The sequence below is a fragment of the Mirounga angustirostris genome, unplaced genomic scaffold (assembly GCF_029215605.1).
Source record: "Mirounga angustirostris isolate CCGP_5_RB_7025 unplaced genomic scaffold, mMirAng1.0.hap1 SCAF_1, whole genome shotgun sequence".
NCBI classification, from domain to species: domain Eukaryota; kingdom Metazoa; phylum Chordata; class Mammalia; order Carnivora; family Phocidae; genus Mirounga; species Mirounga angustirostris.
The window spans coordinates 133,783,326-133,855,414 of record NW_026991709.1 but is presented as its reverse complement, the minus strand read 5'-3'; the positions used below and the strand labels follow the sequence as shown (position 1 = coordinate 133,855,414).

Genomic DNA, 72,089 nt, shown 5'->3' with positions numbered 1-72,089 from the left:
TGTTGTGTGAGAAACTCATGCCTGGAGCACTACTTGACAGCCACAGCCATTTGGGAGCAAATTCCCCCCCTTCAACTTCTCTGAACTGTTCAGCTTATAGAGCCTCATTAGTCCCTCTCCACCAAAACAGCTCCTTCTCTCTGCTGAAACTCAAAGAATAATGAGTGCCCACAGTTTGCTACACTGGAAGTTTCAACTCAGGCACCAAGATACCATAGGTATCAGATACCAAAATATGCTGTCAAACAGAAATGTTGATTTTCAAAGTAGACAACATAAATTAATCTAATGAGAGAGATTCAGTGAAAATTAAAAGGATCAAGAAGAGGGGCGCCTGGGTGGCTCAGCCGGTTAAGCGTCTGCCTTCGGCTCAGGTCATGATCCCAGGGTCCTGGGATCGAGCCCCGCATCGGGCTCCCTGCTCTGTGGGAAGCCTACTTCTCCTTCTCCCACTCCCCCTGCTTGTGTTCCCTCTCTCACTGTGTCTCTCTCTGTCAAATAAATAAATAAAATCTTAAAAAAAAAAAAAGGATCAAGAAGAGCATTAGAGGTTATATAGATAGAGGATTGGTAAAGAAATTTTTTTGGAGAGAACTGTTCCCTTACTGCAATGCTCATGCTCAATTTATCCTTCCAATAGCGACAATAGGCAAACTAGCTCCACTCTTCATCTCAAACCAAGAGAGAAGCTTCACTTTATTCATATTAGCCAAAAACTGGAAAAATCTAGGTACCCACAAATAGAAGAATGGATAAATAAACTGTGTCACAGTCATAAAAAAGAATAATACTCATCAATAAAAAGGAAGTACTGATACATATAACAACATAAATGAGTCTCAGGAACACGCTAAGTAAAAGAATCCATACACCGGTGAATACAAACTGGGTGATTTCATTTCTCACAGGTCTCAGAACACTAAATCTGATATGGTGGGAAAACAAAACAACGGTTGCTTCTGGTGGGTGAGGGGTGTGGAGATTAATGTTGAAAAGATACAAAGGACTTCCTGGGATAATGTCTATTTCTTGATAGGACTTTGGATTACACAGGTGTATACATTTCTCAAAACTCAATAAAAGTTTACTTGATGCTTACATTTCATTGTACGTAAATTTTACATGTAAAACAAACATATATTGAACTCTCGTTAATGATATGCATGGTGAGGCTCACACAGAAGTATACAGATGTGTGTATGCAGTTTATTTTGAAATGTATCAAAAATAGGATGAAGTAAGAGATGAGTAAGTGGATATATACATAATAAAATGAGCAAAGTAAAATGTAATCGTAGTTGGTAAGTATATCGATGTTCACTGGATATATTTTCAACTTCACTGAATATTGGAAGATTGTCATGATAAACTAGTGAGAAAAATAAAATAGCGGCTTCAACAGGACTCCTTGTCGGACTGGATGTCAGTCTCCTGGAATTAGACAAGCACGACAGATTAGTGTCTGTCTCTGGTCTGCAAAATCAAAGGGCAAGAGAGACAGGCTGGCCAGATGCTTTGGCGGTAGATAAAGGGTTGCTGTCCTGTTTAGTCTGCTCTCCTGTGCTCTCATCCAAGTTGCAAGGACAAAGGATGTACACGTGAGTGTTCCCTGTGGACCAGATGTGGGTTCTACAGGAAAGAAATCAGTTTGGAGTCACTGTGACTCCTGCCCAAGAGGCTCATATGGAGGGCAAAAGCTAGAGGAACAGAAGGCATCATTTACAATGGGAGGTTTAGAGTCACAGGGGCCCAACAAGAGAGCCCCTGAAAAACTAACACGAGTGTTCATGACAGAAAGTATGCACCTACTCAGCCCAGAGAACACAGTCATCTTATCCTAGTACTGATCAAGGTAGAACAACTGCCACTTTTTCACTGATTTCTGATCCACTGATTTCTAATCCAACAGTCAGTAACAGTATCTCACTCAGGGAAGGTGGTGAGCAAGCAATGAGCCATCCACTTCTCCTTGCACATACCCAGCCTTACCTTGACATACCCAGGGAAGCTGGCATGGATGGAAGGGAGGGAGTGGAGATAAGACCTATCTCAGAATAAAGTCAGAAGAATTATGTTATATGTTGGACTGGACCTTTTAACTTCTTAATCAAAATGCTGTCTTTCAACTTAAAGAGGCTGTAGAACTATCAGTTGTCCAGGAGGGACCAGGAAAACTATGGATCATGATGGTGGGAGGGAAAGAGTCCCACACTAAATAAATTTTAAATGTACAAGAAGTGTACTGGATACCTTTCATGTCCCACCCAGATCCCCTTCAGCAGGTCACTGCACACACTCTGCTGTGAGTGTCGGCTCTTCATGGTTCACAACAATCTCCTGCTCTGGAGAACCGCCTTCAGGAGAACAGAAGCCACCTCACCCAGATTACATCACGGTGCACCACCACCCTCAAATAGACAGTGGCCAATGACAGATTCGGGAGGACAAAAGGTGGGATGTCAAAAGGGGCTTAATTCCGTGGTACAATCAGTGCACCACAGATTCCCATGGACAAGGCTACAGGCAAACTTCAGTCAAAACCATATCCTTACTGAGTTTTATTCCCCTGCCCTACCTGGCTTCCTTCACTCCCCTTCTAGCAATACCATCTCAGTGTGTCACTTGCAGAGGAATCTATAATGCAGGCTCTGCTTTTAGAGACCCCTAACTAAGAGAGTGGGGGACAAAAATAATAAAATTGTACCCATTCTAAAATACCTTGATATGAATGCAAAGACAAACTCTTGTCTCTTGGCTGATCTTGTAGAGTCTCATTGCCCTGCCTGTTATTGCTTCCCCAGCTCTCCCCAATTCATCAGATGACTGCACACCAGCTTTTCCCAGGGTCCAGGAAAGAACCAGTCTTTCTGCATTGTCTCCACACACCCAAGTGCCCTCCGACTATTCTGCGTTTAAAAACAAAATCAATTTTTCATTTTTCTCTCCATCTTTCTCTTTGTTTTGTTTTTTTTTTTAGGGGAAAAATCTCTATATCCTTCATGTACAGGAATCTTAGGTAAATGCAAAGGGTTAAATGTGGGTTTCAGACCTCTTTGATGTAATAATATGATCTCCTGCTGGTGGACAGACTCTGGTCAAGGCAGGTAGTGTAGTGGAGCCAGGACAGACAGATGGGTCAGGTGCTGCTTCCAAAACATTTTTCAGATGAGCCTGGGGAAAAAAAGCATTCATTACATTAAATAAAAACAAGAAACCATATTGAGGGGAATAAAGCCACTTAGGAATCAAGCCATTTGAAACTGTGACAGTTGATGAGTACATTGACCATCAAAGCAGAAGGCCAGTTCCATGGAAGTTACAAAACAGAGCTAAAGTATTGTTAATTACAGTTGACTTGGATGAGGTTTTTTTTTTTTTAACTATACTTTGAACATTTGAGGTTAAAAGCCAAAAGTTATAAAAGCAGCTGTGGTAAATGTCACAGTCCTTTACCTCAGGAATCTATTTATGTCCCCTGGAATGGGGTTGAAATCCTGGAAACCACAGTCACATCTTTCTGGTGATAAATTTGCCTTGGAAATTGTCAGGTTGGACTTAATACATAAAGGGAACATAAGGTTGGGAGGAAACAGAAGGTGCAGCTGGCAGGGGTGGGAGGTCATGAGATAATATAGTTATGACACAGGGTTAGAAGAACGCCAAAGGAGAGCTGGGAGATCAATACTCAGCACTCAAGAGAGGAAATGTATTCAGGATCCATCTCTGTTCTCACTGCAAACCTTAATATGTTACACATCATCAAGACACAAAACTAAATCCTAAACCCAACCAAGAAATGTCACTTATTTATAGTAATTTCTAGGATAATCTTTGACATACTCCCAGTTAGAAATTCAAGGATCAAATTTCTGTATATGGTTTCCATAATTGGTGCCAGTACCTTCCAAAGTTTCTGAGCCCCAGTTTACACAAGTATCTGAAAGAAAATTTTATTCTTCAGTTTACCATGTTGTTTGGGGGGATTTTTTTTCAAAGTATGGTCCTCATACTTCAGTATCTGAATTCCACTGGGGAGTATATTAAAAATGCATCTTCCTGGCTCAACCAAGATCTAATGCCTCAGAGTTCTGCACCTGGAGCCTGGGAAATACATTCATAAAAAGATCTCCAGGGGCATCTGAGGGACACTGAGTTCATGAACTATTGAGATGAAGAAGTCAAGACTGGAGGCTTCCCCTATATTTGACCCCAGAGTCAAGAAAGCAAGAGAAGGGACTCTAATCTCCCTAGCCTATCTTCTGTCTTTAGCTCCCAGTGATGCTGTCTTATAAGATATCCAGTGTTTCTGGAACAGCCCACCAAGTGTTGAATAGATCACTTTCTCTCTAGATGCCAACTCATAATAATGACACTTATGTTCTCTGGAGGCATTGCACATTTTCTAAGAAGGAAAACTTCTCTTTGGGACATTATTAAAAATCTCCCATTTAGAATTTCACTTAGAAATATTATTTCATGGTAACCCATTTCTGGAAACTCTTTTACCTCTCTTCCATTGCTCTCTGAGTCAAGGCCTGGACAAACTAAGTCCTAATCGCATAATTCTATAGTGAGAATTTATTAAGCACCTACCATGTGCCAAAAATGGTATTAAGTGCTATCAAGACAAAAATGGGACAAAGAACCCTCACTGTCTGGGACTTAGGGTCTAACAGGAAGAAAAGGCAAGTAAACTGGTCATTACAGCACAGTGTGATCACCATTGACAGATTGTTAAGGGATCCCAGAAAAATGGCATCTAAATCAACCCAGAAGTTTTAAGGAAAGTTTCTTGGAAAAGGCCCTGTCTGAATAATGTAGAAGCATGAAGAAGAATTTACCTCTTAGGCATGTAGGAGGGCAGACAGCCAGAGGACTTATCAACATATTTATCCCATATGAACAGGGACATTTATGCAAATAAGATGTCAGGAGCAACCTACAGTTCTCCAGGTAGCATACCAAAAAAAAAAAAACCCAACTCAAAAAAGCTCCAGTGTTCCAATTACTGTACTGTATAACAGATCACCCCCAAAACATACTGGCTTAAACTAATGATAATGATTTTATTGTTTCATGATATCTGTGGGTCAAGAAAGGCTTGTCTTCGCTCCCCAATGTCTGTCTGAGGTCTCAGTCAGAAGACTGCAAGGCTGTGGCTGGAATCACGTGAAGGGTCATTCATTCACATGTAGCCGTTGCTGCTCAGTGTCAGCTGGGGACATTGCTTCCACTCCATGAAGACCTCACTATGTGATCACTCTGTATGGGATGGTTTGGGCTTCCTCACAGCATGGCAGCTGGGTTCCAAGGGCAAGCATCCCACCAGGAAAGAACCAAGCAGATGCTATATTCTTTGTATCACCTAGCTTTGACAGTCACAGAGCATCACTTCTGGCATACATGATTTGTCAGAGCAGTCATAAGCTCCCTGCCCAGATACAAGGGAAACACAGTTTCCCTTTTTGGCATGAGGAATGTTAGTCATATTATAATAATAATATGTGGCATGGGATATATATATATGTATATATATGTACATATATACCTTTATAGCCATCTTTGAAAAATATGTCATATCTAGATTACTAATATAAAGAGAATTTTGGAATATCCAGCTCAAATGTGCCATTCAACATATAAAAATAATGGAACGGAAAATATTAGCAAACATATCTAGGTGTCAAAGTATATTATGTATGAAACTCATGGCTAAGTCAACTGTCTTGTCTCCAGATCTTGAAACACATGCTATCTTTCATGACCCCATCAAATAATATCTTTCAGAGATTTGAGTTTTTAAAAACTCTAAAGAATAATGTGCCCAGCATGTTCTAAAATGTGTTGCAATAAAACAAAGCAACGATAACCCAGGGCCCAATTTTATAGGTCTATGACCAGGAAAATATTGTCCTCTCAAGGTCTAGATGCTCAGCCTTTCCATCTCTTCTCTGATGAACGTGTTGACAAATTGCCCCCTTCTGCAATCCACAGACTCATTAATTGAACTGATCTGAACTTTATCACAAAAGGTTCTTGGATAGTTTTACAATAGGAGACCAAAAGCCATAATCACACAAGTAGCCACAGTTCACATTGTGCTCTGCACCGGACAGGATGATTCATACGTAGCCCTCCTGTACTCTTTTACACCCAAACAGAAACTTGCAAGAAAAGAACATCACAGGTGGGCGCCTGGGTGGCTCAGTTGGTTGAGCGACTGCCTTCAGCTCAGGTCATGATCCTGGAGTCCCTGGATCGAGTCCCGCATCAGGCTCCCTGCTCGGCAGGGAGTCTGCTTCTCCCTCTGACCCTCCTCCCTCTCATGCTCTCTGTCTCTCATTCTCTCTGTCTCAAATAAATAAATAAAATATTTAAAAAAAAAAAAAAGAAAGAAAAGAACATCACAGGTTTGGCTGTCAGTGCACTGTTCCCCTCCATTCACCCTGAAAGTTTAAATTTAACGCCTGCCTGACAGCCTTTTGTCTGCCATGCCATTTTTACACTGACACACACTTTATACCTGATTTGGTGAGGGAGGGAAGACAGACACCACTGAAATAACGGGAGGTCCCATGGCTTACCCTTTAAGGTTGCCAGGTTCCTATTGCACCCGAGTAATCACTGATGTGACCTGTGAAGTGTGACCCAGCACTGAATGGTCATGGACTGCATGTTAACTTTAGCACTAATCCTAAAGTGTGGGTTAGGGGATTTAAAGCCAGAAGTTTCTAATCTAAAGGGCATGAAAGCATCATATTGATCTACCAGACAATGTTAAGAAACAATTATATGGCCCATAGACGTTTGTAACCAGTGAAGGATTAAGAAAGGAAAGAACTTCTCCAAAGTCCAACCTCTTTAAATCTTTGAAATTTCCCAGGGTAGCTGAGACAATAACCTTCACTCTCAATAGTTAAAATAGTTATAACAAAACACAAGTGTCGTTTAGACATAAAGCTAATATATTTTGGCAGTTCTATGGTTGGCGTTTTTTAAGAAGTATAACCACTTGGAGCATTAACACATTAGAAACTGGACCCCAAAGAGACAGATTTAGGCATAGAGAAAGATTTTAAGGTAAATTGTGCCTTTTACAGAGGCCAAATACCAAAAACATCTACTCCTTTTATCTCTAGTGAATATTTTAGGCACTTTTAAACATTAAAGAGATTATGAATAAACAGCTACAGATTGGCCAAGGAAAGACGCACAGTATTATCATTTATAAAACTCTTTGACCTTTACATGTACTAATTTGAAGCTAGCCCCAGAAGTCATCTCGCTGATGATTAAAATGATTGCTATGTGACAGAATGAACATTCTTCATGTGCAAGGAGTTTACCAGCCCGTGGCGTAGTGAATAGGTGTCTCCTACAGTTCCACTGCCAAAACCCAGCCTACTCAGTGAGATTTAGTAATGAAAACAGTGCTAGTCGATATCTAGTCCCAGCTTGAATGATCCAGCTAAATGCTCAAATATTTAAAGTTGTAGTCTCCCTTGTTGGTCTCCAAGATGGTACCTGGGTATATAAGAAGTATGGCTTATATGGCCTTGTGGCAGTATAAGGGGAGGAAAATGAAGTCCTCAAATTTCCAGTGTCTCTGAAGACTCTATGCTATAAAGAGACATCTAATATTTATACAATAGAATCTCCATTAATCTGCATATTAGCATAGAAAGATATCTGGAATTACATTCACCTAATATTAATTATTGCTCTTTAAGGATAGTGAAATTTGGAATGGATATTTTTGCTCTTGTCTTACTTTTCAACATTCCTTGTTCTTTTCCTAATTAATATTTATCATTTACAAAATAAAAAGACAAAATATGAAGAAGGGCACATTCATAAAGATAATCAAAACAGTGATTAAGGAAAGGTTGAGGCAATCAATAATGAGGGAATACATAGTTAAATCAATTATGGTAGATCCAATCAATGGAAATTATGCAGCCATTAAAAATTATCATTATTAATTTCTTTTTTTAAAGATTTTTTATTTATTTATTTGAGAGAGAGAGAGAGTGAGAGAAAGCATGAGCAGTATGGAACAGCAGAGGGAGAGGGAAAAGCAGACTCCCCACTGAGCAGGGAGCCTGATGCAGGACTCAATCCCAGGACCCTGGGATCATGACCTGAACCAAAGGCAGTGTCTTAACCAACTGAGCCACCCAGGGGCCCTAAAAATGATCATTATGAATTTCTATGTAACAGCATGGAAGATGTTTATATTACAATGTTAAGCAAAACAATGTGAGTAGAAATTATGGGTAAAGTTTATTTATAGAAGCATGAAAGAATAAATATTGTTTTTATGCCCCATTGTTTAATATCTTTTTTTTAAAGATTTTATTTATTTATTTGAGAGAGAGAGAGAGAGGCAGAGGGAGAAGCAGGCTCCCTGCTGAGCCTGATGTGGAGCTCCATCCCAGGACCCTGAGATCATGACCTGAGCGGAAGGCAGATGCTTAACTGACTGAGCCACCCAGGTGCCCCACCCATTGTTTAATATCTTAATTATTACTTTTCCTCCCCCAAAGTTTTAATTAAATAGGAACATCTTAAAGATTTCAAAGTCATGAATCCCAAAAGGTGTAAAACCGAGTGTCCTGTGAGGTAAGAATGAATTATTCGAAAACATATTATCTCTCACCAGAGCAGTTCAAATCACATGATGGCTACAGTCACCCCTTTAACAAATACAGATGTAGTTAAGTTGATTCATTTCTAGAAGCTACGAGGAATGTGGGAGCTACTTTGCAAATGAGGAAGAAACAAGAAAAATGGGAGAAAGTCAGGAGAACTGCAAACACTTTCTTTTGTACAGTGGGTAAAATCTTCCAGGATAGCAGTATAGATAAGTCTTGGTTCCTCTGTGGACTTGCATTCATCTGGAACTTGTATTCACTGAAATAAATGATTATAACAGTAATATGAAATTAAGTGCCAAGTGGGAGAAACTTATGCAAAATTCCCAGGTTCCTTAGGCGGAGGAAATAGAGAAGGGTTTTATCCTGCAGATTTAGTGTGTGCCAACTGAGTTTATACAGTTGGGGATAGAAAGAAGGCAAAATCCTAGGTGTGAGGACCCTCCTTTTCACAGGATGAATAGAAGAGTAAGGAATATGGCCTGGGGCAGAAAGAGAAAAAAAAAATTGGACAAATGAGTAAAAAGTAAAAGAAAAGACATGAGAGATGACATGAGTGATGACAGTGTGAGGCTAGAAAAGCTTAGGACAAGAGGAAGGCATCATCTAGGTTCAGTCAGGGTGGGAGGTAAACTGAAGACAAAATTAAAAGAAAAATAACTTCATTACCTACTTCTATAAATTTGGTTTAGAGCTATTAAATGTAACTTCTGTCATCCTCATTTAGAGTTATTACATCAATTTTCTATTTCTATCAAGGTTCATAGAGGGGGCCACTTACAGGTGTTGTAAACCCCAATACCTATAACAGTCCCAACCGACCCCTCTCCTCACAGGCATCTAGTAACTTGCCTGTACAAGTGATTTTGTTGTAACCATGACTAGGATCTGGTCATCTTCCTGGTACTCTTGCCTTGCAGGCAAACAGTCTGAAGAAGTGATGGCTTTTTCTTTATTCATTATAATTCATTCGACAAACATACGTTGAAGTCTTACCATGTCTAGGCACTATTCTAGTACAGTAGGTACCGTGAAGAACAAGACAAACAGGTTCCTATTCTCATGGTGCTCATATGCTAGCAGGAAAAAGAAACAATGAACAAGCAAACAAATAAATTTGACAAGGGCTATTTTCATAATGCTCAAAAAAAGGAACCTTGGAAGATTTCACCTTAAAGCTCATTTGTGAAGGATATACTCAACCATAGTGATCACACTATTTTGAATGGCTATATCTTGAGGGGGTTCATGTATGTGAGTCTGAGTACATGCATGTGTGTGTATTCAGTTATTATAATAGATTCATTACTTTGCTATGAGTTGTGACACCATCATACCATCTCATAAAAAACCTACTCCAGCTTTTCTGATTAGCAATATATCAGGCACTGGGAGAGACACAGTGTGAGATGCCAGGGAAGCAGGATATATCTCTGTCCTCCACACACTTAGGGTCTAACGGTGGAAACAGGCAAATATATATGTAATGAAAGTAGAAGAAAAAAATGTAAATCCTAAAAGAGAGATGAAGTTCAACTGTTATAAAAGCATCCAGGCCCACAGTGGTCAAATGACTTGACCAAAGTCACACAGCTTCTCAGAGAGAGAGCTAGATGCCCAGCTACTACTTTTCCCACAGAACCTCAGAAAGTGTCAAACTGACACAGAATCAGCATCTTTCAACAACCCTCAAATAGGATTATTCCCTCCTACAGGGTTTCCTCCCTGACTATAGATCCAACTTTAACAGAGTCAGTAGCTAGAACTGCAAATTGAAAGTTAATAGGACTGGATTCTGCTGGGAAATATGGTAAATCTTTCACTTCTGTCTCTATTTCTCCTCTGTACAATGAGGCCACCAAGATAGAAGTCAATCCTCCATCCTGTGGGGAGGAAAGAGGAAGAAAGCTAACAGTTTCTGACCTCTTCTTTTACACAAGGCCCTGCGTTAGACCCCATATTACATGTGTCATTGAATCCTCACGACATACTGGTGAGGCAGAAATTACCCCCATTTTGTAGATAACTACATGAGTTAAAAGAGGTTAAGAACCTTGCCCAAGGTCACACAGCTGTGCTAGAGCCAGGATTCAAAAGCAATCTGTCTGCTCCTAATCTCTGTGCCAAGCAGCCACCCACTAGAATAATTTGAGCTCCTTATTAAAAAGATACTATATGGGTCCAAAACATTATCAACCATGTGAAAACCCTGCTATAATTGTGAATAAAAAGCCTTCATTGGAATTTTAATTTTAGGACTTAAACACTAAGATAATATGTTTTATAAATATACAATTTAAAATAATTTCTCTTCAAGTAAATTGTATTTTTAAGAGGTTTCCTGTAATTATATTCACAAAAAGAATACAGACAGAATTATATACCCTCTAAGGTGAAGGAAGAGCATGAAGAGAAAATTGCTCTACATGAAGGAGAAGCCAGTGTGTTAAATAGTCATACACACCAATGATACTGTGCACAAGCCAAGATACTTTTCTCGCTCCTCTCCACCTCCTGCCACCCTCCTGCTGTCCTATATCAGTGCTAATCCACCCAGCTCTTCTCACTTCCTTTTACAACCTAGCTATCCCTATTTTTTTTTTCTTCTACACTCCTGCTTAAGGGCCTAGAGTATCAGAGGATAAAGAACCCTTGAAGGCTGATGTGACCTGAATAAACATGAGCAATTACAAGCTGTGTAACTATGAGTGGATGATTTCAACCCTCTGAGACTCAGTTTCCTCAGTTGTAGGCAGAGAAGGGGATCTCTACCTCTCTGTTGTCAGATGATGGAGACAGGGAGTGGGATAGTTCTGTGGCATCTATAGCTCAGGGAATGTTTTCCCCTTTCCAAACCAAAATTCTGAAGGAAGAACCAAGAATCCTGGGTATGTCATACCCACTTTCTGTTGCCCATCCTGCTCATTCTCAGCCTTCTGTAGAAGGGAAAGAAGGTGGCAAGTTTTTGTAGGAGGATCACTTGTTTGAGGCCCTTAAAATTGGCAAAGGCAAGTCTGGAAACCTGTCTACCTGAGCAAACTTCAGCTTGTTTAATATGGTTAGTGGGCTTTGGGCAACAGAAGCCAACTAGTCCGAGCTCCAACACTTGGTAGCTGTGTGACCTTGGACTGAGTGGCTTATTCTGCTTGGATGTCAATCTGTAACTTGGAAATAAAACCACTACTGGCCTAGCCTCCCTCCTAGGGAAGGTGTGATCTCTGGTGGCATCAGGGATATGAAGGCATAGCCAATGCATCAGCTATAATTTTAAAATGACTGGAACTGCTTGGAAAAAAAATCAGGAGAGTAGAACATGGATCTGTTTCCACTCCTGGAAAGCAAATTACTTGTGCCCCTGAAGGCAAAAAGTAAGTCAGAATTCAATTTCTTAATAAAACAGATGACTTCTAACCCTTTTGTCACATATCTGTTAGTATTGGTTCTCCAAAGACAGTCTGAAATTCACTTCATAATCCATGCTCTCTATTTTTCTTTTATATGACTCTGATCAATGCAGCTAATGTAATTTCAAAATCCATACAACAAATAAAAATTACACTCCAATCATACCTTACCATATACAAGACCCTTAAAGTCAGAGAGTATCTTATTCATCTTTTCATCCCCAGTATTTAGCACCGTACAAAAACAGAAGCTCAGTAAATAACTGCTAATGAGTCACTAAATGAAAATCCATATATATATATATATATATATGCATGCATGCATATGTGTGTGTGCGTGTGTGTGGTGTGTGTGTGTAGTGGATGTATGATATGCTGCCAAATGTATATCCTGAGCAATTTTTCAGAATAATTAGACATTTGAAGTCTATCCAAGACCGAACGTTCATTTCTCATAGAACTTGTGTGAGCATTTGTTACAAACATAAGAAATATTTTATCAGAATCAAGAATTTTATTAGGTACATTTGATACACTCACAGAGAAGGAAACAGTCATATTGCTTACTCCAGCATGCTTCAGCTTTTCATGCCTGAGTTTCCCTCCCTGCAAATAGTGTCAAAATATACAGATCTTGGCAGAGGAGCTAATACCACTACAGCCACTCTCTGTGGGGTATTATAATAATACCAACTATCCAGCAGGTCAGCTTAGAACTCAAGTCCCTAACAAGTACAAGCACTTCACGCTTGAAACTTTAATACTCTTATGAAGATGAAATGAATAATGTCAATGCCAGGCCAGAAAGGCCATAGTATACAACTTTTATAATGCTCAAACCCAGCCTCTGTTTCATGGAATGCTGCCTCATAGTCTGTATATGAATTGAGATGTAGCCCTCACTGTGCCCATCTGGAGTACAAAAGCCCTTTGTCTACGTAGTGGAGGATGCTAGTTATATAGATCTGGCTACCTCTGCATTGGAAAATCACCGTAGCAAGTTTCTTTTGTTGGTTTTTTTTTTCCAGTAGCACACCTGGCTACTACATCCCTGGATTTAAAGGAGGTGTCCAGCTTCATCAAGAGTTTTGCATACTTAAATGAGACCTACATTGCTCAGTAGGAGTGGGGGCTATTTGGTGACACCCACCAGTTCAGCCCACTTGCAGTCTGGCAACCTGCACGGCTCGAGTACTTTGGACCTTACAAGGTCAGGACCATGAGCTAGAAAACAAATCCCAGCTGCTTAAATTTTTAACTTCACATTTTTATTTTTATTTTTAACCTACCAATGCGTGGATAAAATTGTGTTATACTCAATTCCATCTCCTAGTTTCTGTTTCCTTCTCCTATTTCTCTACCAAAAAAAGTAAATTGAATAGCTCATTATGTCACAGAAGGAAGATACCAGTTCCCAGCTCTCACTTATGAACCATAATTTGTGAGTCGGACGCCCTATTTTTAAGGGAATGTGGGCAGGGAAGAATCAAGAGAATGCATATCCTATAGTCCCAGAGGAGGTAGCCTTCTGGTTATGTAAATATAACAGGATCCCAAATCCTTTTGTGCAACACTCATGTTTGCAAAGAGAATCTAGCTACTTTATGTGTTTTTATAATTAATTTAATCTTCCTAAGGTCATTGCTTAATGGTAATGATAGAGGTGTAAGGATGGGGTTTGGGAGGAAAGGTCCTTTATCCCAACAGAAACAATTAATTAGAAACACTTCATGTAAATTTGTAATTGAGTTGTTCTTCATAAGAACTTCTACCAGCAATTATTTTTCTATTAAGATATTAAGATTCTACCTCTGCAAATCTAACCTCCTTTTACTTACTCTTTTAAAGCCTTCATTTATTTCATTTCATGAAAATTGCTTCTTGCCGTTGGATATAGACCATGAAAGTATTATATTGATTGTAATTGCAATGCTTTCTCTTCTCCTTACTGCAGACAGGCTACTACTAAAACCAACAAAACATAGCTTATTCATCTTAGTAGATTTGAGGTAGGCAAATAAAAGACACACGAACATCTTAAAACAACCAATTTCGCTTACTACAATAATAATTTAATTTTTTCAAATGATTAAAGATTTAGAAGTAGATGGGGTGCCTGGGTGGCTCAGTTGGTTAAGCGTCTGCCTTCTGCTCAGGTGGTGATCCCAGGGTCCTGGGATTGAGCCCTGCATTGGGCTCCCTGCTCTGCGGAAAGCCTGCTTCTCCCTCTCCCACTCCCCCTGCTTGTGTTCCCTCTCTATATAAATTAAATAAATAAAATCTTTAAAAAAAAAAAAAGATTTAGAAGTAGATGCTCTTCTTCAGGCTGCCCTATCAGTGTAGAGATGGGTAATATTAGCCCTCTCCTAACTGCTGATGCTCCCACACTGACCTAAGCTAAATTCTCCCTCACTTTTAGCCTCAGTCTCTTCCTCAGAATTACTCTTTCCAACTCCTATTCCCTCACAGTCCTGCTTGCTCTCAGATAAGCTGATCAGCTAATCCATATCATGTTAATATACTATTCCAACAACAACAAAAATAGGTGACTTGTAACAGCCTTACTTGGGCTTCTACTCTGGCTGAGATGGAGTATCAGGAACTGGATTTATTCTCCTGCTTGAAATAATTAAAAAAAAAAAAAAACATAAAATACATGAAACTAATTTTTAAGACAGTGGCCGTCAGGCAACAAAATACAATTACCCCTAAAAGATGGAAAAGAAGTGAAGTGTGTCCTATAACAGCCCCAGCTTGCTGCCTACAGTAATTTTCTAGGCCATGGTACAGGGATGGAGACTCCAGGTAGAACACACCAGTTTCCCTGGGTCTAGGGAGACCGAGGTAGCTAGAGTTATAGGACAGACATCAGAGAAGAAAAAATGACACATAGAGAGAATTGTGGAGCTCTGCAAATGGTTCCTCCTCACCTTTAGCTGAGTACTAAATCAGCATACGCATGTGAGAAAACTATCCCAAGTTAGGGAAAGAATAACCCAAAGGGATCAAAAGTAAATGTGCCTAGTACTCAGTGCCAGGAACAATGCCTGATCCCTTCAACCAGCTCCTTTAGCCAGACTAGAAAACCTCATAACTGACTGGGCATTTTGTAGAGTATTCAGAAGGGTTTTGCCTTACTAATGGGGGAAATTAATCCCATGCTAAATACAGTCTGTTCCCACCTAACAAACCTTAAAAGCAAGACCCAATAAGATCAAACTGTTTAAAAGTAACTTAACCATGTTCCAGAACAAAACTCAAGAATATTTATAGGAATAGAAAAATATCTGGCACTCGACAAGGTAAAATTCAGTGTCTAGTATACGATCAAACCTTACCAGACGTGCAAAAATCAGATAAATGTGACACCTAGTGAAAAGGAATGTCAGTCAATCCAAAATGACTCAGAAATGACACAGATGATAGAATTAGTAGGCAAGGACACTAAAACAGTTATTATAACGGTATGCCACATATTCAGGGAGCTAGATTATGTGGTAGAAGAATTTGCAGAAGAGATTCCAAAGACAAAAAAAATTATTCAAATCAAAATTCTAGAGATGAAACTGTGAATGATGAAAGATAAGGTGGATGGGATCAATAGAAGATTGCACATTACAGAAGAAAAAATTAGTAAACTTGAAGACAGAGCAATAGAAACTATCCAAAATAATAATAATAAAAATGAATGAAAAAAGAGAAAGAACAGAGCATCATTGAGCTGTGGGAAACTTTCAAAAGGCCTAATATATGTAACTGGAGTTTCAGAAGGAGTGGAAGGGGTGGAGACAGAAAAAATATTTGGCCCAAAATTTTCCAAATTCAATGAAAATGATAAGCCCACAAATTCAAGCTCAAAGGGCGCCTGGGTGGCTCAGTTGGTTAAGCGACTGCCTTCGGCTCAGGTCATGATCCTGGAGTCCCTGGATCGAGTCCCGCATCCGGCTCCCTGCTCGGCAGGGTGCCTGCTTCTGCCTCTGACCCTCCCCCCTCTCATGTGCTCTCTCTCTCTCATACTCTCTGTCTCAAATAAATAAATAAAATCTTAAAAAAAAAAAAAAAACTTAAAAAAAAAAAATTCAAGCTCAAAAATCTCCAAGCGCAAGTAATATGAAGAAACCTACACCAAAGCACATTGTAATCAAATGGCTGGAAAATTGTTTTAGAAATTTGCCTCCCCGCTAAGGAAATTGCTTTCTTAAAGCCCATTTCACTGCACCTGGAGGTAGAAAGGTGTCCTTCTTATTCCTCATCATCACTCCTGGACCATTCTTTCTCATACTTCCCTTAAAATATTCTCACCTTTGAATTTTATGTTATCACAGTAAATTACCCTCTACCCTTCATTATTTGTCATCTACTGCAGTAGGTTACTCCCTGTCCTTTATATTTTTAGCTCTTGGTTCACTGTTCCTCTCCCCAAGATTGCTATTGTACCATTTCTTGGCAATGTCAATATATAAATAAATGATCTTTCTAACACTTTGCTCAGTTCCTTGACCACCTCTCTATTATAAATTATGTCCCTCACTGCTCCAGTGGTCTTGCCTAGAACTTATCATTACAATAAATCACTCCTTTCATATCTCTATTTTATGCATTCTATTCCTGGCCTTGCTTCATATTTCACCAAGAATAGATCTTCTACAGATTTCCCACAAATACATCTAACTACCTACCAGCATCAGAACCATCTACTCTTCATTCACTAAAATAAGTGAGCCATTCATACAGTCCTTTCCTTGTGTATCCAAGTCCATCTTGCTCTTCATGGACTAAATCGATTTGTTCTCCCCTCTCTTTTCTATACCATTGATGATTCCCTCTCTAGTGGATCATTCCCTTCAACTTGTAAACATGCTGTTATTGCACCTACTTGAATAAACAAACAATAACAACTCACCCCCCCCAAACACACACCTCATTTTTAAAAAAGCCATTTTCCATAATTGAAGTAACTTCTTATTCTGTTAATTGGTAATTAAAGGGAAAGAATTAAGCTTTTAGGAAAAAGTATAATTCATTCTCAGTTGATGAAAAAAAGCTCATCTTTAAAAAAATAATTCCAGCTAAAAATGTAGGGGAAAATGATAAATTTGAAAATCATCATCTAAAGTTCTCCAGTTAAATAATTGATTCAGGTACTAAATGAAATATAGAAACAGAATTTCCACACAGTACCAAAATATTACTGCACAGATTGTTTGCTAATTGCAAAAGGGAAACCATGCCTTTATAAGTATAAATATCTATTGGATACAACCCTAACCAAATAATACAGAAAAATAGAAATTTAGAATCACTAGACAACCCCATATTAGTGTCTCCTAATGAAATGCAAAATGAAGTGCACAACATCACCCATGAAATATTATTGACAAAAGTATTTAACCTAATCTAATCAAGCCTTTGAAATTGTATGCAGGAAATTTTATGTACTTCATGGATGTTATATACTCCATACTGCATTTCATTAAAAGGGATAGACAGATACACACATATACATATAGATTTTATTTATTTATTTGAGAGAGAGTGAGAATGATCATGAGCAAGGGGTCGGGGGTGGGGGGAATGAGAGGCAGAGGGAGAAGCAGATTCCCCACTGAGCAGGGAGCCCAATGCAGGGCTCAATCCCAGGAACCTGAGATCATGACCTGAGCTGAAGGCAGACGCTTAACTGACTGAGCCACTGAGGCACACTACATATATACATTCTTAGAAAAAAACCAAAAAACAAAAACCACTTTTTCTGAACCCCACCTTCCAGTTTGTTCACTGATCTTTTTTGTAGCAAAACTTGAAATATCATATGTAATTTCTGGTGTCAATTCCTCCCCTCTAATTCTCCCTTGAACTACTTATAGTCAGACTTTCACACCCCAACATGCCACCCAAACTATTCTTAACATAGTCACCAATGTCCTCCACCCAAACTGTTCTTAACATAGTCACCAATGTCCTCCACATTGCTAAAACCGATGATCAATTCTCAGTCCACAGCACACTTGATATAGTATTGATGTCTGACCACATCTTCTCCCTGCCACCAATGATCACAGGTCTTTATGTCTATGGCTTCCTTCTAGCCTATCCACAAACACCAGCTTTTCTTCACCATATTCTAACAGAACACTTATTCCTTGAAATGCACCATGGGTCGGTAGAGAATTTTAATGTTAAAAGACCCTCAATCACACATTCATTTTACAAACATTAGCTGGTCACTTTAGCTCAAATCCTTAGTGGGTACAGATAGATGAGACAAGGTCCTTCCCGTCAAGTTAAGTGGGGAGAAACAAACACAGAAGATAATTACCACACAAAGTGGTGCATATGGAGAGATTTCAAGGTATCATAAGAACACAGAGGAGTACTTCAATTTGGCTAAGGAGGATCAGGTATGACTTTCCAAAAGCGATTATGTCTGAGGAGTTTAAATTTTTTCACCATTAAAATGAGTGACCTTAGATGTGCTGCAGAAAATCCCTGACATCATTTTGCCCATCTGTAAATCTGGGATGTTAAAACTTACCTCACATGTTTGTTTTGAGTGTCAATAAAAATGAAAAATGCTTGTTAAAGTGTCGTGGGAGTGTTACCTATAGTTTTATTAGTTATATTATCCTTCTCTGGCCTCTTGCCCACCACCATCCACACAGAAGCAAGTACTTTGGAAAGTATAGTATCTGTTCAGACAGCTTCAAGCATCTGAAGAAATGAACTTATTAGCTCAGTACCTAAAATTCAATATCTTGAAAAACTTAAGTGCTTCTCATTTTTGTTCTAGCCTTATGCATCTTTCTGATATTTTGTTGAGGGCAATGTTATCACGTTCATCTACACAACCCTAGTCAATATGCATTGATTTGTGTTCTAATATTCATGAAACAATGCTCGGTTTAAAAGCAATCTTCTGTTTTGGGGGTCTATTGTATGCCACAAATGAACAGCTAATAGACCTATAGTTACTGACGGCTACATCAGAGAGACCGCTAATGCACCAGCCTGATAGACTGTAAGGGAACTTGGAAAAAAATATAATTCACATAAAATTCTCTTAGCAATTAATTTTCTCCCTGTTTCTGGAACCCAGTGTGTAGACTGATAAACTGGGTAATATTGGGAGAGGGAAAGGAACTCATTGATAAGATTCCTGTGCTTTATCATCAAACACAGCACTGACCTCTGGTTTCCCCCCATAAAGTGCCAGATATCTTCTATTGCTTTTTAAGATAATTAGTAGGGGAAAATCTCTTAGAAAAAAAAAAAAGCACTATGAATTGGGTATTGTGGTGGTTTTAAAAACAATCACAAATTTTTCGATACTGCTCCATCTCTATTAGCTCCTCTTAAATATGGGCAGACCTGTGACAGCTTTGATCAAAGAGAGTAGAAGTGATATTTTGTGATTTCCAAGGTTACCTCACAAAAGGCTATGCAGCTCTACCTGAGTCTCAGAACTCTCACTCTCCTGATGCTCCCTCTGGGATGCTTCCATTCAGAACCCAGCCACCTCACTATGAGAAGTGCAATCCACATGGAGAGGCCACGTGTACGTGCTCCTGTCAACAGCTCCAACTGAGCCCAGCCCTTACGTCATCCTGGCCCACATATCAGACATGTGAGTGAGAAGTTTCCAAATAATTCCAGCCCCCATTCATTTGAGCCATTGCTCAACCATGTGAGTCTTCCCAGCTGAGGCCCCAGACTTTATGCAGCACAGACAAACCATCTCCATTATGTATTCTGAGTTTCTGACTCACAATCGTTATTTTACACTACTACATTTTGGGAGACTTTGTTTTGCTACACTAAATAACTGGAAATGGTGGGTCATAAATGTCATCAATGGTAACAATTAAAATATCTAGCATTAAGATAACCAAAAGAGATGAATGTGCTTTTTTCACACTGGAAATATACAGCGTTCATCTGAACAGATAAAAAGGTTTCTCAGCATGGAAAGCTGGACTCAATACTTAGAAAAATTTTCAATGAGATGCTGGGACAACTCATAGTGGGTTTTTGTTTTGTTTTTGTTGTTGTTGTTGTTGTTTCTTGGTAAAATAGTTTTCCCTCTGTCAAAATGCAAACCAACACAGTGCAGGGGTGAGGGGAAGCCACACAGTATAGCCTGTCTTTTGTAGAAGAGAGGATGAGATTTTTAAAAGCCTCACCCCACTCTTGCCCAGCTAAGAAAAAAATCCTAATACCCATTATAAATATCTCTTGTAATATTAAAACAAAAATATTAAAAAAAATATTTCCAGGGCCCATCTGGCTCTGCTTCTGCACAGAAAGGGTTAACCTTCGATATTTGATCTCAAGGTCACAGGGTGGGCCGGTAAGGAGAGGCAGATTGGGAAAGGGAGGTGGGGGTGCTAAAAAACAGAGGGACAAACCAACATATCTAACGCCCTCCAGAACATCCAGAAGCAAGTTGGGGGAGGATACCTGTTAGAGACTAAGAAACCAGTGCTGTACCCCAAGATTGTCTCACTCCTATCCGCCAGTCCCTGACACTCCTAATCTGTCCTTTTAGGCACCACTATGAGGTCCCAATATCAGGATCCATCCTTTCAGCTCACTACCCAGCTTTTAAGGTCCTCTCTAACAGGGATCAGCCCCCTCCCCAAATAAGCATGAAAAAAGTTGGAGGTCCTTCCTGGGAGGAGGGTATTTCAGGGGTAAGCCACTTTTGGGATCCCCTTTAAATCCCTAATCAGAGAGTAAATGTGGTGCTGCCTCGTCCTTGGAAAGCCTTGTCCTTGGAAACCTGGTCTGCATTCAAGGCCTTGAGCTTGGACTGGATTTCCCTTGGGCCAGAACCTGGATGTGATTAGAGACCTGTTTGTGAATTTGGGTCTTCCCTGTTCTCAGCTTGATGTAGCGGACAATCAGTTCATTCCAACCATACATCTTGCTTTCATCAGACAGGATCATTTTCTTCCAGCCACATGGCGGGTAGATGGCCAGGGCCCTCGGGAAGCTCTGCTTGATGTCCAGACTCCACACAACTTCTGCATCTGAGGCCCCATCTCCCCCAGCCCCCTTGCTGTCAACAGTGCCTTCTTCACTTCCCGTCCAGCCACTGCCATTGACCAGAGGGCCCCAGCCCAGGGTTCCCCCATCTGGGCCTGCTGGCCTGGGCTGGGGAGTCACAGATGGGAGAGGCGCTGCACAACTCATGGTTTTTTGGGGTTTTTTTTAAAGATTTTATTTATTTATTTGACACAGAGAAAGAGACAGCGAGAGAGGGAACACAAGCAAAGGGAGAGGGAGAGGGAGAAACAGGCCTCCCACTGAGCAGGGAGCCCAATGTGGGGCTCCATCCCAGGACCCTGAATTCATGACCTGAGCTGAAGGCAGATGCTTAACGACTGAGCCACCCAGCTCATAGTGTTTTAACTGTATTTGCTAACTTACCAGTCAAGTCAAAAAGACAAAAAATATAGATATAGATAATATAGGTATAGATATCATTGTTTTTATTGTCCTGTCTCATCAGTCTCATTCTCTAGATATGCGAGAAATAAATTGGAAAGCAAAACTGCAGGTGAGTGGGCTTCTTTCTGTTAACTATATCAACCCTAATGTTACAAAATTATTTAATAGAAATAATATCATGGGCTTTTCTCAATGTTGTAGAGCAGATGCAAACTCTAAGTTTTGACATTTCAGATCTTAATCCATGTTAAAAGATAAAGACTTCAAAAATAAAAAAACTAAATAATATTTATAACTGCCAAAATCTGTCTTTTTTAATGTACAAAATATCTTTTAATTGTTAAGAGTTCTTCATAACCCCAATGTAACTCAATATTTTTTTCTAAAAGATGTTTCATTACTAATTAAAAAAGCAGAAGTTATCCCCTTTTGCACCAAAGGTTGTAATTTTCCATAGCTTTGACTTTTGTTTAATACACCGTTAAGAACATATTTTTGCTGAATTTTAAAATTCTACCATTCTGGGAGGTAAAGAACTAAGTGCTAAGTGAAATGTGAAACCATAATCTTCCTTGGAAATGTATTTCTCTGAGAAAAAAATTAAAATGTACCAAATATATCTCTACAAAGAAAGGAAGGACATTCTTACTGATGCCTACTCCAGGAATAACCTCCCTGGGGAGAATTTTGAAAGGATTTGAGCATTTTAAACGTCCTGAACTAAATTAGTTAATTAAAAATATGGGTGAGCAAAGTCCACTGAGGTTAAAGGCAGAAGAATAGTCAGCAATCACTTATCACGGTGCCCTGTTTCAAGGATTTCAAGATACCTGATTAACAGTGGCAATTCTCATTTAGATTCATTATCTGATGGAGCAGAGTTGTTATTGATCTAACAGTTGACCTCACTGCAGGCTTAAGGTGTGACAATAATAATCTCTCCATACAGTGGGCCTGCAGTCATTGACAGCTTGAGTAATGATTAGATAAAACACATGATTAAATAGCTAATTCCTAAAAACTCTCATTTCATTTCTATTGATGTCTCAGCTTTTCCACATGCTTCATATCTTACCTTTCTATCCTTCCTTCTTTATTTCATCCTCTCCTCTTCTAAAATGATTTATGAGTTTTGGAAAAGGAAGTTTTAGTAGAGTTAAAATTGTTAGGCAGGAAAACTTTTCCTGTACCGTCTTAGATTCAGTGACTGGGCACTTGCAAAGTTAACTGACAAAAGACCCATCAACAGGAGAAAAAGAATACAAATGTATTTAGCACGCTTAGGAGTTCACAGGAAAAAAGTGAAACTTAGGCAGTTAGACGATAGGATTTGTATACCATTTTAACAAAGGAAAGGGGGTTAGGTTTTGAGGAACAAAAAATTGTAGGAAAGTGACTAAGAAATGTCTGAGAAAAACTAATGGAATAGAAGGTTTATCTTAGTAAGGTTTGTTTGTGCAGACTCATCTCAATGGGACTGTTGTAAAGAGTTGTTCTCTTCTTCCTGGTACAGGGGAGGGAGACACCTTCACAGAGTAATTTATGCCCTGCTTTTAGGCAGATCAGCGGAAGGCAAAAAAAAACCTCTTCCTGATCTCTTGATTCTCAGTTGCCTTCAGTTCAAAATAATCCTTATGCTAAAGTGGCATCTTTGGGCGTAACATATTCTGGGCCCCTTCAAAATTCTTTTATTTCAATATATCTTAATGATAGTGACTAAGAATGTCTCCTATGTCCACTATATAAAGTGGTAATTTTACACAAGGGGACAAAACCTGACTAAATACTAGATTTAGTATACTATAATTTTCATAAAGAATGAAATACAGACATAAAATCAATGCTTTCAGAATTTTTTCTACTAAAAATTCATGAAATGTCTGAAAGCAACGGGCTTGAGCTGCATCAACACAATGCTCAAACATCTGGAGAAGAAGTGGAAAATGCAAGCAATTATCCAGATACCTCGTCTACACAAAATTCAGCTATCCAGATGTTTGTTTTCCCCCAACCAAACATAGATGATTGACAGAAATCCTTTCACTTCTATTTTTGTATATGAACATCCCTCATCTACTCTTATTTTAACAACGGACCACACCTCCTGTAGAGGGGCTCTAATCTGTTTCCTTGACCCAGCTTCTTTTCTTCTTTCAAATGTGTCCGGATTTTTTGAAAGCACAAATGAAAGAAAAAAACAGTAAATTGCCTGTACCTTCTTATTTTAGAGTAAAGTAACTGTAGAACAATGGCTGGGTGGTTCGAATTTTCTTTGCAGCATCTAGCACACCAGGTGCAGTCAATAAACATTAAGCCATCAAATAAATCAGAATTCCAAAATGCTGTCTGCATTGAAGAATACATTATAGTCAGCTGCTTTTGCAGCAGGGTGAATTTCAGAAAAAGACCCAATTGATTGGCTTTTCTCAAATGTTAATGTGCATACAAATCCCTGGGGATGTTGTTAAAATGCAGATTATGATTCAATAGGTCTGGGGTGGGGCCCAAGACAATGCATTTCTATGGAACACCCAAGTTATACTGAAGTTGCTGGTACACAGCTGAGTAGCAAGCAGACTGATTACTGGCCAGGGGAAAAGACCAAATCTGCCCCTTCATCCATTCTAAAGAATATCTATTTTACACAATATTCCAAATACATTTAATTATCAAAGGAATTTTTTTTTTTTGAGAGAGAGATAGAGCAGGGGGGCTGGGATGAGGCAGACGGAGAAGGAGAGAGAGAATCTTAAGCAGGCTCCAAGCCCATTGTGGAGCCAAAGTGGGGCTCCATCTCAAGACCCTGAGATCATGACCTCAAAATCAAGAGTGGGACGCTCAACTGACTGAGCCACCCAGGCACCGCTATCAAAGGAATTTTTTAAAAAAATAAAACCACTTTTTTTAGTCTAAATATTTTTAAACAATTATAAACCATCAAGATGTAAAAAAAAAAAAAAAAGAAACTTTTAAAACAGAATCTGTAATCTAAATTTAAAAGGGCTGGGATGCCTGGGTGGCTCAGTCGGTTAAGTGTCTGCCTTTGGCTAAGGTCATGATCCCAGGGTCCTGGAATCAAGTCCCCCATCAGACTCCTTGCTCAGTGGGGAGCCTGCTTCTCCCTCTGCCTGCAGCTCCCCCTGCTTCCTTGCTCTCTCTCTCTCTTTCTCTCATTCTCTGACAAATAAATAAATATGATATTTAAAAATAAATAAATACATTTAAAAGGGCTATTTACCTAGAGGAAAAATGGTTTGCAAACTACTAGTGAGATCAGAATCAACAGGAGGAAAGAGCAGAAAAAAAGAAAAAACCTGGTTTAAAGCTAGATGTACAAACACAAACCAGTAGTTACTTTAGTACAGGTCTTAAAACAAAAAAGTCGGTCTTTTAATCCTACTTGTAACAAAAAAAATTAAATTATAAATAAGTTACATCTTCGAGTATAAAATAATAAACATCATGAATGCATCCATGATTTCAATAGACTAATAGATTGGATTGTCTGTTGTGAGAAAATCTTTATGATTCAGTTATATAATGTGTTTTCTTAAATTGTTTCCTTTACCATTCTACCTAATCATCAAGTAGTGTTTGAAACAGAAAAAAAAGTCATTAATTCAGTCAACATTTAACTCACTTTGGAAAACACTACTAGGCACTCTCTGGGATTGTAGTGCTGATCCGACATGGATTCTAGAGTGAATCTTGTAGTCTAATAGGAAGAAAATACACATACACAAATAACTACAATATGAATTCAAAGTGTAACTGCCATGATAAATAATATGCAAATAATGGGTTTCAGAAATTCAGAAGAAGCATAAGCAGAACTGTGGTTGGACAATAACTCTTTCCCAGAGTTTCCTGAAATGAAATACCTGCAGAGAGCACTTGATTTTCTGAAAAGATTCCCAGATCCCATTATTTAATGATCATGAGAACTCTCATTTTGTATATCCTCTTCCAATTCAGACTAAAATGGATCCTCATTTGATGAAAACACCAAGACAACATTCAAACAGCACTAACAATTCCCCAAACGAATACCTGCAGTACTCAATCCCAGCTTTCCAAATGTGTCTGCAACCACTAGTGTGCTAGTAAATGTTTAACAATCAGCTCGGGGTTCGGGAGGTGGGGGAAGAGAAGCTACAATTTGTAGCATTTACTGATTTCTGTGGTGTAAATATTCTCACCATAACTGATTTTAGGCTACTACGGTGAGGTCACTGAAACCCACACACAGTCAGCCACACACATACCTGCTGCCATTTAGTGGTGAAGAAGGATGCAGGCTGGATGCAAATCCTAGTTCTGCTGTGCAAACTTTGTAAGTTACTCAACCTGTCTGGGCTTCACTTTTTCTTTTGTAAAGAGGGACTACTAATAAAATCTGATTGTTTTAAGGCATAAATAAATTAATATGTGAAAAAATTAACATGTGAATGTTTACCACTCAGTGCTGACTATTGTTGTGAATCTTAACAATTCTATTGAAAACTAATCTCTGGGCAAGTCTCTAATCACAGTCTTTACTCACAAGGTCCTTCCATAAAGTAGTATTTCCAACATCTTTTTACAAATAATCCTACCAGTCATCTCCTCCTGGACACTGTTAAGACTCCGAATCTTAAAATAAGAGGTCTGCGTAGTCATGAAAATACTCGTTCTCTGGACCACTATATGAATATTCTGAAAGATTTAGCAAATATATTCATTCAGTATTGAGTCTAAGAAACCTTCTCTTAAACAAGTTTTGACGAGGATATGGAGAAAAAGAAAGGAACCCTCTTGCACTCTCAGTGGGAATGCAAACTGGTGCAGCCACTGTGGAAAACAATATGGAGGTTCCTCAAAAAGTTAAAAATAGAACTACCCTATGATCCAATAATCCCACTACTGGGTATTTACCCCAAAAATACAAAAACACTAATCACAGGGATACATGCAGCTCTGTACTTATTGCAGCATTATTTACAATAGCCAAGTTATGGAAACAGCCAAGAGTCCTTCAGTAGATGAATGGATAAAGAAGAAGTGGAATATATATATATATATACATATATATATAAATACACACACACATACACACAGATATACGTATATATACACATTATATATACATATATATAATGGAATATTATTTGGCCATAAAAAAGAAGTCTTGCCATTTGCAACATGCTAAGCAAAACAAGTCAGTCAGAGAAAGACAAATACCATGTGATTTTACTCATATGTGGAATTTAAGAAACAAAACAAATGTGCAAAGGAAAAAGAGAAGAGACAAACCAAGAAACAGGTTCTTAACTATAGGGAACAAACTGATGGGGGGTGTGGATTAAATAGGTGACGGGGATAAAGGAGTGCACTTGTGAGGAGCACCAGGTGATGTTTGGAAGTGTTGAATCACTAAATTGTACACCTGAAACTAATATAACACTATTTGTTAACTAAGTGGAATTAAGAATAATAATTTATGGGCATGTGGGCAAAGCTTAGGGCAGCCATGGCACTGGCCTTGCTGCAGCAGGACTAGGAGCTGCAGGGGGCAGCCAAGTCCCCAGGAACCAGGTGAGGCCAAGCCCAGCAGGGCTCTGGTGAAGCGCACCAGGAAAGCAAATGCAACCCAAGCCCAGAAACCATGGAACTCAGCCAAGGGAAATGTGCCCGAGCTGGTACTTGCTGAGTTCCTGATGTGAGAGCGTCAAGTCTACCTCGGAGTAAACCTCAAGTTTATGACCAGTGTAAGAAGCATGGTGGCTGAGTTGGTCACTCAGCAGATTGTGTGCCAGAACTGGGGCCATAAGGCCTGTGACCAGCCTAGGGCCAAGATGAAGAAGAAGGTGGCGGATGAGGGCACCATGTTCACTGAGGAAGACTTCCAGAAGTTCCAGCAGGAATACTTCGGCAGCTAGGCTCCTGGGAGGCCACAGTGGGAAAGGCATTCAGACCCAGTCTCCCCCTCTGACCTCACAGCCTCTGCTTGCCTAGCACAAGGAAGCCCTTGGGCTTGGGGAGTGGGGAAGGGGGGCGGTAGGCGGTGCTGGAATGGAGCTGGTGAGCTGGAAGTCCTGGGGAGAATATGCAGTCAGACCAGAGCTGTATAGGCTTGGGAGGAGCCATCTACCTGCCTGAAAACTGACTGTTTTGTTTGCTTTGGCCCTAGTAGAACTGCAGGGCTGTTTGCTCTAGAGAGGTTACTAAGCCCTTGGGGCCACACCTCTAGGAGTAGGAGGAGGGGTGCTGGGTGGACTTCCGGGTTCTAATAAATGTGGACCCAAGAGCAAGAAGATAATATTAATAATAATAATTTTTAAAAAGAAAGAAAGAAAACTTCACTTGACATAATGCTAACAGATTATACCACTCATTTAGGATTTGGATTTTTTTCTGTTTTATCTTGGTCTCTAATTACATGGCATCATCGTAAAATATTAAAACTAGAATGTGACCTTGAATTGCAGTTCTTTGGGTGTTATCTTAATTCCCACTGCCATTCACCTCATTTATGGCTCAGACCATAAACTACTTTGGGGCCAACTTAGGTTTTCTATCCATCACTATTTCTCCATCGCCCTTCTAGGACTTGGCACATAATAGTTGATAAGTATTTATTGAATTAAGATGATTTAATACTCTTTCCCAAAATAAGTTCCATTAACTTATTCCCAGAAGAAGCAAAATAAGGATTACAAAGCCAAAATCCTGGAAACTATACCCCCTCTCTTCTCAAGAATCATAAGACATGTTAGCATATTAAAGAATCTGCAAAGCTTTGCAGTTAAGACACCTGTTTAAAATTATTTAACCTAGGGGCACCTGGGTGGCTCAGTCGTTAAGCATCTGCCTTCTGCTCAGGTCATGATGCAGGGTCCTGGGATCGAGCCCCACATCAGGCTCCCTGCTCCATGGGGAGTCTGCTTCTCCCTCTCCCACTCCCCCTGCTTGTATTCCCTCTCTCGCTGTGTCTCTCTCTGTCAAATAAATAAATAAAATCTTTAAAAAAATTATTTAACCTAAAATTTTCTATTCAAGGAACTCCTTTTGATAGGGTAATTATAGTGTTATTATCCATAACTGGACATCTTTGAGAGTGCAATGGGGCACTTTTAATTATTATACCAGACACAGGAATAAACAGGGCCTATATGAAATAAATCGGACATATAGTCATTGTACCTCTGGACAGAAACGTGGAAATTCCCACAACTACTGTTACGTGTATATATGGATCAAAGTTTAGAATACAACAATTGACCTAAATCCCTTACTTTACTGATGAGAAACATGAGGTCACAGAGAAGTTCAATTACTTCCATTGGCAAATCTCTTGGAATTCAGTTAAAAGGCAGAGCTGTGAATAAAATCCAACTGTTGGAATGACATTTCCAAATTAGTTTCTGATTTGTTCAATCCTGAATTTGAAAGTTAATTTGGCTGTATTTTCACAAAGAAGAAAAGAAACACTAGATTTATATGCTTCTCTCAGAATATCAGTTTGTCATGTAGGAAGCACCAATTTTATGTAGGTTCAAATGTAAATCAGATGTCAGCTGGAGACCCTTGTCTCTTTGGAGATCTAGGAATAATATTCTTGAGCTCTCAACAATTCCATGACCTAACAGAAGGCCAAAGTTCTGCTCCGGCTTCTGGAACTTTCCATGGGCCTATTGCTCATGGCCAGCTCTGCCTTCTGGGCTCATGGTTTCTCTATGATATACTACATTAACACAGTCATAAAACAAGGTTCACTTGCCCCAAAACAGATACACCCTTACAAATTCTTAAAAGATTTTGAAAAATTTTATAAGAGGAAAAAGGAAGGATTTACTTCACAGCAAAGCAAATAAGAGTCACAATTAAGCTATAGCATTTTGGTTTTTTTAAGCCCTAGATGCTTAAAATAATGCTACATAAGCTATAGCATTTAAAAAATATTTTGTATTAAAGAGGGCACATACCGAATGGAGCACTGGGTGTTATATGCAAACAATGAATCATGGAACACTACATCAGAAACTAATGATGTAGGACTGTCGCCCACTGTCGCCAAAATGTCTACAAGTGCACCTGCAGGTTCAAGTGCTGTCTCTGGCAGCAACCGAAGACTTCAGCAGACACAAAATCAAGTAGATGAGGTGGTGGACATCATGAAAGTCAATGTGGACAATGTGTTGGAAAGAGATCAGAAGCTTTCAGAGTTAGACGATCGTGCAGACGCGCTGAAGGCAGGAGCGTCCCAGTTTGAAACAATTGCTGCCAAGTTGAAGAGAAAATATTGGTGGAAGAATTGCAAGATGTGGGTGATAGGGATTGTCGTTGTGGTCATCATCATCATCATTGTGTGGAATGTTTCCCCGTGAAGAACCAGTGCAGCCCCAGCCTGCCATTCAAGAAAGCTCTTCAAGACATTTGACTTAGAACCTGCTATAGTCTCGAGCTCGCCTACTGTTCTGTCTAAACTGATTATTTTCTGTTTGTTACCACAAAGTTTAATTTCTAGGCAACGTGCCTTTGTAATGTCATAAGCACTCCAAACTTGAAGTGCAGCCACCCGGCCCACACCTGGCCTGGCGCCTTCACAAATTGCCACGAGGCTGACAAAGAGGATTTCTTAACTTCCTGAGTGTCATCACCTCGAAGTAATGTCTGATGCATTGGTGTTAATTCCAGTTAAGGGAATTTGTTCCAAGTTAGCTATCCTTGCCGTCTGACATCTTCAGAACCATATTCTAAACCTTTAGGTAATCAGATTTCCAGTTTGTGCCTTCCAGAAAGAACACTACTGCCTAACGCAGATCTGTAACCATAACAGGTTGTGTCTTATTTTGCTATTTTTCGGATTCCCTAGAACTCTCTACTGTTTATAAGCAACAAAACAAAACAAAAAACGAAACTAATGATGTAATGTATGGTGATTAACATAACATAATAAAAAAATAAAAAATAAAATAAAAAATAAAAAATATTTGTTGGCTCTCCATGCTATGAATTTTCACTGGCCCTCATCTTCATATCATCTTCTGGTTATTCACCCTTACTCCTCCTCCCTTCTCTTTCTTCTTTCTATCCTCTCTCTTCTTCTCTACTGGGTATTTGACCACAAATTTTTTCCCTTATGCTCATAAAAAAAAATTACTTTTCTTTTGCCCTACCATACCTTGGTATCACCTAATATCCTAATCTGTGATATGAATCGAGTGTGGGAGCGTACTGGGGGTCCTCTGTCCCAATCATTTCTTCCAATGAATATAGAGCATGCTTTACAAGGAAACCACGTAAAAATAATATTCTGTGTCTCATTAAGCAATTATATAGCTCAATCTGAAGATAATTACATTTACTCAGAAAGAAATGATGGTAACCTGGACTAGGGTGGTAGCAGTGAAAACAGAAAGAAATGGACAAATACAAGAAACCGTTCAGAGTAGGAAGCCACAGGTATTGGTGGTTGATTGAAGAGATGAGGATGAAGAGGAACAATCAAGTATAATTATCGTCTTTAGTTATCTGGCGTGCACAGCTGGAGAGTAGGGGGTCCCACTTACAAAGACAGTGGGTGGGCCTGAGGAGGGAGCAGGCTCAGAGGGGAATATAATGAGGTTGGTTTTGGAGATGTTGGATATGAAGTGCCCATGAGACAACCTCTGGGAGATGCCTCCTAGACAGGGAAATGTGTGTGTGTTTGGCACTCAGGACAGTGACAGTAAGGGCACAGGCTTTAGATTCAGAAATAACTGGCTCCAAGTTCCAGCTCTCTCGTTTAACAGGTGCGTGCCTTAAGCAAACTACTAGAATTCTCCATGCTTCTATCTCTTCATTTGTACAGTAAGACTTACTATTACACTTCTATATTGAGATGATATCTCAGGACACCACAGATAACATGTATGAAACTCTTAGCACAGCTCAATAAAAATAAGTAATTCAAAAGATACTTATTCAGCAAGTGGCGTGAGGGACTCACTGTGGTGTGTCATCGGCCCTGCCTGGCCCCTTGAATGCCTACCCTCCTGGCCGGCCATGGGGAGAGGGGGGAATTCAGGCACCAGCCGAGCTCCTGCTCGGTTCCCTGGCCAGTCCGGGGGATCCGGGCACCGCTTCAATGGTGGCTTCACCGGACCCACGGACCAGGTTGCAGCCCGAGCCCCAAGTGGATGGTATCATGAGGCACCTGCCGTACTTCTGCCGCGGTTGTGTGGGGCTTCAGCCACAGCTCCAAACAGCTGGGCATCCCCACAGCCAACTTTCCAGAACAAGTAGCTGATAATCTTCCAGCTGATGTATCCACTGGCATTTATTATGGTTGGGCCAGTGTTGGAAATGGAAATGTTCATAAGATGGTGGTGAGCATAGGATGAAACCCATATTACAAGAATACAAAAAAGTCTATGGAAACTCATAGAATGCATATCTTCAAAGAGGACCTCTTTTTTTTTTTTTTAAGATTTTATTTATTTATTTGACAGAAAGAGAGATAGCGAGAGCAGGAACACAAGCAGGGGGAGTGGGAAAGGGAGAAGCAGGCTTCCCACCGAGCAGGGAGCCCGATGTGGGGCTCAATCCCAGGACCCTGGGACCATGACCTGAGCCACCCACTTAACGACTGAGCAGCTCGGGCTGTGACCCCGGTCCGCGGGTCCGGTGAAGCCACCATTGAAGCGGTGCCCGGATCCCCGGACTGGCAGGGGAACACGAGCAGGAGATCGGCAGGTGCCTCAAAGAGGACTTCTATGGGGAGGTCCTCAATGTGGCCATTGTTAGCTACCTCAGACCAGAAAAGAACTTCGATTCTTCAAAAGAGAAGAAATAAGAATCCCTTATTTCAGCAATTCAAGCTGATATTGAGGAAGCTAAGAAACGACTAGATTTACCAGAACATTTGAAATTCAAAGAAGACAATTTCTTCCAGGTTCCTAAAAACAAAATAATGAATGGCTACTGATTAAAAAAAAAAATCATCTTATTCTTATTTATTCATTCACTGTTTTCTAATATTTTACTGCTCATAACTCCTCAGTCATTATATATTGAAAATCAGACATTTTTGTACAGCTATGAATTGGTTTAAACAGTACAGTGTCTTTACCACATTATGTTTCAACTGTTCAAATTAAACCCATCATGCTATACTACTAAAGTGATTCACTTTAAAAATCAAGATTCTTTTTTTATGTAATATGTTGATTATAATGTACCACTAGAAAAAAAAATATTTATTCAGCAATTCCTATGTACCAGACACTGCTCTAAGCATCTTATATATATTTACTAATTTAATCTTCACAACAATCCTGTATCATAGACAATATTATTTTCTCCACTTTAAAGATGAGGGAACAAATGCAGAAATGGTAAGTAGCTTGTAATACTTATAAAGCAGGATGTGATGGATCTGAACCTAAGCAGTCTGGCTTCAGAGCATGCACACTTAACCACTGCACTGGACTTAATATTAGCTAAAATTATTATAATTATAGCCTTGGAAGTCCCCAGAAAATGATGTGGGAGCATGTGAGTAACTAAATAATATTAATAATAGCTAATTTTTACTGAGTGCTTATTTTTTGTAAGGCAATCTGCTGAATATTTTACATGGATATCTCAACAGTTTAATTTTCTCAACAGTCCTATGATGTAGGTACTATTATTCCTCTCATTTTGAAGATGAAGAAACAGACATGGAGAATATTAGTGGTCCCGACCAATGTCACAGAGATAAGTAATGGGGTCAGATTCAAAACCAGACAATCTGACTGTCACATTCTAAAAAGAAACATTAGAGAGGCAAAAAAGAGAATGTAAAGATGAGAAGAAGGTATAAGACAGAGTTATGAGGAACAAATAGTTCCATCATCCTGTTAAGAAATCTTTTAAAATGTAAGCAATCACCTTTCACTGCCTTTGCCAAAGAGGGCTGGCAAACGCTCCCTCCTCCACCGATTTGCAGCACGTTGCCTGTACCTGACTTAAAGCACCTGCTCATGGTGCCACCGTGACACGTTCACTTGTCTTATAGGGATGGAACCCTACCATTGCAGGAACCCTCACTCATCCCCTTGAGCAGCCAGTGCCTTCAACAGCCCTCCTATAAACATCTGCTGAATTAGAAAGCAGGGGAGAGAGCCAGAGAGAAAGGGGAAGGAGAAGGAGCAAGGAGGCAGCAGCAAGAGAAAGCTTCTTGCCCTGTCTCCTAGCCTGAGCAGGAAAAAACTAGTTGTAGAATAGGATGAGAAGTAAAATTCCTTTCCAGATTTTTCTGCCACCTGGTAGGTTTTAGAAATCAGGACGGTCTTTGTAGAGGAGGCGACGAGGAAGCCAAGTCTGGAAGGGAGAAAAAGAGCTTCCCTTAGACATGAGAATGGTGAGGAAAGAAAGAGGACATTTCAAGGCACATTTGAGAGCCACTCTCTATTTCTTGATAAATGCAATGATAAAGTGAAAGAACTCAACAGGGCCCATGATAAAGAACCTTATGTGCCATTCAAAGGAATTTAGGCTTTAGCCTGGACAGTAAAGGATCTCACACTCATAAGCCCCTAAGAGCCAGGACAGATTGAGGGGACCTCCATGTCAGATTGGACAGCACTTGCCCTATCTATAGAAACAGCTTCCACTAAGCTTCAGCCTTCTGGTGCCATGCTGGAATACAGACCCACAGTGGCCAGATATCCAACCCCCCAAAAGGAACCAGAAATCTACACTTTTGTGCAAAATACCTGAGTTTTAAATACTGACAAAGGAAAATCACTGAATGGTTTTTTTTTAATTTTTTATTGTTATGTTAACCACCATACATTACATCATTAGTTTTAGATGTAGTGTTCCATGATTCATTGTTTGTGCATAACACCCAGTGCTCCATGCAGAACGTGCCCTCCTTAATACCCACCACCAGGCTAACCCATCCTCCCACCCCCCTCCCCTCTAGAACCCTCAGTTTGTTTTTCAGAGTCCATCATCTCTCATGGTTCGTCTCCCCCTCCGATTCCCCCCCTTCATTCTTCCCCTCCTGCTATCTTTTTTTTTTTTAACATATATTGCATTATTTGTTTCAGAGGTACAGATCTGAGATTCAACAGTCTTGCACAATTCACAGCACTTACCAGAGCACATACCCTCCCCAGTGTCTATCACCCAGTCACCCCATTCCTCCCACCCCACCCCCCACTCCAGCAACCCTCAGTTTGTTTCCTGAGATTAAGAATTCCTCATATCAGTGAGGTCATATGATACATGTCACTGAATGTTTTTAAGCAGAGAAGTAATAGTATCACATTTTTATTTTAGAAAGATTACTTGTGCATCCATAAGGATTGACTATAAAAACTTACTAGCTACATACTAGTAGTAACCAGTCCTAGCATACTGCAATTGGATTGGTAAGCCTCAAGAAGCTTAAGCCAGTGATGAAGTAGGAAAAAAGAGTTTATCACTATGAAATATTTACGCAGTAAAAAAAACCTAGACTTTTCAACTGAATGGAAGTAGTGGATAGTAATGAGAGGAAGAAGTTGACTTTTTCTGCCTAAAATTGCATGATGTTGAATGGAAAAGCTGAGTCCACTCAGACATGTTAATTGAAATATTCCTATGAAATATCCAAAAGCAATGAATAATGCTATTTAAAATAAAATTATGAAAATCATGTAGCAACTTGAAAAAGTGATCATGCATTGCTAAATGAGGAAATGATGACAAATATCTATCTATGCCATGATTACAAAAATATTCAATGTCATACAAATTATATATGCATATAAATGCTTAATATAATTTTGAAAAATGAAAATTGTTTAATTTGTTGAAATGACAAGATTTTAGGAATGTTTTTCCTTTTCATTTGTTTTATTATGATCTTGTAAAACTTGTTTTGCAGTAAAAATAACAAAAAGATGGCAAATAGTTTCTGAGCGAATTAAGGGAAGACAAGTTTGCCATAAACTAAAGAATTTAGGGAAGGCTTGCTGGAGGAGGTGAGGCTTGAACAAGGTCCTAAAGGAGTGGAAAGTATTTATTGCCTGAAGATGAATGTTTTCCTTGCTTCTCCATGGAAAATTGTACTACTTCCAAGAATAAAAAATACAGTTCTACTATATATTGTGGCAAAGGATAAACAAAGCTGATTGCAACCTTGAAACTAATCTAATTTGCATCTAAATATCCACTCTGAATTTTCAAAAGATGAGCCCATTTTTTTTTGTTTAAAAGATGATTTTAGGGGTGCCTGGTTGGCTCAGTCGGTTAAACATCTGCCTTCAGCTCAGGTCATGATCTCAGGGTCCTGGGATTGAGCCCCATGCTGGGAGCCTGCTTCTCCCTCTCCATTTGCCCTCACCACCCCACCCCCACCCCCAGCTCATGCACACGCTCTCTCCAATAAATAAAATCTTAAAAAAAAAAAAAGATGATTTTATAGAATGGAATTTTCAGGGACCTAGAAATCAGAAAACCTGAATGCAGAACAAATTCATCCATTAATTAGCTATTGTCCCTCTTAAGTCACTTTTTCCATCTGGGCCTCCATTTTTCTTTTGTAAAATGGGATGGGTGAATTAGTTGATCATTAAGTTTCCATCCAAAATTAAAATTATATTTTTCTCTGTTAAGAATATAGTATTCAGATGCTTCACATAAAGCTTAGGCTTAGTGAAATTATTGACACACCCTGTTTTGTGTTTTCATTTTGTTGTTGACTAAAGGAGTGTATTTTTAAGATCATCCATGCCTTTCTAACAAATGAGTTTATCACTCAGAAGCAGCCAAGCAAAAGAATAGTGGAATGGTCTGTTAAAAGCTCAGCTAAGGTGCCAGCTCAGGAACTATACACTGAAGATCTTTTTTTTTTCCTTTGGGTGGGCAGCAAAGCAAGATTTATTGAACGATAGTAAAGTGATAGTACTAAGCTCCTGAAGAGGGATGGGACCCAAGAGGGTAGCCCTACACTGAAGATTTGACACTGTGACCTCCAAGATGCAGTGTAGGTACTACTTGACCTATGTCTCCAATAACTTGAGTACAAAAGTCCAAGAACAAAGAGGAATGCAAGCGTCCCCTCGTAACATCACACACAATAGCCCACTTGGGGCATTTGTGCTTTCAGTGCTGCAACCCGAGGCTCTGTTGAGTTACAGGTTCCAATTCCCAGAAGAGGAACACTTACCATGGGATACAATGGGGGTTCTTCTGAGCTAGAAGCTGTACCTACCACTGGTATAGTTTGAACTCTCCGTGACATGGCAATCACAGAAAGGAGTTACTGTACTGGCTGAGGCGATGAACCTTGATTAACGTAAGAACTTAGGGTTGCTTCTACACAATGTCTAAGACCACAGATACTCACTAAGACTTCTCAGTATTTCCATAGCCAGTACTAACCATCATTGACCAGTTGTAACAACCATTATCCAGTAACACAGGGCAACAAAGGGCTTAAAATCCTCAGAATGAAGTTCTACCCCACTAGGCAAGCATACCAGTGGGAGTACTTGCAGAGGGTGAGGAAATCTACAATGGATGGTGGAAGAGAGAAATGAGAGATCTCAATTACAGCCTCAGGACCAACTGCAGAAGCAGGGACTGGAGTAGCTTTTCACTGACCTTCCCGACTTATCTCTTCTAGGAAAATGCACCTTGAAAGTGACTCTGACTGGCTGAACTTGTACCTCAACTTTCCAGGAAGATGTCCTCTTGTTCTAACAACAACAACAAAAAGTGTTGTTCCCATATTTTAGTTTGTGAACCAGATATAATTGGAGGGCATAAATGGATCTCAGTGGTGCAAGGGGCAGGCTGTAAGACGTCTTTTTTGCAATTTACAGGTAGTATTGGCTTCACTTATCCTCCAGACAGTTGCCACCACAACCAACATACTCAGAATTTTTGCTACTTGAGGCCAACCAGGCACACTCGCATCCCTGTTGTCTCCTGCCTCTTTCTAACTCAGATTCAGATTCCGATGAAATGCCACACCAAAGAGCCTTTGTTTTGGCTTCTGAGAAGCTGCTGAGATGTGGGATGGTGCAAACTGGTAGTGCTGAGGAGCAAAGTGTGGGGCAAATTTTGACCAGTAAGAGGCAAGAGATGGAAAAGAACCAGGCAGATAAATTCTCTTTCCTTTTCTCCTTCCAATGGAATGTTCTGAATCATGATTTCACCATGCAGCCTGGCCAAGTGGATTAACCTGCAAAGTGGCCTGCTATCTCCTTCAGCTTCTTACAAAGCAATAGTCTGCATGTTACCTTGCACTGTTTACCATCCTTCTCTGCTTTACTTCCCTTTTATCCCACTCCTGCAGCCCTGGACTTGTAGCTCTCAAATAAACTACTTAGCACTTAGTCCTTGCCTCAGATTCTATTTTCCAGAGATCCTAGGTTAAACAACTACATTATTTAGATTCCTTTGAAGTTAGATGTGACCATGTAACTGAATTCTAAACAGTGGACTACAAGGAGAAATTATGTATCCCACTTCCAAACTTGACACATACAAATCTGATCTTTGTCTATACAAACTAACTAGAAAAGAAAAACAAAAAGAAAAACTGGGAACATTTGGAAGCCTTTACATGGCAGAGCCTCTGTTAGCCTGAGTCTCTGAATGATAGGGATTTGTTCATATTCCCACTACTATTACATGAACCAAAAATAAATAAATAAATAATAATAATACACTTCTGTTATGTTTGAACCGCTATACATTTGAGGTCTATTGGTCATTGCAATCAGCATATGCTACTTAACAGACTTAAACTGGCAAACCAGTAACTATTAAAGTTACTAAACCAGTAACTACAATTAGTAAAGATCAAAATTCTAAAAAAGGTATGATGCAAAGGCTGGGAATCACACGTTCCTCTTTTTTTTTTTTTTTTTTTTTTTTTTTTTTGGTGCCTGCTTGCCTGAAACCATATCTTATTTGTAAATTTGTGTAAATGAAGTAAAGCAACAGTCATGATTCATTTCTCCAAAATTTACAGTTACTAGGTCTTTTTTTTTTAAGATTTATTTATTTATTTATTTGAGAGAGAGAGAGTACATGAGAGGGGGGAGGGGTCAGAGGGAGAAGCAGACTCCCCGCTGAGCAGGGAGCCCAATATGCGACGCAATCCCGGGACTCCAGGATCATGACCTGAGCCGAAGGCAGTCGCTTAACCAATTGAGCCACCCAGGCGCCCCAGTTACTAGGTCTTCTTTAAAAGCCATTCCCACCCAGTCACCCTTCAACCCCTCTTTTCACACCTCCAGAAAAAAAGCCAAATGAACTAAACTGGCAGGTGCTCATCTGTGTAAACATCTTTGTGCAGGTTTTACTAATAAAGGCTACAATCCCAGGAATGCAAGAGAAACTAAGCTAGATGCAATCACTGAAACTAACAGACTTCTTCATTTCTACCTTACATGTTACTCACAAATGAGAGTAATTTTTCTCTAAAAAGGAGAAAAGTGGAATCAGGCCGCAACCTCAGCCGCACCTGCCGCCTTTCACCGCCTCTGGACCATGGACCCCCGCAAAGTGAGCAAGCTTCGGGCCTTCGTGAAAATGTGTAAGCAGGATCCGAGCGTTCTGCACACCGAGGAAATGCGCTTCCTGCGGGAGTGGGTGGAGAGCATGGGGGGTAAAATACCACCTGCCACTCATAAAACTAAATCAGAAGACAATATCAAGGAAGAAAAAACATAGTAAGAAGGCGGAGGAAAACATAAAGACAGACGAACCATCAAGTGAGGAAAGTGATCTAGAAATTGACAATGAAGGTGTGATTGAACCAGATACTGATGCCCCTCAAGAAATGGGAGATGAAAATGTAGAGATAACCGAGGAAATGATGGATCAGGCAAATGATAAAAAAGTGGCTGCCATTGATGCCCTAAATGATGGTGAACTACAGAAAGCCATTGACTTGTTCACAGATGCCATCAGACTGAATCCTCGCTTGGCCATTCTGTATGCCAAGAGAGCCAGTGTCTTCATCAAATTACAGAAGCCAAATGCTGCCATTCGAGACTGTGACAGAGCTATTGAAATAAATCCTGATTCAGCTCAGCCTTATAAGTGGCGAGGGAAAGCACACAGACTTCTGGGCCATTGGGAAGAAGCAGCACATGATCTTGCCCTTGCTTGTAAACTGGATTACGATGAAGATGCTAGTGCAATGCTGAAAGAAGTTCAACTGAGGGCCCAGAAAATTGCTGAACATCGGAGAAAGTATGAGCAAAAACGTGAAGAGCGAGAGATCAAAGAAAGAATAGAAAGGGTTAAGAAGGCTCGGGAAGAACATGAGAGAGCCCAGAGGGAGGAAGAAGCCAGACGACAATCAGGAGCTCAGTATGGCTCTTTCCCAGGTGGCTTTCCTGGGGGAATGCCTGGTAATTTTCCTGGAGGAATGCCTGGAATGGCAGGGGGGATGCCTGGAATGGCAGGACTGCCTGGGCTCAATGAAATTCTTAGTGATCCAGAGGTTCTCGCAGCCATGCAGGATCCAGAAGTTATGGTGGCCTTCCAGGATGTGGCCCAGAACCCAGCGAATATGTCAAAATATCAGAGCAATACAAAGGTTATGAATCTCATCAGTAAATTGTCATCCAAATTTGGAGGTCAAGCATAATAATGCCCTCTGACAAATAAAGCCCTTGCTGAAGGAAAAGCAACGATCACCTAATGGATGTCGCAATAATACAAACCAGTGTACCTCTGACCTTCTCATGAAGAAAGCTGGGGTGCTGTGAAGAGAATCCCTACCCCTCTGCCCCACATGCAACTGAAACATTCTATAGTGGTTTGCCATTAGGGTAGTCATTCAGATAATGTTTTCCTACTAGGAATTACAAACTTTAAACACTTTTAAACCTTAAAAATATTTAAAAACATATTAAAAGGGTGTGTTAGTCCCTACATTTTTCTTTACTAATCATTTCAGTTTTTTTCCTTTGGATTAATTGGGCAAGAAAGATACTTCAGTGTGGAAGATTTATTGCTCAGTTTGAGTGAAATAAAGGTTTATTAGTGGGAGGCAAATATAACATTTAAATAGATGAAGTTTGAGTTGGAGATATGGTTTCTGAGGCATTTTGACTTGTCTTCTTAAATGCTTTATTTTTTAAACACAATTTATTTGGATAAAACCATTGGGACCACCAGTATTGCAGTAGGACCTGGGTAGGGACCGGAAGTGCTTGGCAGGGCAGCAGGAACCTTACTCCTTTTATATAGTGTGCACCCTTGTGCAGATGCATTTAAATCTTACACGGTGGTGAAGGGATGATTTTTACAATGCTGCAGTAGAATTGGATTACTTAGCTGTGTTCTTGTCTGATATAGAAAATAAATGTTTGCATTATTTCCACATAGGGGAAATAAGGGAAAAAAATAAAATAAAATAAAATAAAAAAATAAAAAGGAGAAAAGTCCCTGTGTGAGGAACACTTCATTTTCGATATTATAGTAAATGGTGCCCTCTAATCTTAAAACACAGGAGGACACTGTGGCACATAACCATTACTCCCATTTGCAATCGCTGCTTAATCTCAATCTTAATCTTAATACAAACAACTCAAAAATCTCCACCCACTTCATTCTCTTTCTCCCTCTTGGTCCCCACATCATCGCTCCCTAAAGGTAAGCCCATGGTAGAGTGGAAATAGTAAAGTTCCTGCCTTTCTCTCCCAGCCCTGTATTCAGTAAGAAAGAACAGATGCTGGGGCAGTCATGTGCTAATAACCGATGGCAGCAGCATCCCAGAGAAGCTGTGAAAGAGAGATACAATCCAAACCAAAGACCGGGAATGAGATGAGTCAGGAGTACAGGATGAAGTCAACATCTGTGGCTTCTGCTGGAGGGAAAGGAATGGTTCATAGATCTTGCTAGACATCAGCCCCACTAACAGGACATCTTAAATGGAGGAAAAACAGCACATTATCTTTATTTGTCCATTCAATGTATACTCACCGGGAAGTTACTATGCTTAGAACTCACTATACACCAGGCACAATCAACACTGCAGTGTACAAGATAATTAGGTATCTGCTCTGATTGAGCTTGTGGACTAGTCTAGAAACTCCATACTCCATTTTCAATAAGTTAAAAGTACCAAGGGATTCATTCCCACCAGCTTTCCTAAGAAAAAATAAATTGCAAAAGTGATGATTATTATTATCCTAAACATCACTTATAAAACTTCTAAAAGTGTCCTCGCATGGCTTAAGATATAAATCTCAAGACACTGACTTCTGAACTAAAAATCAAAACAGAAGTTCTGATAAATTAAAATTCCCTACCATCTATCCAGGTTCTTTCCTCTCCTAAAATCTTTAAATAGACTATCTGATTTTTTTAAATGAACCCTTTTGACATATCAGGGAGAGGTGAGACTTGAAATAGTGCTAGATTAGCTTACAGAGTGGATACATCTTTTGTTAATTAAAGTTTACAGAGTGGATACATCTTTGTCCAGGTATGAGCTGGACAAAGGCAAAGGCCAGGAAACTTCATTCATCACAGATGGTATTTTGCAAATGGGAAACTCTGCTGGCACAAGGAGGTGGCTACAGTGGTTGGTTCCTCTCTCAGAAAGATAGGGGGGAGGGTCTTATGCTCTGGCATAAGGGGGAACTGTATGCACAGCTGATAGAGGAGTGGGAGGGGCTGAAAGGAAGGGAGCCAGTCCCTTGCACATATTAAAAGCAACCCTGGATATGATAATGGCTTGGGGGCTATATTATTTTTAATATCCTTATCAGTTAGAGATGCATAATGATATACTGATGTCTAAAGCAATATGTGTCTAGAATTTGCTTTAAAATATGTCAGTAAAAGACCACAAAATGTTGATATTTGTTAAAACTAGGTCATAGGTACATGGGTAAAATCTCTCTATTTTGTGTGTTAGAAAATTTTCATTATAAAATATTTTTTAGAAAAGCTACCCCCTGGGTCAGAAAGTTGTATACAGCTGAGGTACCAAGCTTTGAGCTTCTAACTGTAGCAGCTGCTACAGCACCAATAAATAGAAAATTCATGAACCTTTATTGCTGATCGTCACTGAGGCATTGCTGCATAGAGTGGGAAGGTTCCTCAGATTTGGGGGAGGAGAGTCCTGATGCAGTAAAATATAGGATCACATTCGCTCTTTTTTGTGGCTTCTGGGAAGCGGTAGCCTGCTTCAGGATGGAGCTGAACATCTCTTTCCCAGCTACTGGTTGCCAGAAATTCATTGAAGTGGACGATGAATGCCAACTTTGTAGCTTTTATGAGAAGCGTAAGGCCACAGAAGCTGCTGCTGCTGCTGCCGTGGGTGAAGAATGGAAGGGTTACGTGGTCCGAATCAGTGGCGGCGATGACAAACAAGGCTTCTCCACGAAGCAGGCTATCCTGACCCATGGCCGTGTCCACCTGCTGCTGAGTGAGGGGCATTCCTGCTACAGACCAAGGAGGACTGGAGAGAGAAGGCGCAAATCTGGGGTTACATTGTGAATGCCAATCTCAGTTTGTCAATCTGGTCATTGTAAAAAAAAGGGGGGAGTTGGAAAGAACATTCCTGGACTTACTGATATTACTGTGCCTCATCGCCTGGGGTTCCAAAAGAGCTAGCAGAACCCACAAGCTTTTCAGTCTCTCTAAAGAAGATGATGTCTGCCCGTCTGTTGTGAGAATGCCCCCGAATGAAGAAGGTAAGTAACCTAGAACCAAAGCGCCCAAGACTCAGCATCTTGTGCCCTCCAACACAAACAATGGTGTATTGCTCTGAAGAAATGGTGTACTAAGAAAAATAAGGAAGAGGCTGCAGAATAGGCTAAACTTCTGGCCAAGACAATGAAGGAGACCAAAGAAAAACGCCAGGGGGGCACCTGGGTGGCTCAGTCATTAAGCGCCATGCTTTCGGCTCAGGTCATGAACCCAGGGTCCTGGGATCGAGCCCCACATCAGGCTCCCTGCTCCATGGGAAGCCTGCTTCTCCCTCTCCCACTCCCCCTGCTTGTCTTCCCTCTCTCGCTGTGTCTCTCTCTGTCAAATAAATAAATAAAATCTTAAAAAAAAAAAAAAAAAGAAAGAAACACCAGGAACAGATTGCTGAGAGACAGAGGCTATCTTCCCTGAGAGCTTGTACCTCTAAGTCTGAGGCCAGTCAAACATGAGATTTTCTAAAGATTAACAAATAAATAAGATCAGACTAAAAAAAAAAAAAAAGATAGGATCACAGTCTTTGTTCTCTGCACAAACTTATCCCAGATGCCACTCATCTCCCTCTCAATATAGCTGACAAAATATCAGAACCATAGAACCCCTTGCTCTTCACCATATCTGCAGCTTGCTGACCACAACAGGCACTTTCTTGTGGACCAATTCGTGTATATCTAATTCTATTTCCATGTTTTTCATACCTATCCAAACACTTGTCCATGGCCACCTCTACTATGGTATATTTCTCATTCATCTTACTTAACCAAACAATAATTACTTTTCTATAATACCGTGAATATCTCCCTATTCAGTAATAATGACACTCCCACCAGCTATTATTTATTTTCTCCTAAAAAATGAACCCACATCTGCATTGACCCAAACCCTTCTCTCCAACCAGTGTTCCCTCACTTCCCAACCTCCCAGTGGACATACCCCAGTGCTGGGCTGACTCTGGGCAAACAGAGTCTCACTTATTGAGCTACTAAATACTGGGATTTAAGCATGAACATGTTATTCATTGATTCAATAGACAATTGTTAAGCACCTATTATGAGCCATGTGTTACATCTACAAAAATAAATAAATTAGATAGCAACCTTGAAGATGGTAAAAATCTACCATGGAGATAAGTGCAAAAACAATTGCAATAGATTGTAAATAAAATGCAGTTAGATATGTATGCTAGGTAGAGTGGCAACATTAATGAATATACTCACTTGGAACTTCTTGGAGTTAAGAGGTGGGGCTATGAGGAGGGTGCTTCCAAAGATAAAAAAAAAAAAATCCTGATTTTTGCCTCTGAAAGGTAGAGTAGCAGTTTGTCAAGCATGTATAAGAAAGCTCAGATATAAATTATAAAAACTCTGTGAAGCTAGAATTAATAAAGGGACATCATAAGAGATAAGGTTGGAGGAATAGAATACAAAGGTTCTTAATGCTATAAACCTGGAGATATATTCCACAGAAAATATAAAGTCACCAAAAGCTTTTAAGCAGGGCTGTCAAACAATAATACTTGCATTTTAGAAAAATTCCCCTGTAGTAGAGCACGGGATGACTCTGAAGGATTGGGGTGAGGCAACAAGAGCAATTCCAGGCCAATCGTAACTGTCCAGAGGAGAGACGACATGCCCCTGAATAAAGGTGATGGCAGGGCAGGTAGACTAAACTGGCCTATAAATGTATTTACCAGCCTTATTTTTTTTACCAGCCATATTTAAACCTTTATTTCTCCCCCCAAAAGAGTATATTTCCTCTACTAAGTTATCCTGGGAGACTATTAGGGAAAATATGAGAGCAGATGACAAATAACTAGGAAATCTGCAAGAGTATGTGCTCTGCTGTGTCCTATTATTCATTCCCAACAGACGTTCTCCCTTTCTCTCCCTCCCCACAAAGCCCTCAGCAAGTTCAAGTTCCTCCCAGCCATTTCTTGCCTTCTTTCTTCCTAATTTATTTATTTATATATTTTTTTTAGATTTTATTTTTGAGTCATCTCTACACCCAATGTGGGGCTCAAACTCACAACCCCAAGATCTAGAGTCACATGCTCTACCAACTGAGCCAGCCAGGCGCCCTCTTCCTTTGAGCTTTGACCTTTACTACTCTTTAGCTGTTGATTTTATACTGCAAAGGGTCCTAGTTCTAGAACGTTGACTAAGTGGACCAAAGGCATCTGCCTGAGTGGACAAGAATGTGACAATGATACACAGTTACTGTGATACACTCAAGTTAAGACTGATTTTGACAAGAATGAAAGTTTTCTACCTGCTGCCCTATCTTATAGGATTTTTAGGGATCGGAGAAATAGCCATTGTCTTTCTTAAAAATCCTGAATGTCCATGTGAGATTGAATGCCATTTAGATAAATGAGCCATTTATAGTGATGGTTCATATAACAGAATTATTCAGTTGGTTGCTCTGGAATTTGTTCATTTTATTTTTAAAGTTCAGTGGAAGTTAGTTTTGTCCAAGTACTCTGCAAACGTTGTTGAGAAATTAAGTTCCAGGTGGTAAGATCCTAGATAAGTATCAACAGGCAAGGCAAAAGTGTCAGGAACATTACATGTTTAAGTGTTCATTGATTAGTAACATGGGTATACTTTATTCTAAGACCAACATTGATGTGAAGGACAGTTCATTCTTCAAGAGAAACAAGCCAGGTAAGTCTCCAAAGGAGACAATTACAGAACCATAACTTACATGTTATTTGGTGACATGCTAAGCAGTATTCCTGCCACCACTCCTGTGTGGTCAACATCTGTTTTGGCTACTTCATCCTTTTTTTTCAGGAGCCTTGGCCACTTCTGCTCCTCTTCCTGCCTCTGTTCCCCAAACTCCAAGAGCTAAGATACTGTTTGCAGCTCTCCTAAGCAACCCACTTCAGCACTTTCCCCTGGTCAGCACCTTTTCCAAAATATCTCCTCCTCTAAAGTTGCTCTTTACTCCTCCTCCAATTCCCTCCAATCGAGACCACTAACTATCTCATCTTCTCAGTTAGGTGTTGGAGGAAACACAATCATAATGCCCGAGTAAGCCAATTCACACTGAAGTATAAGGTGGTAGGCACCTTAACTTGCCTAGCAGTTTTTAGAAGAACCGGTTATTCCAAATGAATCTCTGATTGGTGGGATGCAGGAGGGAATTATTTTTGAGGTGTGGGGAGTTGGAGAGATTTTCCTCATTGATTCATACTCACCAGAGCCCCTACATCCAATTTTTCTTCCTCAGAGAGATTTCTAAAGATGATGCATGCTATAGCCCCAGTTCACCAGGTTATAAATAAAGAACCTCAGCAGGAAACCTGGCTTGGCTTTACATTTCTTACGATCTAGTTGAGTTTCTTTTCTAGAATCATGTGCACCCTTTTGAAGTTTTTCTAGATAGGCTTCTATGGCTTCTAGTATAGATAAAAACGCTGATTATCTATTGCACTGTTATCTTTGTCAAATAGCAAAATACCTACCTTGAAAGTTAATATTAGATATGAATAGTGGTAAAACAGTGACTGCAATGACACTGTGAAGAGAGTAAATTAATATGGAAATCAAATAAAGGAGTGAGGCGCATCTTTATGACATTACATTTTAACATCAGTTTATTATATGTAGACAAACCTGCCCTTTAAAAATCCCAAACATTGGGGCGCCTGGGTGGCTCAGTTGGTTAAGCGACTGCCTTCGGCTCAGGTCATGATCCCAGGGTCCTGGGATCGAGTCCCGCATCGGGCTCCCTGCTCTGCGGGGAGCCTGCTTCTCCCTCTCCCACTCCCCCTGCTTGTGTTCCTGCTCTCGCTGTCTCTGTCTCTGTCAAATAAATAAATAAAATCTTTAAAAAAAAAAAATCCCAAACATTGCCCATAAAAGGGGAACAAGTAGGAAACACACACACACACACACACATTCCTCACTAATGCCCTTACAGTCAGTTCTACACCCAGCTCAGATTCTGTTTCCTCATTGCACACCAAATGAAATCGTGGTTTGCATTTAGGGGCTACATTTTAAGAAAATGTGTTTTTTAATACTAAACACACTTAGGGCGCCTGGATGGCTCAGTCATTTATGCATTTGCCTTCAGCTCAGGTCAAGATCCCAGAGTCCTGGGATCGAGCCCAACAACAGGCTCCCTGCTCAGCGGGGAGTCTGCTTCTCCCTCTGCCTGCAGCTCCCCCTGCTGGTGCTCTCTCTGTCAAATAAATAAATAAGATCTTAAAAAAAAATACAAAACACACTTGTCTTTGACCATATACAGTGGCATTCCCTCAAATTAAATGCCTAGACAAAGAGAGTCCACTGATTATTTGGTTTTCTTTCAGAGAGTTCCAATTCTATCTTCACTGTATCTCCAAGCTAGGGAATCACAGCTAAGGTATAAATAAACTGAAGAGACTCTCCCTCATAAACACTATGACAGAGCTCGGCTTCCTGACTAGAAGTGCTACATCCCCACTACAAAACCTAAAAAGCAAGCCTAAAATTCACAGCAAGCCCCTAGAAAATCAAACCTTGGAAATAAGGCCAAGTTCCGCTATTTTATCACTCAGCAAGTCCATAATGAGTTTCCTCTCTGTGCCAGGTATTAGCTAGGCTCAGGTGATACAAAGGTGAATGATTAAACGGGGTCCCTGCCTTCCTGGGTTGGGCTCACAGTTGAATGACATAAACGGGCAGTTACAGTGTAATGGCTGTTGTGACAGGGAGAGACCACAGGTCAGGGACGCACAGGGCAGGAACATCTACCTCACCTAAGCACGTCAGGGCAGCGGAACATCAGAAAAGTTTCTTGGAGAAGTAAGCATCTAAGATGAGGGATTTCATTTTTATTTTTGGTTTTTATTTATTTTTTTTTAAAGATTTTTTTTATTTATTTATTTGAGAGAGAATGAGATAGAGAGAGAGCATGAGAGGGAGAAGGGTCAGAGGGAGAAGCAGACTCCCTGCCAAGCAGGGAGCCCGATGCGGGACTCGATCCCGGAATTCCAGGGTCATGACCTGAGCCGAAGGCAATCGCTCAACCAACTGAGCCACCCAGGCGTCCCTATTTTTTCTTATTTTTGTATTTTCAGGGGGTTTCCGGCTTCCAAAAATTTGCAGGAATGGCACAAAGGATTCTCATTTACCCTTCATCCGGATGTGCTAAATGTTATACCAGATACACTCTCTCTCATGTATATAATACATGTATAGATAAATACACATTTTTAAGCCATTTGAGAGTAACTTACAGAAATTATGCCCCCTTTACTCTTAAATACTCCAGTGCGTGTTTCCTAAAAGCAAGGACATTCTCCTCCATAGCCTACACTTAGCAAAATCAGGAAATTAATACTGATCTAATACAGACCTTATTCAAATTTCACCAATTGTCCTAACGTATACTTTATAGCAAAATAAATTCCTAGCTCACACACTGCATTCTGGTGTCGCGTCTGTTTTGTACTGTACAGTCTGGAACGGTTTCTTTGTCTTTCCTGACCTTGTCATTTTTGAAGCATGCAATCTAGTTACTGAGTAGAACGTCCCTCAGTTTGGTTTTGTTTGATATTTTCTCATTATTAGACTTAGCATAAGCATTTTTGGCAGTTTATTTTGTGTTTCTGAGATGAGTGCTGAAGAATAAAGAGAAATCAGCCTGCATAACCTACTGCTACATTTGTTCATTTTTACATCAGACCTGGGAGGAAGGAAGGTAGAGAGCAAAGGGAAAGGCTCTACTATTATTAGCTAATATTGATCTGGCACGTAATAAGTGCCAGGCACTGTTCCAAATGCATTATGTAAGTTAGCTCAATCATCCCTCACATCTCCACAACAATTGTTCTTTTCCCATTTTTCAGACAAGACTGAGGTACATAGAGATGACAAAGCTACGAAGTGGAGCAGCCGGGTTTCAAATCCAGACATCCAGAATCTACTGCCTATACTGTCAGCAGAAAAGACTTAGTGAAAGCAAAAATCTTACAAAAAGAAAGGCTTGCCCTGAGTTCAGAACAAGTTGGCCTCCAGAACAGTGTGCAATACTTGGTCCAAGCAACTTCCATAGAGATCGTGGTTTATGGCTGCGGTGCTCCCGCCCCCTGCTGGCTGCAGTCACATATCGCATGGTTTTCACTGCTTTCTCCTCAATTGGATGGAGCACCTCTATGCAGAACAATGATCACTGAAATTTCTGCAGAACTGAATTATGCCTGACCTATGAACATGCATCAGGAAGAATTTGGCATTCCTCCCTTTTTCTCTGTGCCTCTCAGCCCCTCGCCACATTCTAAAGGTTGCTCAGCAGAATAAATCCTAAGCCCTGTTCTCACCAACTTCCTTTATGAAACTTCCCCAGAGAATATTTTTTAAACCATGACAAATTTGGAATCCACTGAAGCAGTAAGGAAGCTAAAGTTAAATTAATCAGAATACAATTCCCAGACAAGACAATCATTGCAGCTGAGGAAACCTGTAGGGAGGGTGTTTGTCCTTGGAAAATATTTGAAAAAGATCCAGTGCAGCTGAAGCAAATCATCTCACAGTGGGCTCTGAAGAACCACATAGGATCAAATCACTAGGCAAATAAGATGATGGAGAGGAAAAATTCCTCTGAATGAATCATAAGTAGCCTCTATTTTCAATCAAATTCCCCTTCTCTTCAGAGGTAAAAGCCTGTCCCTCTGAGTTTCAAAAACCCCTGGGGCTTTCACAAAATTCCATTGTTTTCTCCAGTAAGAGGAAGAAGTAGAAGTAAAAGCCAGAAGACAATGGAATGGCAGTCTCTAAAGGATGGCACACTGATTGATTCCATATATACCAGGACCAAAAAAAAAAAAGAACATGTATTTAAATTCACAAACTATATTCTACTGGAAAATTTGCTCATTCTGCCTCGATGGCAAGTACAGATAAGTCAGTGGCCATTATTAAACCACTTCTAAGCTCCTTGATGGAATTTTGAGAATGCTGATGCAAGGAGGTCCTGTGTAAGCATTAACTTGATAACTTCTAGACACCTGTCTATCTGTCAGGTTTGAAGGGACACAAATACATCTGCATACGGATACTACCAGTCAAGGCTGAAACCTTGGACCCCAGGTCAAATCAACTCAGTTAGATAAATGCCTCCCAGGAAGTGATTAAGCTAAGCAAGCTTGTTACTTCAAGGTCTTCTTGTTTATTTTAATAAAGCATCCAGGGTTCCATGAAGGATTAATCAGAACTCCCTACTTTCAGTCTATCTGGAAATTTGTGCCTTATATTAGTTATCCTCTGTCACAATAATGCTGTATAACCACCACAAAACATCGAGGACATCCAGCTTCGAGCATTTATTGCTCTGGTGTCTTGAGATTGTCAACCAGAACAGCCTTGCTTTGGTATCACCTGGGCTCTCTCATAAGTCTGGGGCTGATGTGACTGTGTCTCTCATCACCCAGCCAGGTAGGCCAATATTTTTCTCATGGCAGAAACACAGTGCCTTTTTAAAAATTTTATTTATTTATTTTTTAAAATTTTATGTATTTATTTGACAGAGAGAGACAGTGAGAGAGGGAACACAAGCAGCGGGGAGCTGGAGAGTGAGGAGCAGGCTCCCCACTGAGCAGGCAGCCCAACATGGGGCTCGACCCCAGAAGGCAGACGCCTAATGACTGAGCCATCCAGGGGCCCCAACACAGTGCCTTTTTAGACCCAGGCTCAGATATAGGGCGCTGTCACTTCTCCTGCATTTCATTGGCCAAAGCAATTCACAGGACTGGTCCAGATTCAAGGAAAGTAGACTCTGCATTGGAAGAAATGCAGTCTCAGGGCAAAAGGTGTAGATACAGGAATGGGTTAAAGACTTGGAGCCATGACCAGAATCTACTACAGGCCCAGAAAATCAATAAATTCCACTGGGTAACTCCACATTCCCAGGGTACTCTTTCTTCACATATACTCTTCTCAGTGGATGAACTGCAAACAGTGCTCTCTAGATTGTCCTAGTAAGATTAAATAAAAAGTAAATTCCTAAACCTTGGGGATAACTTTTCTACCTGTGAGATCTGGAACACTCCAGCTAACTGAAGATAGTATATCAGAGCCTTTGGATCTGACATAAATTACCACTTAAGACCATCAATTTCTCATTGATACCTGGTCCCAACTTCATTCTAGAGCAATCTAGAACTTAAGAAAAAGCAGGAAAATGTCTCTGATTTTGTCTCCTACTATCTCACAATCTCTGGTCAAAAAAATATACATCTAATTTTTTTTAATTTTAGAAATGTGTGGTGAAATAAGATTTTAAAAATTAGGGTGTCATAGGTTAATTTCTTGATCAATTGCAATAGGAGTCTTTCTGGGTGAAAATCAAAATACACGTAATATCTGAAAATTTTTTTAGTTGTAAGAAGGAACTAAGAACTCTTTTTGTTTTGTTTTATCTCTTGCCTTCTGACTTTTGAATGGCCTTGATGGATTCTCTTATTTGAATATATTCATATAATGACTATTCAGTTCTCAAATGACTAGGTTTTTAACCAAGTCATTTTTCCTTCCTTCTCAGTTTCTTATTCATCTTTTTCCATTCCATAACTGTTCTGCTACCTGTCTAGAAAGAATATATAAATGGAAAATAGATGACCCCTTTCCCTCAGTTTACAGATTTATAAATGTAACTTAACAGGAGAATCTAATATTTTCACTAATTATCTTTCCTTTACTATGCTCCAAGTGATCTTGCAAATAACAAGGGCAAAAGCTTACTCTTGTTTTTTGTTTTTGTTTTTGTTTTTTTCTAGTTTAAGTCAAGATTAGAGTAACAACATGATGAACCATACTATGTTTCTCCTGGTATTTCCATCTTGCTGGATTGATGATATACCAGGCAGCCCAATTTTTCCCAAAGGATACGTGCACATTCAAAATATTAAACCCTTAACAGAGACAAATGAGGAAGCCATCTGGGATCCCTCCATTACTTCCCAATTTCACAGAATCTCTTAATTTATCCCTTTGACCAATGATCTGCTCATTTCACTGTCATACAAGTTATTTTTTACTCCACCTGACAGTTTGCCTACCTTTTTGTATACTGTAATCTAAAAAACAATTGCAAGGAGTAAAACCGTCTCCCATAGCCTATCTCTGCTAATGCCAACCATATTGATTGCCTGACCTCTGCTAAGTCTACTGACTAGATGGTGTATAATGTTTGGGGATTAAAGATGCTGACTTATTTCTTCCCTAAGTCAAACTTAAACTCTGACTGCCCAGAATCGAATCCTGCACACTGTGTCAACCTGTCCCTGCTTCTCACCACTCTCTCCGACATTTGGACACCATTTATTGATTGAAATTTTAGCAACTGTCATTCAAGGACAGCCAGCTTTAGCTGGACCAGCATCAGAATAGCAGACTCCCAAGGTCCTAAAAAGGACCCAGTCTGACACACATGTGTATAACCTTTCTGCAGAAATAAATGGATTCAATGAGGTTATCAGTTTAACTAATAATTCTCATCCAATTATGATTATCACAACTAACAAACAGTTTTAGTAACAGAGGCATTCAGACTTGAGGGATTTTCCTTTTCAGTAAAGAAAATAGGATAAGAATGATTTTGCTTTCTCATTTCCAAGTATTTGGGGTGTGAAATCCATGGACTAAAATCTACTTCTATTTAACAGATGAGTTGTTAGCTTAGTGATGCAAGAGCATCATTCAAGACCATAAACCTCCACTGTCACCACACACACACACAGATTAGATAATGCCCTGGTCAAAAAAAAAAAAGGTCTTTGCCAAATCTGACTATATACTTAAAAACTAGGCCTGGCTGCATATCAATTGGGGTTTATTTAACTTGAATTAAAAGAAAATTTTTCCATCTTTCAAAAAGCATTTCTAAGCACTTTAAAAATGGCAAATATTTTAAGAGGTTAGTACACTGCTCACCTTTAACAGCATATTTGCAAGTCATTCATGACATCAAAGACAATCCTTTCATTTTCTATCAAGAAACAAGTCATTACTATTTGGCTTACTATCCACAACCAGACAGGACTATAAACACTTCCACTTAATAGAATAATCAATGAAGCTCCACTGTTGACTCATTATAAAATTCAGACTAGGACATATGCACCTTAACATCTTGTATGGCTTAGGTTTATTTTTTATTTTTATTTTTTTTTTTAAGATTTTATTTATGTGATAGAGAGAGACACAGCGAGAGAGGGAACACAAGCAGGGGGAGCGGGAGAGGTAGAAGTAGGCTTCCCACCAAGCAGGGAGCCCGATGCGGGGCTCGATCCCAGGACCCTGGGATCATGACCTGAGCTGAAGGCAGACGCTTAACGACTGAGCCACCCAGGCGCCCCTGGCTTAGGTTTATTTATTTTTTTCTTTTTTTGTATGGTTTAGTGCCACTGTAAGACACTGGTCCCGATTCACTTTGAGCAGTTTTCCCTATTGACATGTAAAAGATGTTTAAAGTTAAATTGTATATTGTATATTTCCACCTTATACCTAAAATAGAGTTAAGGTCTCCGAGGTATTGGCCACTTTTAGTATATACTATTAATATTGTGTTCTTAGAAAGCCGGTCTCATTGTAAAATGAAATTAGAATGTAAAGAAGAGAATCAGCATTTTTTGCCATCAGGGAAGAATTTCTCCCATAAAACCAGTGACAAGGAACCAATTCACTTTGTCTCTCACCTTAATTGTGTGTATCTCTTTGCAACTAACTCCATGTTCAGTGACGTGCTGGTAGCTTGAAATTAGTCACAGTAGGCGTATTTACGCCACAGAAAGTGGCAAACTACTCATAGGTTTACAAGTTTAGTATTAGAGAAATGAAGGTGTTCAATATTTGTATTGTCCAATACAGTAGCCCCTAGCCACATGTGGAGGCTAAACGGTTGAAATATAGCTATTGTGACTGAGGAATTAAATTTTAAATTTTATTTCATTTTAATTTAAATTTAAATTAATTTAATTTCCATTTAAATTTAAATAATTTAAATTTAGTGGCTACCATTTGGGGCAGCTCAGTTCCACAGTGAAATAACAAGTGAGGGCATCTGCCAAGAGTCATAGAGACTGAGGCAGCTAAGCCTTGGGAAGAAATAGAGCACCTAAAAAGGGGTCACTTCAGGGCTTAGAAAAATGAAATGCAAAGCCCTTCCAAGTTCTATCGTCACTTTTTGGATCTGCTATCCACACATTTATTCATTCATAAGCCTGGAGTAATCAGTTGTGGGAATGAGCAGATGAAAATCACCTCCTCATTAAGGTAACTCAGCAAAGAAAAGTGACCCCAGTGCCCTAAAATAATGGTTCTCAAATTTTAACATACATCAGAATCACCTGGAAGACTCCTTGAACCATAGATTTCTGGGCCCCACCCCCAGTTTCTGATCCAGTAGGTTTAGGTTGGGGACCAAGAATTTGCATTTCTAACAAATTCCCAGGTAATGCTGATACTGATGGTCTGAAGACCACATTTTGAAAACCACTACTCTCAAGCTCATTTATGTCATCGCCAACCCCTGCTTCTTCAATCACAGTCCACACATGCTTTTCATTCAGGCCGAAATCCTATTAGCTGTGTTTTCTGGGACACTAAAGGAGATCTCATGACTCTTCATTGGTTAATTCTGTTCTTAAGGTCTGGAGTTAAAACTACAAGAAGCCTGACAAGCTCTCCTACTTCACCTCTTCCAGGGTCCCTGGAGCTCTGTTGTTCCCAGATGCTACTTTTGAATGTGCAGTTTAAAGAGTTTCTGCTCATAGCCCCAGCTGTTTATGAAAACTACAGACACCACCTAATCCCTATCTCTCTCTCTCTCCAGCCCTCATAATATCTCCCAACAGAATACACTGAACACAAGCACAAAAAGCAAAAACAACCTCCAGTATACACAATATACCTACATTTTGCAAACTCTTTGACAATATAGATTCAGCAGGAACAAAATGATTTTATTTCCCAGGAGGAAGATGGTAAGAGGGGACTCCCCCAAATGGAAACACACCTATTTGAGTAGATTGAAGACCCAGAAATTTGAATTATAACAGTAAATGCCTTCTCAGTTTTAACTCTAGTTTAACAAAGAAACTAATAAGAAGCTTTGTGCTTTCTTCTGTTTTTGTTCCATCCTCCCTCCCCCAGAGAAGTAAGATGATGGTATTCAGGAGGCTATTTTAGAAACTGGTCCTGAGACAGCCTGGATAAAGAAAGGTTGATAAAGACAAGGCTTGCCATCAAGACAGAAATGATAGCTTAAAGCACAATGTAGGTGAAATAAAAAGAAATTACAAAGTAGGAGAAATACAAAAGTGTCAAATTCTGAGGCCCCACCTCTTGCCTCGACTGCTCAGAATTTTATTTCTGATCAGGATGTTTCCTCACGTTCTACAACAGGATTCTGTTATGTCTAATCAGAACATTGTTAGAAATTATGAAACATTTTTAAAGTGAGAGCAGAGATACCAAACTGTTCTTTCAGTGACATGTGGCTATTTTTATCTCCAGGCGAAACCACTTCTGGACTAGGGAAAAATTCCTCAGCTTTCCACTGTAAACAAGAGATTAAATCTAAACTCAAAGCATAGTACTGAAGAAATAAAAACAGGTACTCCCTATTATTTCTCTTTGCATATAGACTATTTACACTACAAGTTACTTGCATACTTTTAAATCCATCTAAATTGGCCTTAAATGGTCTTCCTAGAAGCAGAAACAATTGATGTGTGTTCAAAATGCAAATTAATTTTAAGGTTAGCCTGAACAAAATATTTTGAGACTGTAAACCAACTGTTCCCCTCACATACACACAACAAAAATTTCTAATATATACCTAAGTCAGCTTACAAACCCTGCTATCTCCCTGCACAGAAAATCAAGAGTTGACTTATTTGTCTAAGACTATTTTTCATATTCTACAGCCTCAAAAAAGGGTAAAAATTGTGATTATGACATGCCAACAAAATAACAATGATAAATGATTTCCCCCTTATATATACATATATATATGCTCTGTATCAAGAAGCTACTAATCTTTCTCTTTTTCATTCTCATACATTTTCTTACACCATCTACATGCACCAGGTCCTGCAGTCACTTTTCTCCATTTTACACTTTCTTCACCTTTAAATGATATATACCAAGAGGAAAGGTTGACATTCACATTAACTGATTTTAATTCTCCACTGGGACTAAGATGTTCCTATTCAAGAAATATTATACACTCTGACCCCTAAGATAAGATATCCTTTAAAAAAGAAATCCAAATGGATGGTACATGTAATACAGAAGCTGTTTGGTACCAGAACTTGAAAAGATGTCTGTTTCTAGTACTTTCTTGAAATAGAGCAAATGTCTATTACTTGTCTGGTAAATTTCCTAGCAACTGATAAGTTAATTATAAAAAGGAAACTAATCTTTGTTTTTCTAGCACCCCCTCTTCATCCAGTTAGCTTTTTTGTTTCAGAGCTTCTTATTAATGAGCACTACCTGTTAATATGTGCTTACCATATGCCAGACATTGTTAAGCATTTTGCACTTGTAAACTCTGTACTTTATATTAGCTCATTTAATTATCATCACAATCTATCATAAAAATCATTTCATAACTGTAAACACTGAGTTTCAAAAAAACTAAGAATTGTCCAGATTCGCACAGTTGGTAATGGCAAAGCTGGATCCAAAATTCTGAAGCTTCAGAGCTTATGCACTAAACTCCATGCACTGAAGCCTACCTTGAAAACTGTACTCCCAGCAAAAGAGCTCAAAAAGAACAAGATGGCAGAAGTTTTTCAAAGTCTAATGAGATCCAAATGTCAACTAAAGCTTCCCATTAGAACTATTCATTACAATTATCAGCTCTTGCTGGCTTACAAATAGGTTAAAGAGGAAATGAGCTGAAGTAGATTTTAATCACTTAAATGGCTTTTTTTCCTCCTTCAACAGGTGATTTGTTTCACCAAAAGCAAATCCTGCCACGAGAATTAGATAAATAAGCAACCTGTAATTGAACGGTTCTTATCTAATCTTCCTTGGAAGTTATAAGAATTGGATTCGTGGTCTCTGTCCTTTTAGGTAAGGAAAAAGTTAATATTTCAACTAATGTCTTCTAGCAAAGAAAAGGAACTAACAGTGGTGTTCTTTTTTTCAATCTTTACCATATTTAGCTATTTGTAACTGAAGTAGTAATACCAAAAGCTTGTAGGCAGTTCAAATACATGGACCTTGACTCAGCAAGTTGTTTCACGATTTTAAAAAATCAAGGTGGCATAGTTCTTCAGGTATATACATGTTATTCACTTATTTACACATGGCCTATAGATATTTCATCAACCTAACTCTTGTTCAAAGATTAAAAATGAAATAATGTTCTTCTTAGAGAAATTCAGATTATGGGTTTCTTTTGAATTTAGAAGAAAAGGCTAAAAAAAGAAGTGGGTGAGGGGATAAAATTTCCAGGAAGCTTATTTTAGATAAGCCCTGAAATCTATAATTATCTATATTCATGAGTTCTGAAATGAAAATCCCTTACTGGTAGAGTATGAAAAGAAACCTACCAAACCTATGCACAACTTGACTCCTGTTCATCTGCTTGTCCTTCTAAATTAACCAATAACTATTAAATGTTTCCTAGGGGCCAGACACCATGTTAGGCACTGGGGATAGTGTATAAAACAAACATGAAGGGACGCCTGGGTAGCTCAGTCGGTTAAGCATCTGCCTTCGGCTCAGGTCATGTTCCCAGGGTCCTGGAATCGAGCCCCATGTCAGTCTCCCTGCTTCTCCTTCTCCCTCTGCCTGCCACTCCCCCTTCCTGTTCTCTCTCTCTCTCTGTCAAATAAATAAGTAAATAAATAAATAAATGAATAAAATCTAAAACAAACACAGTTCCTGCTCTTTAGGAAGCTTACAGAACTGGTAGGGGAGTCAGGCATTAAGACTCCCCTAGTCTTAAATATACACAAATAAAAAATTGTGCTTTCCAGAGAAAATCCCTTGATTATCTGTCCAGAGTTCTCCAGCTTTTCCTAATTGGGGTCAATTCCATTCTCTCCTGAGAATTTTCACTTCCTTGGAAGGTCACAGAAAGCCAGTCAAGAATTGTACCTCTAACTGCTAGGGCTAGGGAAGAAGAAGAGCTTGCAAGGTGGAAGAGATTCTTAGAGCTCCCGGAGGATATTAGCGAGCATAATCCCAGCTCCTCCACCAAAGATGAGACTCGAGCCAAAGTCATGATCCAAAATCCCCTCTGCACCCTTAATACAGCTCTGTGGGAAGAGCAGGAAGCTTCAGGGACCACAAAAAATCCCATTTTGGCAGTAGGAATCCTTCATTGTGAGTGACAGAAAACCCAAATTAGAGTTATTCAAACAATTAGGGGAATTTCCAAGTTCAAGTCACTGAAAAGTTCAGAGATTGAGTGGTTTTATGTGGAATTTCATTAACGCTTTGGTTTTGTTTTTCTGTGATTCTTTAGGCATTCCTCTTTGTATCCACTTGATCTTCAGGGTGGCTTTTCTTATGAACATAAGAGTACTGTTAGCAGAAAGTGGAGCTACAGTTTCTTTCTCAAACACATCCAGGGTATGAGATGATAGTTTTCAACAACAATTGAACAAAACCCCTAAACTTTACTCTAATTGGACATTCCTGAACAATCACTTTAGCCAAGGCAATATCATCTATAGACTGCCTTCCGCCCAGGTCAGTAATTCCCACCTTGACCACTCTTTGTAGCAAGGAAACACAAATAACTGTGAATGGCATTACCTATCCCACAGCCCAATACAGGAGATGTAGATTGTGATGGCCACAAAGTGGGTTGAAATGGGAAATAGGAATGGATGCCAGAGAGACTAGAATAACTGTTTTGTATAGGTTTCTTTGTCTATCTTTAGTAATATGTTTCCTCCCAACAGGAGCCACTGTCCAGCAAGCAAAGGCTAGACTAGTTGACGCACAACCCATAAAAGGAGTACAACAGTGTCTCCAGATTCGTTTCCCAGCTAATCAACAATAATGTAGAAACTCACATGCTGCTCTCATAAAGTTTTATCAGCTACAGTGAAAGAACCTGGATAACATCCCAGCTAATCTCTCAGCAGCGGCTGGGGAAAGAATCAAAAAATTACTTTTTCAATTGTCTGTCCAAGTATTGTCTGCACTTAATCTGCAGATACCCAACTGTTAACACTAAGGGACTTCACTCAAACAAAGCAACTGCCACAGCACCCTGGGCACACTACCCCATGTGACCACTCTCTCAAAATGTTAATTAAAAATTCCATACTCAGAGTAGGCTTTGTTAGGAAATGTCCTTAAGCCCAGCAGAGCAGCCTGATTTCTCTGCTAATTGCTCTGATTCCCAAATGCTAGGAGATGCCTTTTGGCGGAACCTATTCTCGGCAAAATGTAGGTTTTCCAAGTCTTCCTAAATGAATTTATCTGTTCAATTTGAGTTCCCCATAGGAAACAATGGCTTTAACCATTAGCACATTGGTTTCAATAGGCAACATGCTTTTGCTTCTTCATTTTATCTTTTAGCTTCTAAGCATAACATGGGGAGTAAAGCATATGCTCTGTGGTTCAAGTCTTGTGCGACAAGTCTCCACTAGCTATGTCACCTACATTATACCAACATCTCTATCTGTTAAAGGATAACGTTGTTTTTTTTTAAAGGTACAATCATGACTCTCATACAAATGAATAAAAAATGAACATGTGTCAAAGATTTTATGTAATGCATTAATTAATGAGGAAACCAGTAAGATGTTACAACCAGTTCAAAGGATAATTCAGAGAACTACACCTACACAGACAGGAAGAAATGCTGAACTAAATTTATAGAAAGAGGCCAAGAGATCAGGGCAATAACCAGTTACATTTTGGTCACAATTCATTTGCATTTCTAGGAAGAAGAGTCATGATTATTATCAGTTTTCTGAATTTTACAAAGTTATAAATTAATGCAAAGCCAGTGAAAGACATAGACAACTCAGAAGAGTACACTAACAGAACATTTGGTAATTTTTTTAGGAGAGATGGGGGGTTAAACAATTTTAAAATCTTTCACAATTTTTTTTCTGAAAATGTCTGCCAAGTAAAAACTCCACCAAGAGAACGAAAAGACAAGTGACAGACTGGGAAAAAAATGTTTTCAAGAGACATATCTGATAAAGAGCTGCTGTCCAAAATACACAAAGAACCCTTAAAACTCAACAACAAAAAACAAACAACCCTATTTTTTAAAATGGGCCAAACACCTCAACAGACGCTTCACCAAAGAGGATATACAGATGGCAAACAAGTGTATGAAAAGATGTTCCACATCATACATTTGCAAAACAAAACAACAATGAGATAGATACCAGTACAAACATACTAAACTGACCAAATTCCAAAACACTGACAACACCAAATACTGATGAGGATGTGGAGCAGCAGGAATTCTCATTCACAGCTGGTGGGAGTTAAAATGGTACGGTCACTTTGGAAAACAATTTGGCACTTTCTTACAAAACTAAACATACTCTTAACATATGATCTAGCAATCTTACTCCTTGGTATTTCCCCAAAGGAACTGAAAACTTCTGTGTTATGACTGTCATATCTGCAAGCATCTCCAAAGTCTGGCAGAAAGGGCTTTCCTTTTAGAGGGAGGAGTAAATAATGCTTAAAAAAAAAAAAAAAAAAAAGGTTGTGAGAAAATAGGATGAGTGGTTAGCCTGACTGGGCAGTTAACCACAGAATAACCCTGAGGTCAGCTGATTTGGGGGAGGGTGTATTAAGGAAGGAGAGGTTTTTCTACATTCCAATGCTCAAGGAGGTACCAGAGTTCAGGAGCCTAGAAGAAGGAGAGAACTCTCACTAAAGTTTGGTCAAGTCAAGTGGTTGGGCATTTTCTTCAGTTTGGTCAATGGGGACAAATATTCTAGTTAATCATTCATGAGATAAAGAATGAGGATTTGAAGGATCTGCATATGGCCTGAATAAACAAAGGATTCATCCTTTAGTCTCATCTAAGTCATATGGGGAAGGCTGGTTCTTTGCAGTAAGCCATTTCCCAGAATACAAAATGGTAGAGAGATTTCTTAGCCTCACTATTTTCCAGGAGCACAGGGCTCAGGTAAAGTTCAACACTGCCTGTCTGCCCTTTTGTTCAAGGTGAATGAATATCATTCATAGCTGAACAACACAAATGCAATCATAAACCTCCTGAGTGGAGTGAAGCAGGGTCTAAGCAACCGCCTCCTAAAGGCTGTTATCTATTGTTCCTGCAAAAATGGTTGAGCCATTTATTGCAAGGTGGTGGCAAAGGCCATTTGTTTTAGGATCCTCTTACAGGCATGTTAAAAGAGGGGTGCCTAGAAAGGAAAAGAACAATATTAGTATAAAATATTCTATTGGAGTAAAGAGCTGACCCCTGAAGGTTCTTGCCCAGTGGATTCCAAGAGATTGATACATGGAATTATTTCAATTTTGTAGCACTGCTCATTGAGTTTCTTGAAGTTAATATTTCAATGCTCTTGACAGTGGTGCCCACAGTCTTGGCTACTCACATATAAGGGTGTTCATGACCTGAGTGTTTAGCCAGACTTCCTTAGTGGCCCTTCCTTAGTAGCCATCTTTAGTGGCTCATCCAGGGAGAAATCCAGCCTATGCATGGTCTGCTAGAGGGATGAGTCTTTCAAGGTGTATCAAATCGTCAGGCTTCTTCAGATCCTGGGGGAAAGGCCAGGCTACTCGGCTGATAAGAATCTGGGCAGTCAGGTTTTTAGGTCTTGGTGATGTTATGTCAGAAGGGAGAGGGGAAAATGAGAAACATCAGTTTACAGGGTTGTAGTCACATATTGAAGGAAACTAGAAGAACTAAAAATTTGGTAAGGGTTGACAATTTATGAAAAATGACAAGATATTAGTCTACTTTACAGGTAGGTAACAGTGAGAGAAGTTAATTAAATCTCTACTGAAGACAGAGTTTGTATCTATCTGCAACTTACAAAGAGCTACAAAATAGCTCAAAGATAAGGAACCATCAGAATCTGATAACCCAAAAAGGTATGCTATAGCTTTCTATTAAAACATAAAACGTCTCTGTATGTGTCCAAAAGGACTGATAACAACACAGGCATCATTGTGTGGTTTTTGGAGAACTAAGCAGCCCAAAATACAAAACACACTAGACTCTCAATCTTCACACAATGCCAGGTCCAATAACGCTGAACTGATGTGAACACTTACTGTTGCCATTATTATGATTGCTATGGCAGCCAAAACATCTTTCTTACACCTGGCTTGTTTTTTTTTTTTAAACATTTTTTATACAAAGATCTTTGCCGTTATCCTGCTATACAAGATAAACTCTATTAATAATTTAGTTTATTTCTTTTATCACTGCTTATTAGGGGAAAAAATGCACAAACCCAAATGTCTAATAATAGAATAAACAGCCAAATTGTGGACCATCCACCCAATGGTGCCATGGATGGTAGCCAATGACAGCCTAAAACGGGTGTCTATGGAGAGTTTTAGTGATGTAGAAATATATCGAATACATTACCTTTAAAAGACAAAGCTGCAGAGCCAAATAAATTGGATGGATAGACGGAGAGATGGATGGATGGATGGATGGATGGATGGTTGGATGGATGGATGGATGGATTGATAAGTTTATGTAGGAAAAAGAACAGAAATAACACTTGTTATATCTTTAAGACATTCCGCATCCTCTCTCTGTTTACTCAGTAATATGTTTGAGCATCTCGCCATTTCCACAAACAGTCCTTGAGAACATGTACCCTTAAAGTTATAGCCTAAGACATATTCCCTCTATGTTATTTTTCTATTAACCTCTGACTCTCTCATTAAGAATTATGTGGAAATAGATGGAACATTAAATTGGCAAGCTCATGCAGCAAGGCCTCAGATAAATCTTCATTTGAAACAAAGAAGAATCCAAACCATAAATGCCATGGTCAAAAGAGAACCAGATGAGAGAACTAAAAGAGAGAAAATTGGTTACTAGAAATATGAGGAAAACCTTCATATGAGAGTCTGGGGTTCAAAAATGAGCCAATTTAAAGGGTTTGAGGTCCTTCTCCCAACATAAAGGTGAACTAGAAAATCAGAGTGGTCCCTCTTCCTTTCCTACTCTTTAAGCATTAACACTACTATAGTTCATTAATACCTATATTTTCTCATACCTCTTTGGTTTTGCATAGACTATTCTTCTCTTGGGACACCCTCCCACTCATCCATCTGGCAAACTCTTTTTCATCAAGTGTCAGTTCAATGCACCTTATACACAAAACTTTCCCCAATTCCCCCAAGGAGCATTAGAGTTTCTTGCCATGATGTGCCTCTTCGGTTTTGTAAGGACCTTCAGTACAGACATTATTTTATCGTAACATAATCTTTTACATGCTGATCTTCCCTAGTATACAGTGAATTCCTTGAAGATAAGGTTTTCACTTCTTCATGCCCCATTCTTAGCATATTGTATACACTAAATAATTATTCCATGAATAAATAAATGGGCAAATGAACAAAACTTTGTGATGGAATAACATGGAATTTAATTGATTACTTAGGATCAAAAATAAAGTTTTTGGGGTCAGCAGTTTGGGCTGGGTAATCCCCAAGAATTACTAATATTCCCATTTTTATAGATAAAGAAACTGAGGTCTAGATGATTAGATAACTTACTCAAGAAAGTAAATTTCAGAAGAAGTACATATGGTCCTTATGTTTTGAAAAGATAAATGTAAATTAAAACTGTTTTTTGCCTATCAGACTGGCAAAAAACAAACAAGTTTTATAATGGACTTTTTTGGTATGGTGTAATAGGCACTTTCATATACTACTAGTACATAAATTGGAACCACCACAAATTTGGCACTACATACCAAAATTATAAATTTCTATAACCCTCAAACCAGAAAATTCACTTTTAGAAATTCATCTTACAGAAATACCTACACCTGTATGAAATGATATATGAACAGGAATATTCATTGCTGGATAGTTTGTAACAGTGAAAGGTTGGAAAAATCCTTTTCTGCCCAGACTACATATATTATGGTACATCTAGAACACTGATTTTCAAACTATGGTCCCCAGACAGCAACATCAGCATCTCCTGGGAATTTACCAGAAATGCAAATTATCAGATCCCACATCAGACTTCTTGAATAAGACTTGGGGATAGAACTCAGTATCTGTTGGTGGGAATGCAAGTTTGTACAGCCACTTTGGAAAACAGTGTGGAGGTGCCTCAGAAAATTAAAAATAGAGCTACCCTATGACCCAGCAATTGCACTACTGGGTATTTACCCCAAAGACACAGATGTAGTGAAAAGAAAGGCCATATGCACCCCAATGTTCATAGCAGCAATGTCCACAATAGCCAAACTGTGGAAAGAGCCGAGATGCCCTTCAATAGATGAATGGATAAAGAAGATGTGGTCCATATATACCATGGAATATTACTCAGACATCAGAAAGGATGAATACCCAACTTTCACATCAACATGGATGGGACTGGAGGAGATTATGCTAAGTGAAATAAGTCAAGCAGAGAAAGTCAATTATCATATGGTTTCACTTATTTGTGGAACATAAGGAATAGCATGGAGGACATTAGGAGAAGGAAGGGAAAAATGAAGGGGGGAAATCAGAGGGAGAGATGAACCATGAGAGACTATGGACTCTGAGAAACAAACTGAGGGTTTTAGAGGGGAGGGGGGTGGGGGGATGGCTTAGCCCGTGATGGGTATTAAGGAGGGCACATGCTGCATGGAGCACTGGGTGTTATACGAAAACAATGAATCATGGATCATTACATCAAAAACTAATGATGTATGGTGATTAACATAACATAATAAAATAAAATTTAAAAAAAAAGAAAAAGAACTCAGTAATCTGTATTTTAACAAGTCCTGCAGGCGATTCTGATGCATGTCAAAATTTGAAAAATACTAAACAATGAAGTACCATGCCGCTGGAAGGGAGCTCTCTATATCCTGCTAAAGGAAGATCACCAATAACCTTTGTTGTGTGATGAAAACAAGCTATGAAAGGCTGTCTGTAATATGTTACCTTTTGTGTAAATGGGAGGAGGAAAGAAATAAAATTTTATGGCTTTTATGTACATTTTTTGAAACTCTGAAAATCTGGATATGTCAGAAATTAAGAAGAGTGATTAACTAAGGATGAGGGGCTTTGGCAGATAGAGGACAAGGAACAGGAGGGAAACTTATAACTATGAACTTTTTTATATTTTGTGATTTTTTTAACAATGTGCATATATTAACTCTAAGATAGACAGAGACTTTTATTAAGCAAGCACATCTCTAAAGCAGTGGCTAGAAAGGATTACTACCTTGGCTAATTGATTCCTACTATGTCCTTCCCTCAAGACCCTGCAGAATTGTAAACAGTTCTTTTTTTCCTTAAGAGCTGCTGATGACGCATAATAAAATCTAGTAGCTAACACATAGACCCACATACACTCCGATGATGCGCACACACACAGAAACACTTACATAAAGGACTCGCTGCCTTAATTGTTTTCTTATCAATTAATTTTCCAACTGCTCTTCCAATTTTAAGGACATTTCCTGCTTAAAAAGGAGGAATCATTTAGACAAATCTAAACTTAAGAGTCATTTAACAATACAAATATCAGGTCACACTGATGGACGATAAATAAGTTAGATAAAACAGTGCACCTATTCTGTTTTGTGACCTTATAACCTGAGCAAAGTCCAACAGTTCAGATAGTTTCAAATGTGCACTAGTTGTTGAGAACAAGAAGTGTTTTGTGGTGTTATACTAGATGTCTGTGTGTGAATATTGCTATTGTTAATTTGGTATGTGACCCTCAATAATTACTAAGGGATTCAGTTGTCCTTTCTATAAAGAAAAAAAATTAACATATTCCTCCTCCATCTCATTGGAATGTGATAGGAATTAATTGAGGATAGTTTTAACTTAGTAATATTTTTAGTTCTTCAATTCCAGACATTATGCAAAAAGCAAATAGCCTTGTCATAAATGTCTTCCAGTTTTGTCCTATTTCAATGTAGTGACACTCGGACAAAGTTAAATCCCAAGATCCCTTCCTGCTGCCAAACTCCAAAATGGAATCAACAGCAGTGACCTCACCTAAATCTCCAGAAGGACTGGAAAATTACAACTCCAGGTGGCTCTTGCTGGCATATGTCCTCGGGAGACCTTTATAGGTCCCTGTGCTGTGGAACACGAGGCCCACACTTGGCAAATTTACTGTGCTGTTTGCTTTGATCTGAATTTGCCTCCAATAAGTACCTTTGAAGTCCACATATTTCCTGAGACTACTGCCCTGCAGATGCCCAAAATGAGCCATGAGAACTATTAAACTGTGTCTTGACCTGCTGTGGAAGCTCAAATGAACCATCAGTAATAGGATATAAGAGAACCAAGAGAGACCATAGCCAGTGATGGGTACAATTGCTATCAGGGTACTTCTTATCTATTTCAGAGACAGGCTGTAAAGATCTTGGAAAATGTTTGCCAAGTGCTTTAAGTCCTAGAGAAAAAATATTAGTAGAATCCTTTGAAACAAAAATGGGAAAAGAGGGGTTTTTTTAAGGCAGAAAGAGCAAAGGGGATAATAGAAATTCAATTCAACAAATATTTGTTGAGTGCCTACCAAGTAGTAGGCCCTGGGCTCAGTACCAAGATGAATGAGGCACTTACAGGACAGCACTCTGGAGAGGAATGGGAAGACAAGTTTAATAACAAAAAAGTAGATTAAAAGAAATTTCATGAGAGAGGTGTTCCTGCTCTATTATCTGTTTTTTCATTCATTTGTTTTAGTTCCCAGCAACTGGCACGGTGCTTCACACAAAGGAGGTACTCAGTAATACCAAAGAGGCACTCAGTAAGACCAAATATGAATGAACAAATAATTGGATATATAATACTGGGGGGGGGGGGGGGGAAGAAAAGTGTTTCTGTCCTCTTATCTCTCAATCTCCCTCCCTTTCTGTACATGCCCTGGCCTGTGACTCTCAAACTGTATTTATCATTTCAGTGGTGTCTTTTAGAAGCATCACTTGTAGGGTTTCAAGTTTGTTAGTGTCAACTATTGCAACAGGCACAGCTGAAGCCTATACTGAAATAATACTGTTGTAGAAATAATACTGCTGTAGAAATAATACTGTTGAAGCCTATACTGAAATAATACTGCTGTAGATGGAATGTTTGTGTCCCCCCATCCCCACCCCACCAAAAATTCATAATTAAAACCTATGCCCCAATGTGATGGTATTAGGAAGTGTGGTCTTCGGGAGATGATGAGGTCATGAGGGTGAAGCCCTCATATGAATGGGATTAGTATCCTTATAAAAGAGACCCCAGAGAGCTCCCTCACTCTTCCATCATGTGAAGACACAGCCAGAAGATGGCCATCTATTAATTAAGGAGCAGATGCTCACCAGACACTTCATCTGCAGGCGCCTTGACCTTGGACTTCCCAGCCTCTGGAACCATGAGAAATTAATGTTTGTTGTTTAAACCACTAGTCTATGGTATTTTTGTTACAGCAGCCTAGACAGACTAGGACAAGTAAAGATTGCATGTTAGGAGTAAGGAGACCAGCTCATTCCATGTTGCCCATTCTTTCCCCTATTTAACAATGAAATTCCTGCTTTCTGATAAACTCATTCCCAAGAAAACTGGGGTGGCTGCTCACCATTATGAGGGACTTCCTTTGGATGTTTCCTCAAGTATTTTCCCTACAATTTAGCGCCAGAAAATTTTAAATGTTAGATTGTAACTTTCTGGACTGCCTGTTCGTGATTTCCCATCTACAAAAAAATTGAAGCTCTTTTCATCTCTCCCTTCCCTCCAAAATATTCACTCTTTTAAAAGTTATCTGACTCCTACTGTCCCACCTCCCAAGGCTTCCTAATTACCTGTATCAAAAACATTTTAGAGCTGAAATATAAATATAATTAATCTGGTCCTCTCTCTCCAGTGGCAGAAACCTGAATCCCAGAGAGGTAACTGGCCAAAGTCTGAGCTTTTCCTTGGCAGAACAAGGCAAGTGCTCCAGGCTTCCAATGTCCAGATTAGCACTATTTCTTTCAAATGTAACTTTTAGAAATTTTATTTTATGTTTAAAAAGCACAAACTTACAAATGTTTTCTTTCCCCTTTTACTAGACTTGATGATTCCTCATAAAATCTTTCACAATGTTTTTAAGATCAATTTATAATTTGATCAACAGTAGTCTGGGTTTAAGCACAGCATTTGGCTAATGAAAAGCCAAAATAACATCAGCTCTTCTATTCATGATTACAAAAGTCCTTTAAGCCCCCCAACAAAGTAGGAATGTTAAAAAGTACTTTTCTATTTCACTGATTACTGAACTTCTTCTTCTTCAACTTGCCAGAGCCCATTACTGCCCACTGGGTTCCATGATTTAATAATGTGAAGAGTAACACACACAATGTTTATCAGTTTAACAATGTCATTTTTTTTTTTTTAACAATGTCATTTAAACTGTACAACAACCCTGTCAGGCAGTGTAGAGGACGAATTGCCCCCTGAAGGGTTTGGTTTGGAAAAAAAAGAAAGAAAAAAAAAAAAAAGTTGCCCTCTGACAGTTGCACTGCAAAATCAATAAAATGCATAGTGATGGCGATAGACAAAGCTGATTTATAAAAGCCAACTGAACGCCAGACATGCGTTAAGGCAAGTTTGAAGATAGTTGCCAATGACTGAGTCATTCATAATGACAAGTCAGAGAAGCTAGTATCCCTATTACAGAAAAGGATACATGAAGCAACCCTTTCCCTGTTAAATGCTGGGAGTTAGTACAATTGTGGGCTGGAACTCAGGCCTCTGACTCCAGTTCCAGTGTAGTTTCCATTTCTGATTTTGTGTTGGACACCTCTGGTGTTCCATAGCATATTGCCTTGCACACGCTGAATTTCAGCTGAAATCCATGTGAACTTAGACTACCCTCACGGTGACAGTGCCCCAAGTCAAGACGTGTCATTCATCTTTCTGCTTTCTGCCAAAAGGCCTTTTCTGATGCCACAGAAGCTTGTTCGGCCCACGTGCAAGTATAGTCCAGGCTATCTCAGGAACAGCCCTCAACCCAAGGGGAAATGAGAAAGGCTGGATAAATATCTCTGACTCCTATCCTATGGGACGATGTCTTTGAGTGGTATGTTTTTCAGGAGGTCCCAGAAAAATCAAGTCATTTCCTACAACAACCTTGATATCACCCCCTTATATTGAATTCTTCTCTTTCTAACTCTCACATTCCCTCACTCCTGCTTTCTGGGATCACTTCCCAAATAAAGCACCCAGTTCTTGTCTCAGTCTTTACTTTGAGGGGAATCCAAACTGTGACAGGTACCTTCATCCACAGACTAAATCAAGATAGACCTTCTTTCACTGCTGCTCTGGGAATACCTGTAGAAAGCACATCCTCTGGGCTTCACAAGAGCCACAGAAATAAGTCTGGGACCGGGTTTTGTGGCCCATGTTCTGACCCAGTAAGTCACTAAATCTGAACTCTAGATCAGAGAGATCCTTCTGGGTTCTATAAAGGGCCCAAGAAGCCAATGGCAGATATTACACTCTCCCTGAATCCAGAAGAACTCAACTGACTTTCCATATTGTGGGCTTTTGCAATTACCAATAGTCAAAATAGTCCAATTATCTACTGTTATATAATAAACTACCCAAAACTTAGTGGCTTAAAATAATATCAACATTTATTTTGTTCACAGTGATACAGTTTAATAAATTCTGTCTTGACCCAGTTTTGAGGCCCTAGCTAGAGGCTGGTCAGTTCCCCTTCTTGAACAGCTGATTAAATCCACACTCCAAGCACCTCCTCATCTAGCTCTCACACTCTGAGTCACTCTGAGCCTGCCACAATGACCCCAGGGCCAGGTATCAGACAAGCAGGGACAGCCCTATGCCCCACAACCTGCTGGTATTATTCCAATCCTCAGCCTGCTTGTCCTGCCTTGCCCTTTCCTTCCCACAGTTCTCCCCTCCCTCTGACTTGTGATGAACTCTGGTGCTTCCCTGAGTAACTCTGCATCGCATGGCATGTTCTCTCCCATGGAACCCTGAGTTTAACAAAAATGTAAAACTCTTTCTGGTTTCTCTCTCTTGATCTGCCTCTGGTTTCACCAACGCTTCTCAAAATAGCTAAAACATAAACAATCCTGCAATTTGGGCAGGGCTCAATGGGGACATCTCATCTCTGTTCCATGCAGCACCAGCTGGGGGGCTCAAAGGCTGGGCGATAGAACCATGTGAAGGCTTGCTTCCTCACTCACATGTCTGTTAGTTGATGCTGACTTTCAGCTAGGACCTTAGCTGGAGATGTGCCCGGAATGTTTACATGTGGTCTTGCCATATGACTACTAAATGTGGGAGAGTTAAATGCCTTAGGTAAGACACTCAGTAGGTTTAATTCTGGATTTGAGCACAGACTGGGTGCTCACTCACTCCAAGGGTGAGTCTCCCAAGGGAGTGTCAAGTGAAAGCTGTATCATCCTTTCTAACCTAGTCTCACAAATCATTCAGCATCATTTCTACTGCATTGTGCCCATTAAAGTGAGTCATGAAGGTTGGCCTCTATTTGGATGAGAGAAGTGTCAAAGAATTTGTGGCCAGAATGTCTATCTTTTGCTGAACCTGCTATCATTGACCCTGCCATATCATCTTGTCTTAAAGATCTTGTCCTTGGATTCTCTAAGCTCCTAGAAACTGGTCCTTAGATTTTCTAAATCATGAGAGCTCTGAGACCTGTGAAAGTCTTTAAAAAGTATGCAGTTCTGCTTCCCATCAATCTACCTGGCAGATGGGCACCTAGATCAGGTTTAAATGCTTTAAATGGCAACAAGGTAAGTCAACGCTTCTCAAGCTGCTGATTTTCACTGTAAACAGCTCTTCTAGAATATTTTTCCTTACCAAAATCCACCTTTGCTTGAAAGTTCCAAGTCCTGCTTTCATTTGTAGGTGTAGGATTATACAAAATAAATCCCTGTTGCACATGATAGTCTTCAGATACTAGAAGACAAATTATCACATCTCCTTAAATCTTCTCTTTTTTAAGGTTAACATCTTCAGTTTCCTTAGCTATTTCTTCTAGAATGGGGGCTTATAAGATCTTTCCTCAACCCTGTATTTTACACTGAGGGCAATGATTTAAATTTATCCTAATTCAATCTCATGTTTAAAAGTCTCTGTTCAATTTTCCTAACTGTTCAGATCTTTTCAAATTTTAATTGTCTGATTCTCAATTTGTCTTATCTGAAAATTCTATATATATAATATATAACTATATATACATAATTTTATATATATACACACAGAGATATACATATCTTGTCAGTTCATTAATTAAAATGCTAAAGAAAACTTTAATGTACACCACCAAGTGAAAACAGATTTATTCATCAACTCTCAACTAGCTATGCTTGGATGCAAGCCTATTGAAAGATGGTTTGTTAGTATCTTTCAATATAAAATATACTATGGCTTATAATAGTATTCTGACCCTCCAGCCTTCTTATTCTATTTTTTTAAAAGGAAATAAAGTTTATGACTCTATTTAACAAATATTTAATAAATGCCCAAATGCACTCATTGCTGTCCTAGGCACTTGCACACAGCAATGATAAAATAGACAAGGTTTTTGCTTTCTACAGAGGAAAAGAGATAAGCAAGTAGTCAAATAAATGAAAAAGATCATGGCAAAAAGTGATAAATGCCTGGGGCTGTGGGTAAATGAAGCTACTTTAGTGTGAGTAATCAGAGAAGGCCTCTTGGAAGGGATATCATGTTTAAGTAAGACCTTAATAAAACAATCAGCCCTGTGAGTATCT

The 72,089-nt window shown here is 39.4% G+C and overlaps 1 protein-coding gene and 4 pseudogenes across 1 annotated transcript; all 5 read left to right on the top strand.

Annotated features, from left to right (window-relative positions):
• The first annotated feature begins 27,017 nt into the window (after positions 1-27,017).
• On the top strand, positions 27,018-27,426 carry LOC123834681 (active regulator of SIRT1-like; annotated as a pseudogene).
• Positions 27,427-29,548: 2,122 nt separating this feature from the next.
• On the top strand, positions 29,549-30,049 carry LOC123834680 (vesicle-associated membrane protein 3-like). Its single transcript, XM_045863728.2, has one exon. The coding sequence runs from the start codon at positions 29,566-29,568 to the stop codon at positions 29,872-29,874; it is 309 nt and encodes a 102-aa protein (XP_045719684.1). The 5' UTR covers positions 29,549-29,565; the 3' UTR covers positions 29,875-30,049.
• A 1,561-nt stretch (positions 30,050-31,610) lies between these two features.
• Positions 31,611-32,458, top strand: LOC123834679 (riboflavin kinase-like; annotated as a pseudogene).
• A 6,504-nt stretch (positions 32,459-38,962) lies between these two features.
• On the top strand, positions 38,963-40,417 carry LOC135364127 (hsc70-interacting protein-like; annotated as a pseudogene).
• Positions 40,418-42,676: 2,259 nt separating this feature from the next.
• LOC135362266 (small ribosomal subunit protein eS6-like) lies at positions 42,677-43,187 on the top strand (annotated as a pseudogene).
• Positions 43,188-72,089: the final 28,902 nt, after the last annotated feature.

What these genes read in the sequence shown, in the direction of transcription:
- LOC123834680 (XM_045863728.2), top strand. Translation starts at nt 29,566, where the DNA reads ATGTCTACAAGTGCACCTGCAGGTTCAAGTGCTGTCTCTGGCAGCAAC.